Genomic DNA, 72,089 nt, shown 5'->3' on the forward strand with positions numbered 1-72,089 from the left:
AATTTTATCAGCTAAAAAGTCACAAATCTCATCATCTATATCACCTAAATAAGGTGGGTAAGGCTCTCAATACAATATGTTCTGAAGCATAATTCTTCTCCATCCATGAAACTCAAGAAACAAAATCTAGTGATAACACAGACATAGGATAACAGCTATAGACATTTCCATTCAAAATAAGAGAAAGTGGAAGGAAAAAAAGACTAACCAGTACCAAGAAATTTGGAATCTAGATCGAAAAACCACCTTTGCATTTGTCTAGGAATAATCTTCTGCTGCTTGGGCTCCACTATCTAGGTTCAAGACTCTGCCCTCTAAGTCATCCTTCTGCTTTCATTAGTGGTGCCATGTGTTTGCAGCTGAGTAGTTTTATCAACCTTTTTCTTGACTGTAGAATTTTGAGGATCAAACAGCCTTCTTTCATTTCATCCTTTCTTTGTTCCCTCTCAGTCTAAGCTGGCAATGTTTCCATTGATATAACATTTCCAAGAGCCTTGTGGGTCTTCCATGTATGTCACAGAGATTTACTTCATTAAATAAGAGGTTTTTCCACAGGTCTTTCCTATATAAATCTATCTCTGTTTTTTCTTCTGCTGAGATGGTTGAGGGAAACTTTGAAGACACACCTGGTCTCTTCAAAGAGCTTTCTGCATGACTGAATACTCTGACTTTAATTCTTCCTAGGCACTAGCAAAAGGGTTTCATCACACCCTTAGCTTTCTCTCCAGAGCATTCATTGTTGACAGTGAACCTCCTAATTTTAGCATCTTGTGCAACCTAGGTAGGCTGAGATTTTCCAAATAATTAAGTGCTGGTTCTTTTTACTTAATAGTTTTTCCCTCAATTTATCTCTCCTTCTGTTTCTCTGTTTCACTTTTAAGCTGAGTTTCAAACCAGTTCTTTGTGGTTCAGTCATGGCCAAGGAAGCAACACCAGAACAGACCGGGATTGTTACAATTTGATTCAACTGGAACAATAACCAGAATGGGAAAAATTACTGGTCAATGTCCTACGAGAAACTCAATCTCCCCCTTAGAAAACAAGGACAGCATATGCAATGCATAGCAGCCAAAACTCTTGTCCATCGGGTTTTGAACAGAGTCAAAACTGGTGGCTGACTGCACCACTTTGAATGTGTGCTGCTTTCCACAGTCCTGCCAATAATCCAATATCTTGCAACAGGCTCCTGAAAGGGCTCACTATGCCTCTTTCAAGTTTCCCATTCCAGGGCTTTAACCTGTAATTTTTTGTTCCAATTATCATTGTGGATCACTCAAATTGTAACAATTTGAGTCTACTTTGATTTTTTTTTTTTTTGATTCGGCTTCTTCAGCCATGACTGAAATGGTTCGAACCAGTTCCAAGCCCTGCTTTTAAGAACTCTTATAATACACTGGACCTGCCTGGATAATCCTGGCTAGTCCTCCTATTTTAAGGCCAGGTATTTAGCAACCTCAATTTGCTTTCCATGTAACCTAATTTATTCACAGTTCTGGTGATTAGGACATAGGCATGTTATGGGGGGGAGGGGGCACAATTCTGCCTACCACATCAGTCAAGTCAATCATTCCCGCAGCTCACTTTGGCTGTGCCTATTGAGAGTTGGTATATAATCTGTCAGCTGCCACTATTCACTTCTTGCAATATCACTAGGTTATAAGCATCTAGGTAAAACCTATCATTTTCCTTGGTTTCCATTTTCACTCTTCATTTCACCAACATCTCAATTTCCGTCTGTTTTTCGTATACTATGTTTAGTCCTTCTAAAATTCTGTTGCCTGGGAGACACCCACAGTATTGGAAATACGTCAACAAACCTAGAGAGATATTGCATTTTACTTGGAAATTTGAAATCTATGCTAGTTATCAGATAAAATAGTTTGGAGAAAAAGGTGCAAGTACCCAAGGAGGTTGCCCTTCTGAAAAGTACTTAATGGAGGTGAAATGTTTTTCTTATGTTGTATTTGAAAGATTGATCTCATTAACTAAATAGTACAGCTGAAAACAGGTACTTTTTCAGCTATAATTTTTATTCTTTTTAGCTAAACAAAGTTAAAATATTGTAAAAGAAGGTACAGAATTATAAAACCAACAGTTTATTATATTCAAAAACAGCAGGTGTATGGTACAAATGAAACTATGGACTAACAAGGAAACACACTGGTTGTCACTCCTGTAAAGACACAAAAGGAGAGCACTAAGCAATTACACAGTTTGGTGCTGCCAATCCAAGCACAACAATGCTCGTTGATTGTCTTTAGCAATTAGCATTTTTCATTTCACAAAGGAATTATTTATATTCTTTTTTTCTAGTGGATTTTATTAATCACATTTGTCAGCCATCCAAACAACATTTATTAACTCCGGCAGTGAAACTTTTAAAAGGTTGTGTTTACTTCTTAATCAGAGAGGCAAACACTAATTGAAGAAATCTCTACAAACCAAGTCTTCACTGTGTGGGTTAGGTGATATTAGCAGCCCAGCAAGGGAGTAACGAGACCATCTATGCAGAAATCAGTTCTGGTCCTCTGCTGAACTCCCCATCTGGATTCCTCTGTTAAATGTCCCAGCCTCCTTCAAAATCATGCATTAAAAATCTGTGTTCGAGATGGCTACAGTTTTTTGTCCACCTCTTTAAGTCCATCTCTTTAAGTGGACTGTAATTGCTCCTAGCTACCTCCAGTCCTTCTCATCTGCTTTTCCCTTCTGCTTGACATGATCCCCCCTCCACCTCCAAAGGCTCTATCTATTTATCTTTCTAGCAAATATTCAACAACACAGGAAGCATAAAAAGAAAATGGAAGGAATACACAGAGTCACTATACCAAAGAGAACTGGTCAATTTTCAACCATTTCAGGAGGTAGCATATGATCAAGAGCTGCTGATACTGAAGGATAAAGTCCAAGCTTTGTTGAAGGCATTGGTGAAAAACAAGGCTCTGGGGATTGATGGAATACCAACTGAGATGTTTCAACAAATGGATGCAGTGCTGGAAGTGCTCACTCATCCGTGCCAAGAAATTTGGAAGAAAGCTACCTGTCAACCAACTAGAAGAGATGCATATTTGTGCACATTTCAAAGAAAGGTGATCCAACCAAAGGTGGAAATTATTGAACAATATCATTACTATTACACACAAGTTAAATTTTGATGAAGATCATTCGAAAGCTTTTGCAGCAGTACATCGACAGGGAACTGCCAGAAGTTCAAGCCAAAGTCAGAAGAGGAGGTGGAATGAGGAACATCATTGCTGATGTTGGATGGATCTTGGCTGAAAGCAGAAAATACCGGAAAGATGTTTACCTGTGTTTTATTGGCTGTTGTTATGGATTGGATTATGCCCTCTCAAAAGTGTGTGCTTTAACTTGGTTAAGCCATGGTTCCCAGTATTCTGTGGTTCTCCTCCATTTTGTGATTGTAATTTTATGTTAAAGAGGATTAAGGCGGGATTATAACACCCTTACCAGGTCACATTCCTGATCCAATACAAAGGGAGCTTCCCTGGGGTGTGGCCTGTGCCACCTTTATGTCTCAAGAGATAAAAGGAAAGGGAAGTAAGCAGAGAGTTGGGGACCTCATACCACCAAGAACGCAGTGCTGGGAGCAGAGGTGTCCTTTGGACCTGAGGTTTCTGCGCTGAGATGCTCCCAGACCAAGGGAAGACTGATGCATCACAAGAACCTTCCTCCAGAGCCAACAGGAAGAAAGCTTTCCCCCTGGAGCTGGTGCCCTGAATTGGGACTTCTAGCCTACTGAACTGTGAGAGAATAAACTTCTCTTTGTTAAAGCCATCCAATTGTGGTATTTCTAGTATAGCAGCACTAAGACAACCATGCAGAGACATTCGACAGTGTAGATCATAATAAATTATGAATAACATTGAGAAGAACATGAATTCCAGAACACTTAATTGTGCTCATGAGGAACCTGTACATAGACCAGGAGGCAGTTGTTCAAACAGAACAAGAGGATACTGTGTGGTTTGAAATCAGGAAAGGCATGAGTATCCTTTCTCCATACTTATTCAATCTGTAAGATAAGCAAATAATCCGAGAAGCTAGAGTATATGAAGAAGAACACAGAATCAGGACTGGAGGAAGACTTATTAATAACTTGCCACGTGCACATGACACAACCTTGCTTGCTGAACATGAAGAAGTCTTGAAGTACTCATTGATGAAGATCAGTAGCCTTCAGTATGGATTACATCTCAACATAAAGAAAACAAAAATCCTCACAACTGGACCAATAAGCTGCATCATGATAAATGGAGAGAATATTAAAGTTGTCAAGGGTTTCATTTTACTTAGATCCACAACCAAAGCCCATGGAAGCAGCAGTCAAGAAATCAAAGGACGCATTGCATTGGGCAAAGCTGCTGTGAAGACCAAGTCACATTGAAGACTAAGGTGCATCTTACTCAAGCCATGGTGTTTTCAATTGCCTCATATGCACGTGAAAGCTGGACAATGAATTACCAAGACCAGAGAGGAATTGATGCCTTTGAATTGTGTTGGCAAAGATTACTGAATATGCCATGGACTGTCAGAAGAACAAGCAAATCTGTCTTGGAAGAAGTACAGTCAGAATGCCCAGTAGAAGCAAGGATGGAGGGACTTTGTCTCACATATTTTGGGCATGTTATCAGGAAAGACCAGTCTCTGGAGAAGGACAGTGTGCTTGGTAAAGTAGAGAGTGAGTAAAAAAGAAGACCCTCAAGGAGGTGGATTGACACAGTGGCTCCAACAATGGCCTCAAGCATACAACAGTCATGAAGATGATGCTGGACTGGGCAGTGTTTGGTTCTGTTGTATGTAGGGTCACGGTGAGTCAGAACCAACTTGATGACACCTAACAAAAACAATAAGCAGTTATTTACTCATCTTTGGAACTAAAGTGAACCCTGGTTTTGATAGCATGTAATTGCTATCCTAGTTCCTAGAAGGACACAGAAATGGATAAAATATGCAGACATGCTCAAAATGTGTCCCCCTAAATCATAATAAAGAGAAATGGTCCTGAATATGACAAAGTGGTATCAAAATGTTCCAAGTGTAAATGAGTTAGGTGAAAATGAGAGGAATTAATTCTTGGAGGGTAAAGATGAACTCTCAGAACATTCTGTGAGCTTAATTGGTAGATATATGAAAGAAGCAGTATTTTGGTTGGGCAACAAAGGATGTATGAGGTTTTGATATGCTGAGACAGGAATAGGTGTTGGCAGGGAAAACATGATTCAAAAGAAAGAAACAGTGAGCAGTGGTGCAGGGCTGGGGAGTCAGGCAGCAAATTCAGAGGCCGGTGCATTACGGCAACATCCTCCTATCTGCTCTTTCCTCATCCTCACTTGTCTCTGGCCACAATTTTCATTTTGTAGCCTATCTATGCTGATCTATTTCAAAATTCAAGCATGATCTCCTCTCTCCCCACATTAGAAACCTCCAATGGTTTCCAATTGCCTTCAATGAAGATCACCCCACAGCTCCTATGTGATCAGACCCCCTTTGGATTTCCCAGTCTGATCTCTTATTTCCATTTACACTGGGAGCCCTTAAAACCAGTTGCCATTAAGTCTTTCAATTCATCGAGACCCTATATGTGTCAAAGTAGGACTGTGCTCCATAGGGTTTTCAATGGCTGATTTTTCTGTAACCTGCATTGAAACACTGCACACATTTGTTCCCTGTGGTCCAGAATCCAGATGGTGTCATAACAGCTCGTTTCACCTGGTTCTAAATAGATACGATGATCTAGCTTCCTTCTGTTCACTTTACTCCTGACTTGGCAAATCTTAAGGATTCTCTTGGGCTCCAACTGTGCCACAGTAAGCACCTTTCACCTTCTTACCTGCTTTTTCCTTCTGCTTGACATGTTCTCGTGCTTCACATCCAAAACCTCTATCTTTTTATATTTCTAGCAAATATCTGCTGATCCTTAGAGCTAAATTGAACCCTCCTTTCCTTAGAGCACACTTCTTTGATCCTGAAGACTCGGATAAATCTTTTGTTCTATGATCTCAGGGCACTTGTATGTCTCCTTTACGCTCATTAAAATTCCAAGTAAAAATTGATTTTGGATATTGTCAGCAATATTTATTTTTCCATCAATGTAGTAAAATTTATGTTGTAGAAGACCATTTATGTTTTGTTAACCATTGTATCCTAAGTATTAGCAGAGCTCCTGGCAACTAGTAAGTTCCAAATAACCAAAAAACCAAACCCAGTGTCGTCAAGTTGATTCCGACTCATAGCGACCCTATAGGACAGAGTAGAACTGCCCCATAGAGCTTCCAAGGAGCGCCTGGAGGATTCGAACTGCCGACTCTTTCATTAGCAGTCGTAGCACTTAACCACTAAGCCACCAGGGTTTCCAAGTTCCAAATAAATACTACTAAATAAATTAATGACTATATGAGGAGCTTCAGTTAAGAGGACAGGCTAGGTCCAGATTGGGAAGGCCTTGAATTCAAAGCTGAGGATTTTACATAGAGAAAAGAAGAATGTTTGCCTTTCTGAAAAAAAAAAAAAAACGACTTGAAGGTTAAAACAAAAAAAAACGACTTGAAGGTTAAAACCTATATTGGATGTGAGTGGATGGTGCTAGGCAATAAATTACAAAAAAAAAAAAATTTTTTTTCCTACCCTTAAGGCCTGAGTTCTAAATCAATTCAGAAATAGAAATCTAGCGCAACTTTTTTTTGTTTTCTCTCCGTGTATATGGAAACTCTGGCGTCATAGTGGTTGACAGCTATGGCAGCTAACCAGTTCAAATCCACCAGGTGCTCCTTGGAAACCCTATGGGGCAGTCCTGCTTTGTCCTACAGGGTCACTATGAGTCGGAATTGACTCGATGGCAGCAGGTTTGGTTTGGTTTTCACTGTGTATATAGGCGTCCAAATTCTCACCTTCTATTTCATCTCTCTCATCCGTTCTCTATAATGACAACATTTCTCTTAAGGAAATTCCCCTTCTCCCAGGCCAATCAGTCCGTCTCCCTTTATTGTGCTTGCCTTCTTCTACTGCTCCTGTTCTAATAGTAATGATGAAACATATTTTCCTAAACTTTTCTGCTTCCAGCAATTTTATTGAGTTATTTTTCTGCTTCATTCCAAGCCGATGATATGTTCTCTTAATAATAAGAGCAGTCAGTTTTTCTTTATTTATTTGTTTATTAATAAAAGCTACAGCTCTACTTTGGGTCCAAACCTTTATTTCCAGTCCCAGAAATCAAAAAGCCTGGTAAGAGCTGAGTAATGTTAACACCATTTGACACTGTCTGATTCAAAATTGCCTTTAGCAATCTGTGGAGAAACCCCAGTTCCTTCTCTTGGTCCTGGAGGTAATTAAAAACAACATAAAGAGGAATAGAATTTAGAGCAGCTGACCTAGTATTGCTTACCTCTACCTGAGAATAGCAATGTGTAAGCCTCAGCCTATAATGCTCTATAGCACTTTGCAGTTTAAATTCCCAGCCTCATGACCTGCGGACCTGGCCAGAAAAAGCAATAATTCAGGCTGTTTCAAAGTGAGCTTTTCCTGTAACTAAAAGACTGTTTTTACTAATAACCTTGCCACTGCCATGTCTACTTAAATAACACTGGTGCCTGAAGAGGTCAAGATCAAGCTTCAGAGACTGCACATGAAGACCTCTGCTTTCACTGTCTTTGGAGGCCTGTGACCAAGACCTGAGCTCTCTGAACCCACACTAGATCCAAGCAGCTCATTGCCTGTGTAAAAAGCTTCGGGGCTTTGCCAAGTAAAAAATTCCATATTTACCAGTGTCTAAAGCCTATAGATCTGTCTGTTATTGTTGTTGTTAGGTGTCACCAAGTTGGTTCTGAATCATAGTGACCTTATATACTACAAAACAAAACACTGCTCGGTCCTGTCCCATCCTCACCATGGTTGCCATGTCTGAGCCCATCTGCCTAGAAGTTAGAAATTATACTCACAAGTGTAAAAAATAACCACCCGGGACAACAGAACCACTTTAAATTTTTACATTTAAAACTCTTCAATACTGACCTTACTAAGCTAATGCCTAAAGCCACACTCCCAGGTTGTTCCAGTTATTTAACCTTGTGATGGTTAAGGTTGTATGGCAACTTGGCTGGGCCATGAGTTTCAGTGGTTCGGCAGTTGTATGATGTTGTGATCATTTCCATGATGAAATTTGATATAGTATGATCATCTCCATGATGAGATCTGCTATGAGTAGCCAATCAGTTGAAAGAGAGTTTCCTTGAGCATGTGGCCTTCATAGAACATAAGTGGACATTCTGGCAAGGCTGGTGGGCTTTTGCTTGCTCTGGATCCTGCAGCTGGCTCCTGTTCATCTGACTTCTGGCTCTTAGGACTTGAGCTAGCAGCTTACCTGCGGTCTTGCCTGCCGATCTTGGGATTCATTGATCTTTGCAGCCTGTGAGCAAGAGCCTTGTTGTCTGACTTGCTGATTTGGGGTTCACCAGCCCCTGTGGCTACATGAATCAGGAAACACCTCTATCCTGACCCACATACTTGGGACATTCCAGCTTCTACAACCACGTGAGCCATTTCCTTGTTGTAAATCTCTCTCTATACATATTTATATGCTTTACTGGTTTTGCTTCTCCAGACAACTCAGCCTAAGACAAACCCCCAAGTTCTACTCCTTATCAGTTTCTCAAAGTTTCCAGCAATGCTCCAATGTTTGAATTTTAGGAGGCATGCTAAATAATATCCTTATTTGTCTTCTATCTGAATTCTGAAGTATTCAAGAGACACAAGAGTTCAGCAGCTAAATACATAAATGTTAAATCGTTGCTGATATTAGCCATATTGGAAATATGTGCCTGACATTTCTCTATCTCTTCCACACCCCTCAAATTAAAGACTTGCCCACAAAGACAGAATGAGTCTTAACACATTTTGGAGAGTGAAGACTAGACTGTCCTTGGGCAGCAGACAACTGTGGCCACACACAAATACAAGAAGTGCACACACACACGCACACATACACACAGAGGCAGGTAGGAAGAGTACAGCCACACAGACAGTTTTCTTCCCTATTTGAATCATCAGTCATCACTCTTGCTCTTCTAGGGAGCAATGAATGAAGAGTGGTTTAGAGTCCAAGTAATGTTCCTATGTGAAAACATGAGGGATGGGGGAAGAGATATTCCCTCCTAACAGCAGGGGCAGTGGAAATCACATTATGGCCCTAATATAAAAGATCTTAGCTATCTGATGCAACAACTCTGGTGACACTGTCTAGTATGAATTAAGGATATTGGGTTATTGATTGCATGGTGGAGACAAATATCAAGAGAAACTGAAGCCTACCTTCCCACAATGTGGGAAATCAATTGTCTGCTACAATTCTTAGGGGGGGAGATCCAAGCCCTAAAGAGCAACTGACTCCAGAAATATAAAGTACACCAAGAGTCCTTCAACAAATAGAGGGCAGCTATGCTGGCAATAGATCTTTTCACTATGATTAGCAAACAAGAAGGTGAGTTTTATGTTGAAGTTAAAGGACTGAGCTCTTTTTTTTTTTTTTGTAATTTTTTTTTTATTGTGCTTTAGGTGAAAGTCTACTGCTCAAGTTAATTTCTCATACAAAAATTTATACACATTTTGTGACACTAGTTGCAATCCCCAGGATGTGACAGCACCCCCCCCCCCGACATACACACACACTGGGTTCCCTGTGTCCATTCCAACTAGTTCCTGTCCCTTCCTGCATTCTTATCCTGCCTCCTGACAGAAGCTGCCCATTTGGTCTTGTGTATCTAATTGAACTAAGAAGCACACTCCTCATGTGTATTATTTTTGTTTGTTTGTTTTCTAGTTCTGTCTAATCTTTGTCTGAAGAGTGGGTTCCAGTTCTGGGTTAACAGAGCATCTGGGAGCCATAGTTTCAGGGGTTCCTCCAGTCTCTGTCAGACCATTAAGTCTGGCCTTTTTATGTGCATTTGAGTTCTGCTCCACACTTTTCTCCAGCTCCATCTGGGACCCTCTGTTGTGTTCCCTATCAGGGTGGTCATTGGTGGTAGCCAGGTACCATCTAGTTCTGGTCTCAGGCTGGTGGAGTCTCTGGTTCCTGTGGTCCTTTAGTCTTTTAAGCTAATATTTTTCTTGTGTCTTTCTTTGGTTTTCTCCATTCTCCTTTGCTCCAAGCGAGAGGGGACAAATTGATGCATCTTATTAATCGACTTGACGGTAGTGGGTTTGGTTTGGTTTTTTTTTTTATATGGCTACTCATAAGCTTTTAAGGCCCCAAACACCACTCACCAAAGTGGGAAGCAGAACATTTTCTTAATAAATTTAGTTATGCCAATTGACCTAGATGTCCCCTGAAACTATAGTCTCCAGGCCCCAGGCAGGCCTCAGGCCCGGCTACGGTGTTCCTCAAAGTGTTTTGATGTGTCCAGGAAACTTCTTAGCTTTTGCTTTGGTACAGTTGTGCTGACATCCCCTGTATTGTGTGTTGTCTTTCCCTTCACCTGAGATGATTCTTGTCTACTATCTAGTTAGTGATTTCCCTCCCCCTTCTCCCCACTGTGGTAACCATCAAAGAATAATTTTTTTTCTGGGTTTAAACCTTTTCTTAAGTTCTTATAATAGTGGTCTCGTACAATATTTATCCTTTTGTCACTGACTAATTTCACTCAGCATAATGCCCTCCAAATTCATCCATGTTATGAGATGTTTTGCAAATTCATCACTGTTCTTTATCGTTGCAGGGTATTCTGTTGTGTGTATGTACCGTAATTTTGTTTATCCATTCATCTGTTGAAGGGTACCTAAGTTGTTTCCATCTTTTTGCCACTGTGAACAATGCTGCAATGAACATGGGTGTGAATATGTTTATTCATGTGATTGCTCCTATTTCTCTAGGTTATATTCCTAGTAGTGGGATTGCTGGATCATATGATATTTCTATTCCTACCTTTTTATGGAAGTGTCAAATAGTTTTCCAAAGTGGTTTTACCATTTTACATTCCCACCACCAGTGTAAAAGTGTTCCATTCTCTCCACAACCTCTCCAACATTTATTATTTTGTGTTTTTTTGGATTAATGCTAGCCTTATTGGGGTGAGATGGTACCTCATTGTAATTTTGATTTGCATTTCTCTAATGGCTAATGATCATCAGCATTTTTCTCATGTATCTGTTTGTCTCATGAATGGCTTTGGTAAAGTGTCTGTTCATTTCCTTTGCCCATTTTTTAATTGGATTATTTGCCTTTTTGTTGTAGAAGTGTTGGATTTCCCTGTAGATTTTAGAGACTAGACCCTCGGATATGTTGTAGCCAAATTTTTTTTCCCAGTCTGTAGGTTCTCTTTTTACTCCTGTGGTGAAGTCTTTTGATGAGCATAAGTATTCCATGTGCACTGGAAGAGAAAGTATACTTGGTTGCTGTTGGGTGGAATGTTCTGTATATGTCTATGAGATTAAGTTGGTTGATTGTGGCATTTAGATCTTTCGTGTCTTTATTGAACTTCTTTCTGGATGTTTTGTCCTTCACCGAAAGTGGTATTTTGAAGTCTGCTATTGTTATTGTGGAGCTGTCTGTTTCCCTTTTCAGTGCTGTTAGATTTTGTTTTACATATTTTGGAGCCTTGTTATTGGGTTCGTATATACTTATTATGGTTATATTCTTCTGGTGTATTATGCTTTCTGTAATCGTTATGTAGTGTCCTTCTTTATTCTTTGTGGGTTATGTCACTCTAAAGCCCATTTTGTCAGAGATTAATATTGCCATTCCTGCTGTTTTTTGGTTATTGTTTGCTTGATCTATTTTTTTTCATCCTTTGAGTTTTTGTGTCTTTGTTTCTAAGGTGTGTCTTGTAGCCAGCATATTGATGGTCCTGTTTTTTTTATCCATTCTGCTATCCTCTGTCTCTTTATTGGTGCATTTAGTCCATTTACATTCAGTGTAATTATTGGTAGGTATGAGTTTTATTTTAATGTTTGTTTGTTTTTGTGGTATTGTCAGTTTCTTTGTTCTTAATTTTCTGTGGAGTTATTTTTCTTTATTATTTTCTTTTCATCTTTTTAATTGTTGATTTTGTGTTTGCTGAGTCTTTATGTTATTCTCCTTTTTTTTATTTTGATAGGTATGTGTCTTAGTTATCTAGTGCTATTACAACAGAAATTCCACAGTCCAGTAGGCTAGAAGTCCAAATTCAGGGTGTCAGCTCCAGGGAAAGGGTTTCTGTCTCTGTCGTCTCTGGAGGAAGGTCCTTCTCATCAATCTTCCTCTGGTCTAGGAGCTTCTCTGCACAGGAACCTCAGGTCCAAAGTTGCACTCTTCTTCTGGCACTGCTTTCTTGGTGGCATGAATGCCCCAACTCTCTGCTCACTTCCCTTTTATCTCTTGTAAGATAAAAGGTGGTGCAGGCTACACCCTGGGGAAACTCCCTTTACATTGGATCAGGATGTGACCTGAGCAAGGGCGTTACATCCCACCCTAATCCTCTTCAACATAATCCAGTCTTGCCTCATTAAGCACAGGCAGAGATTAGGATTTACAACATACAGGAAAATTGTATCAATCACAAAATGGAGGACAACCACACAATACTGGGAATCATGGCCTAACCAAGTTGAAACATATTTTTTGGGGGCACAATTCAATCCATGACAGTAAGTTTGTTAGCTTCCTTTGTGATTACCTTGAAATTTACCTTTATTTTTGTAAGTTTAAACAGATCTTTTGTTTCTTGATATTGCCTTAACTTCCTCTCCATATGGAAGTTCTATGGGTACACTGTTTATTCCCCCTTTTTTGTTTTGACATTGTCATCATTTACATGTTTATGTCTCTGGTTCCCTCTGTATCATTTGTTCTGACAATACGTCCAGATGGATATTTCTAGCCAATGGTTGGAAATTAAAGTCTCATAGGTGCTCCTTGGAAACTCTATGGGGCAGTTCTACTCTGTCCTATAGGGTCACTATGAGTTGGAATCGACTTGACGGCACTGGGTTTGGTTTTGGTTTTTGATTTAAAATAGAGACCAAGTCTAGGGATACAAACGTGAAAAACATCAACAAAGAATTTCCAGCTGACTCTACAAAAGTAGATACAAAGTTTAAAACAGTATACACCAAAAGTGAAGAAGTCCAGAATATTGTAATCTGACACTCTAAAATTATGTAGACGATATTAGCAGTATAAAGAAAGCACTGTGAAAGCAGACTTTATAGAATCCTGGAAGGCTAGAGCTCTGTCTATTTTTCTTCCCCCTCTACCAGGAGGTATGACCTTGAGCTTGTCAAAGAAAGAAGAGCCATGTATTTATTAACATTTCTTTAAGCAGTAGTGAAAAGATGGGATTCTTAAATTCTTCTGTTATGGTCCTGAAAGCATGGTGTGTTGGCATTATCGCCTGCAGCTCCACATGCCCTGGGCTGGGCCTTGGGGTTCTAAAGCAACCTGCGCTGAGATCCGATGTGTCTGTTCCTTTCTTGTGTATGTGTATGTCTGGCTCATGTGTGTGCCCGTTTGGGTATGTATGTGCACATGTGAGTGTATGTATGACCTCTTCCAATCTAAAGTCACCTGAAAAGTTGCAAGGATCAATTCATCTAGCTCAAAGTATTTGGTTAATTTGATTGAGACCTAAACTTCTAAAATAATATTGCAAGCTAACTATAAAGATGAGATTCTAACATGAAATAGCTTTTGAAACTATGTGCAAGACTCGACTATGCTGTTTTATTAATGCAACTGAGTAGATTGTGTCTAACTTAAAATAAAATTGTGAGAATACTTTTCAAGTACATATTTGATAAACCGGATTGATCAGCTTAATTGCTCTAGAGAAGAGTCCTGTAATTGGATTAGATGTTTGTCCCACATTAATGATTTCCATAAAAATTTATTAAGGGTCCTTTTTAATCATCTTCTCCATTAATTAATCAATTATACCATATTCTAAATACAAGTTTGTTTGTAACTTCTTGTTCTGATTGCTTAAAATATTCATAATTCATAAATTGCTTTTTTTGTTAGGTTGCTATTAACATAGAGAAAATTACTACTCTTCAGGTTTCTTATAGTTTACACAAAAAAATTTAGCAGTTTAATTTTTAAAATACATTTTTCATATTCTTCTTGATAAAGTATTTTCATGTATTCCTTTGTAGCAAGTGATAAAATACAGTTCTCAAGTACAAAAACAATGTGTGTATCTGTGTGCGTGTGTGTGCACAGGTCTGCTATTACAATTTACCCTGTGAAATCTTTGTTTCTGTTTTCATAAATCAAGTGTCAAGGATAATTCTTAAAGTTCTATGAGCACTTGGGTTGCATAAGTATGATCATTATTATTGTATAAAAAGTAGTGGATATTTATAATTCTATAAAGATGCTCATCCCTCAAACCAATCTAATCAGTATTACTGATGTAATGGGTGAGAATCTACTGACATTCAGGCAGGATTCAGTGAATCACATTATGTAAATCAGGTGATATATTGAATGGCTATATCTATAAATTTATTACATAATTCCTGAATTTTCTTTCACCTCTTAACTTTAAGTTTCCAGAATAAGCATTGATTTCATTGGCCATACATTTCTTGTATATAGATGCTATTGTGAAGACGTCACTGTATATATAGAAATAACAAGCTTTAATACAAGTTAATCAGCTGGTTGACTAAAATATAGGGTGGAAAATATTTCTGTTATAGGTACTTGGGAGTTTGAGGCAATCTGAATATTATGAATGCATATTATTACCAAATGTTACATTGTTTTAGTATTCGTGTCATGAATGAGGGGTTAAAGATTTAGGAAATATCAAAAATGGGTTGTTTCATTCATCCTCTGCTCTTATTTCTGGCAGTTTCTTTCCATCTTGCCTTAACATGAGAGTATGGCAGAGATGACAGTCCTAAATTTCTTCACACAAAGAAAATAAATCAAGAGAATGACATTCTAATTTATTGTTAGATGGCATTGAGTCGGCCCCTGACACACGGTGACCCGATGCACACTGGAATGAAACACTACCCAGTCCTATGCTATCCCCATGATCAGTTGTTGATTGGATCATTGTGATCCTTAGGGTTTTCACTGGCTGATTTTTGGAAGTAAATCACCAGGTTTTTCTTCCTGGTCTGTCTTAGTCTGGAAGCTTCCTTGAAACCAGTTCAGCATCATAGCAAAGATAGTCTCTGACTGACAGGTGGTGGCTGTGCATGAGGTCATTGACCAGGAAATGAACCCATGACTCCAACGTAGAAGGAAAGAATTCTACCAATGTTGCTCAGCCATTCAAATCTCTTAAAAAATGTAGAAGAATTATGATTACAAATGTTATTCAATAGTGTTAAAGCTAAATTTCTAATAATTTCATTTGTTTTGCTTAATTCTCTCTTTACATGCCTATTATATTATTTATCTATTGCTCTGTAACAAATTACTTCATAGTCTAGTGGTTTAGAAAAACAAAAATTTATTATCTCACAGTTTCTATATGTATGGAAACCAGGCATGGTTGGGCTGGTACCTCTGGCTCAAGATCCATCATCTGGATGTGATTAAGCTACAGGCCAGAGCAGTAATCATGTCAAGGCTCAAGTGGAACTGAAAAATCTGCTTCCACAACCACAAGGTTGTTCACAGGACTCAGAAGATCCACTTCTAAGTTCACTCATGTGGCTGTTGGCAGGCCTCAAATGATCCATTTCCAAGCTCACTCACATTGGCACGACTGCAAGACTTCCTTACAACTTGGCAGCTGGCATCCCCCAGGGTGAGTAATCCAAGAGAAGAGTGAGAAAAAGAGTCAAGTTGGAAGGAAGCTACAATCTTTTTATAACCTAATCTTGGAAGTGGCATCCCTTACTTCTGCCATATACTGTTCATTAGAAGTGAATCAATAAGACTAGCCCACACTCAAGTGAAGGAGATTACACAGGAGGCAAGGATCATTGGGAGCCATCTTGGAAACTGCCTACCACAACTGTTAGCCTTCTTTATGAAAATTTTTCATTCTGGTTAGTATATTTGGAGCCTTCACAGCCTCTGTAAAAACCCAAATTCATCATAATCTTCACAAGTTCCTGGATTCCTATCTCAGAAAAGTATTCAACTGTCACTCTGAACTCTCCTCAATGTTTCTTATTTGTAAGTCTCCCATTTCCTTCAAATATGCCCAAATTTCACCAAATTCCTCAACACCTGATGGCTCCCCTGCCTATTCTCTCAGCAGATGAATGCGTGTTTCTATTTCACAGAGAAAATAAAGTTCGCCAAGCATGGAACTATTAACATTCTCACGTTCCTACCACATTCCCGACATGCTCAAATTTATCAGAGCATGTATTGTTTCTCACCTCTTCCTTTCCATATTTCAGAGAAAGATTTTCATCCTCTTTCTGTAAATTTAACTAGCCATTTTGGGGTTGGTAGAAGCAGCTCTCAAATAAGCTGCTTCTTCTTTTTTTTTTTTTTTTCCTATAATGTATCAGTTTCTAAAACTTCCCTGATGATAAGGGCCTGAAAGGATGCTCTCTTCCTTGGAAATTCTGATTCAGCAGGTTGGGTTGGGGGGTCTGGGAATTTGTGTTCTGGAAAATATAGCAAGTGATTCTTATCTTCAGATAAGTTTAGACTGTACTGAGTAGGGTCATTTAAGAAAGGGCGTTTATTAAACATTCATCTTAGGGAACGTATTTACCAACAGCTATATTGGGAGTACAAAACTATGTATGAGAAGAGACCTGGTCCAAAATTAGTTTATAAGGGATGGAATAGAACATCCCCAAATGAAGACAGCGAAGAAGATGATGAAAAAGAAATATGAACATGTTTTAGTAACAAAAAGGTCTTTGAGTTGTTAAATGAGCTTAAGTGATTACAATCAGCCAGGCTTTCTTAGGAAAGATTTTCATAGGAGGTTGGCTAATATTAAGCAATAATTCTGGTAACTTAAAGAACATATTTTTTGGTTTTGTGTTTCAGAGGAAAAATGAAAAACATTGCAGTTGTGGGGTAAGTTTTTTTAAATTTGAGAAATGAGAGAAGTCAAGGCATTAAGCAGGTGTTCCTGGATTGGATGAAGAATGTGAGTAGTAGGACATCATTTAGGAAAAAAGCAATTGGTAGAGGGCCTCATAAACTTGACTTGAGATGTTATTATAATATATAAGATAATTTGCTGAAAAAAATTTGTGACCTAACGATGCTTGAAGAAAACTAACATGTTACTGAGTACCTACGTATCTGGTTCCAGGCTAAGAATTTTACAGCCATTACAATTTAAACCTCACAAGCACCCTGCCCAGAGAAGCATCATTATGTTTTTTTTAACAGATAAACAAATGAAAGCTTAGATATGAGCAGATCACACTTGTAACAAGGGGGTAGAGTTGGGAAGCAAATCCAGCTCTGAGTCACATTCATTTCATTTACTATTACTGCAGTATTATAATATAATCACATTTTTTAAATTAATGGCTTTGATTCAAGTCATCTTAAAGCCATGTTTAAAACTTACTCACACCCATATAGCACACACACACATATAGCAACAAAATCTGCAAGTACTCCAGATACTACCTAGAAAGAAATGGCATTTTTATGTGAATTATGCCAGGTAATCAAAATACCAGTGTTCTTCCTTTTTGATTTGAAAAACAAAACAAACATACAAAAAAAACAGCATTTTAAAGCTCATGAACAGCAAATTTAAAATTACATAAAGGAATTACAAACATCATTTTTATTTCTGATCTCAGCATTTTAAAAAGAGAATTGAATAAAAATGGAATCAGTTTGAATGCTTTCATTCAATATTGTCAAAAATTCGAGTTTAAGATTTCTAAAATTCAAATTATTAAAGTATACCATAGAACTATTTCCAAATGTCAGGAAAGGAATCTCAGAAGAAGACAAAGTAGTGTTTGATGTTAGTAACATGTCAATAACAACATGGCGGCCCCTTGGTTTAAGAACTTGGAGCCTACGAAATCACTCCTTATCCTCTATATCAGAATCTACCCCCCAGGCAAACTTTAAGACTCTTCCCCTTATAAAAATCTAGGTAAAGAGACTGAATCTGGGGCTTTTTTTTTCAGGACTCAGGCCTTGCTGGTTCCAGCACTGGAGTTCCTTTCCCATAAGCCCCTTTAGCTATGGAATCTCACAGCAATGACCCACCCCTACTTCCTCTGGTGCAGCTGCTGCTTTAGCAAATACAGTAATTTTCTCCCAACTTAGGCTTCCAGTGCTACCTCCCAAGCATACTTCCCCAGCAGACACTCTTAAAAAATCTTTGGCTCTTACTGTAACAGCTGCTCTCAGACCCTCTCTGGCTGGCTCCTGAGACCCAGGAGAGTTATGAGGATCCAATCAACTGAAAGGACATTATTTAAGAACACTTTAAAGCTATAAAGTGCTCTAGACCTGTAAGAGATTCTTAGCAGTGCTTCTTCTCTTGAAAGCTTTTTATAGATCCCATTAGAGTGGGTCAGAAGGCCTTGAGTGATGTTAGGACAGTGAAAGGAAAACCACATTTTGTCCCGTAACCCATAACCCTCAGATGGGGAAAAAAAAAAAAAAGAACCTGGAAGAAAGTTTTTAGAGGTGAATATTTACTTCAGAAAGTACTGTTATTTTAAGGAGCAATGACATCCCTCCTTTTCATTTCAACGTGGTCATCTGTATATGAATAAAATGAGAAAGAAACCTACATTTGAGATGGAGCTAGAGTTTGACGAAATGAGGTGATAAAACAGTAATTCCATTTCTGGTGTGGATTTTAGTTTTATCTTTTTGTATGCGTGTTCCTTGTGAACACTGAAATATAGATGCATACTAATTAGTAATTAATATTCATCAGCTTGTATAATAGTCCTCAACATAATGGTGATTAGCCTTAGATATTTATAGTATCATGAATATCTAGTTAGAGAAATGCATCATTTTCATTAGAATTACACTATGCTCCATAGAAGAATTTGTGTCCTGATACTTTTTAATCTCTACATATATCAAAAAAGCTGAGAATATTCATTCATGTACCTGGCAAGTAGTCACTTCAGGAAAATTGAATCAATGGATTAAAATTGCAAAGAGTTCCTTTTCAGTCATATCATCTTTCTGATTTATCTCCCAGGGCAGACATTAGTCTGTCAACAAGTATTTTGAACTCCAATTAGCCTTGTGCTAGGCCGTGGAAACATAAGCACAGGCAACTACCCAAGGGCATACCGTGGCAGTTCTCCTTTGCCCCTATCACGTCCTATTTCCCTCTCTACTGGATATTTCCTATTCACTTACAAACATGTTGTTACTTTATCATAAAAACAAAACCATCTTTTGACTATCCTGTCCCATTTCACTTTGGCCTATCAGATGCATCTGACCCAATTCATCACTGCCTTCTTCTTGGCTTTCAGGACACAGTACTCTATAATTTTTTCCTTTTACTTCATTGGTAGTTCCTTTAGGGTCTTTTTTTGGTTACTTCTAATCTCCCTTACCTCTGAAATGTAAAATGCATGGGGCTCTGTTCTGACACATTTTTTATTTTACACCTAAGTTACATATTTGGTAATCTCATTCAGTCTCATGGCTTTAAATCCTGTCAACATGCCAACAACTTCCAAATTTATGTCTCCCGTTCCTATCTCTTTATCAAACTCTAGACTTATTAGTTCAACAGATGACTTTGTATCCACACTTAGAGATACATATCTGAAATACAATAGTCAAAAATTAACTTCCTGGTATTATCAATAAAAGCTACTCTTCTCACAGTCTTCTCTAGCTCAGTAATTGTTGTTGTTGTTAGGTGCCTTTGAGTCAGTTCTGACTCATAGTGACTCTATGTACAACAGAATAAAACACTGTCTGGTCCTGCTCCACCTCTGCAATCATGGTTATGCTTGAGCCCATCGTTGCAACCACTGTTAATTCATCTCATCAAGGGTCTTCTTCTTTTTTGCTGACCCTCTACTTTACTATGCATGATGTCCTTCTCCATGGACTGATCCCTCCTAATAACATGTCTAAAGTATGCAAGACAAAGTCTTGCCCCTTGCTTCTAAGGAGCATTCTGGCTATATTTCTTCCAAGACAGACTTGTTCGTTCTTCTGGGAGTCATCAACACTGCAATTCAAAGACATCAGTTCTTCTTCAGTCTTCTTTATTCATTGTCCAGCTGTTGCACGGATATGAGGTGATTAAAAATAACATGACTTGTGTCTTAGTCATCTACCGCTGTTATAACAGAAATACCGCAAGTGGATGGCTTTAAAAAAGAGAAGTTTATTCCCTTACAGTCCAGAAGGCTAGAAGTCCAAATTCAGGGTACCAGCTCCAGGGGAAGGCTTTATCTCTCTGTTGACTCTGGAGGAAAATCCTTGTCATCAGTCTTCCCTTGGTCCAGGAGCATCTCAGCACAGGAACCTCAGGTCCAAAGGACATGCTCTGCTTCCAGTGCTGCTTTCTTGGTGCTGTGAGGTTTCCATGTCTCTCTGCTCACTTATCTCTTTTATATCTCAAAAGAGATTGACTTAAGACACTGCCTAATCTTGTAGACCTCATCAATATAACTGCCACTAATGCATCTTATTACATCATAGTGATGGGATTTACAACACATAGGGAAATCACATAAAATGATAGACAACCACACAGTACTGGGACTCATGGCCCAGGTAAGTCGACAGATATTTTTGAGGGACACAATTCAATCCATGACAGCTTGGGTCAGGCATACCTTATTCCACAAAGTGATATCTTTGCTTTTTAACACTTGAAAGAAATCTCTTACAGCAAATTTGCTCAATGCAATAGGTTGTTTGATTTCTTGACTCCTGTTTCCATAGGCATTGACTGTGGATCCAAGTAAAATGAAATCCTTGACAATGTCTCTTTTCTCCAGTTATCACGATGCTGATTATTGGTCCAGTTGTGAGAATTTTTATTTTCTTTATGTTAAGGTGTAATCCATAATGAAGGCTGTAGTCTTTAATCTTCATCAGTAAGTGCTTCAAGTCGCCTTCACTTTCAGCAAGCAAGGTTGTGTCATCTGAATATTGCAGGTTCCTAATGAGTCTTCCTCCAATCCTGATGCCCCATTCTTCTTCATATAGTCCAGCTTCTTGGATTATTTGCTTAGCATACAGATCAAATATATATGATGAAAAAATATAACTCTGACACACACCTTTCCTGAATTTAAACCACAAACTATCCCCTCGTTCTGTTTGAATGACTACCTCTTGATCTATGTACAGGTTCGCATGAACACAATTGAAAAAAAAAAAACCATGAGCACAATTAAGTGTTCTGGAATTCCCATTCTTTGCAGTGTTATCCATAATTTGTTATGATCCATGCAGTCGAATGCCTTTGCATAGCCAATAAAACACAGGTAAACATTTTTCTGGTATTCTCTGCTTTTGGCCAAGATCCATCTAGCATCAGCAGTGATATCCTGCATTCCATTTCCTCTCTGAATCTGGCTTGAATTTCTGGCATTTCCTGGTCAATATACTACTGCAACCACTTTTGAATGATCTTCATCAAAATTTTACTTTGTGTGATATTAATGATATTGTTTGATAATTTTTACATTCTTTTGGATCACCCTTCTTTGGAATGGGCACATAAGTGGATCTCTTCTAGTCAGTTGGCCAGGTAGCTGTTGTCCAAATTTCTTGACATAGACAAGTAAGCACCCCTAGTACTGCATCGGTTTGTTGAAACATCTCTCTTGGTATTCTGTCAATTCCTGAAGCCTTGTTTTTCACCAATGTCTTCAGTGCGTCTTGGACTTCTTCCTTCACCATCAGTCCCTGATCATATGCTACCTCCTGAAATGGTTAAACATCAATCAATTCCTTTTGGGCTTGGCTATAGAAATAATGCTGGAGATTGTATGATAGAGTTTTGCAAGACCAATGACTTCCTCATTGCAAATATCTTTTTTTAACAACATAATCAGTGACTATACACATGGATCTCACTAAACGGAAAACACAGAAATCAAATCGACTACATCTGTGGAAAGAGACCATGGAAAATCTCAATATCATCTGTCAGAAAAAGGCCAGGGGCTGACTGTGGAACAGACCATTAGTTGTTCATGTGCAAGTTCAAATTGAAGCTGAAGAAAACTAAAAGAATTCCATAAGAGCCACAATAAGACCTTGAGTATATTCTGCCTGAATTTGGAGACCATTTCAAGAATAGATTTAACACATTGGACATTAATGAATGAAGACCAGATGAGTTATAGGATGACATCAAGGACATCATATATGAAGAAAGTAAAAAGTCATTAAAAAGAAAGAAAAGACCAAAATGTGTGTCAGAAGAGACTGAAAGTTGCTCTTGAATGTAGAGTACCTAAAGCGAATGTAAGAAATCATGAAGCCAAAGAGCTGAACAGAAGATTTCAAAAGGAAGCTCAAGAAGACAAAGTAAAATATCATAATGAAATGTGCAAAGATCTGGAGTTAGAAAACCAAAGGGCAAGAACATGCTCAGCATTTCTTAAGCTGAAAGAACTGAAGAAAAAATTGAAGCCTCAACTTGCAATTTTGAAATACTGTATGAACAGAATATTGAATGATACAGGAAGCATCAAAAGCAGATGGAAAGAATACACACAGTCACTGTACCAAAAAGCTCAGTAATTGACAACTCCATATTCCTAGTTACTTGGCCCAGACACATGGGACTGGTCCTTGACTCTGATCTATAGCATTCAATTGATGATCATATCTTGTTAACTCTAACTTTAAAATATACTTAGCATTAGCCATTTATCACACCTTTCATTGCTATAACCTGGGCATTTGCCATCTGAATTATAGCCTTCAAATGGTGCTTGCGTCTTTTCAGCCTATTAGTCAACACAGAAGCCTGCTAAAATATAAGTCACACAATGGACTGCCCCATCTAAAAACCCCAGTGGTTTCACGTCTAAGTCAGAGTAAAAATATGCCTATACGGTGCTTATAGAATTCCCACACTCTGGTGCCTGTTTACCTGACATCATGCCTTATTTTACCTCTCTGTACCAGCCATGCTGACATCCTGTCTGTTCTGTGATTACATTAAGTATGATCTCACCTGACCTTCATATTTGTTTCCTATAAGGTGATCCCTCACACTTTTCAGGTTTTTATTGAAATGTTGTTGTTCTGAGGTACCTTCAAGTCGATTCCAATTCATAACAACCCCATGCGACAGAGCAGAACTGCCCCATAGGGTTTTCTGGGTTGTAATATTTATAGGACCAGATCACCATGTCTTTCTCCCACGGAGCCAGTGGGTAGGTCTGAACTGATAACTTTTTGGTTAGCAGGAGAGCACTTATCCATTGTGCCACCAGAGCTCCTTTTAGTTCAAATGCCAGAAATTAATAAGAGTTTTCCTGTCTGCTCTATTTAAAATTCCACTTCTTCAGCAATCCCTAGTCCTATGCACTACTTTATTTTTCCTTGTAATATTATTACCTCCTAACATACTATGTATTTTACTTATTGGCTTTGTTTTTCTTTTTTTACGGCTTTATCCTATTTTAATGTAAGCTCCTTTAGAGCAGGGGATCTTGTCTGGTTGGTTTATGGTATAACCCCAGTGCCTGGAATGGTGCCTGACAAATAGTAGGTGCCAAAAAAAAATATGTTCAATAAACAAATGAATGAATGAAATAACACTTAAAATCTAGCAATGGAAATAAAGTCAACAATTAAGGAAAACATAGAAATGGCAGAATACTGTAAGAAATGATGACAATGAAGTTTAAGAGAAATATGTAGAGGTCTGAAGGACTTGGTGAATGAAGGTCTAGAGGATGATCTCGTGATCATATTCCTCATGCCCATGATACAAAGAAAAACTGGGCGTTCGATTAATGAATTCTGCATCTTCACTGTAATTTCAGTAAAGACACCTACTCTGCCATCTGTGATTGCCCCAACTCCCCTGTGCTCCTCGACACAAGTCGTCTGTTCTGTATAAATTGTCATTCCTGTATCTTTAGTAGTGAGGAAAAACAAGTTCCTCCTCCTAGCCCAGATTCAAATGCTATTTCCATTTTACATTCACTAGATGATAAACTCTGTGAGGGCAGACACTGATCAGTATTGTGAACCATTTCCCCCGTGCCCACCTCATAATAAGCATAAGCATTAAATAAATATTTTTAAATAAATGAACGAATAAACAACTCTTCCCTGACCTCCACATTACCACCACTTTGCCATAGTATATTGCTTACAATTTAACTCAGCAGTGTATTTGTTGATTTTTTGTTGTATTATGGTTGTTGTTGTTGTTGTGTGCCATTGAGTTAATTCCAACTCGTAGTGACCCAATGTGATACAGAAGAAATGCCCCATAGGGTTTTCTCGGCTATAATCTTTACTGAAGTAGATTGCCAGGCTTTTTTTTTTTTTTCTTTTTTCCCGCAGGGCAGCTGGTAGGTTTGAAATGCTGACTTTTCATCACCAGGGTTCATCCTATATTATGGTAATGACATATATTTGTTTGTATCCACGTTAATTTTTACACTTCTCAAGAGTTGTGGCTGTATCTGTGCTATATATGTCCTTTCCACTTTTCCTCCCCTAGGAATATGTCATTACACAGTAGACAATCAGTACGTGTTTAAGTTGTATAGTATATCAGTTACATATTGCTCCATTAAAAATAAGTACAGAGCCTCAGTAAACCAAAAAAAACAAACCAAACCCACTGTCACCGAGTTGATTCCAACTCATAACCCTAGAGGACAGAGTAGAACTGCCCCATATGGCTTCCAAGGAGTGCCTGGTGGATTTGATCTGTCGACCTTTTGGTTAGCAGCCATAGCTCTTAACCATTGCACCACCAGGGTTTCCACAGAGTCTCAGTAGTATGCAACAATAACACTGAAACCATTAGCGAGCTTCTACCTAATCTAATCTAGTAGGCTCTAACCTGTAGGTTAAGCTTGGAAAAGGTTGACATGTCTCTTATCATCCTTAAATCAAGGGGTTAGCTCAGCCGTGTTTTCATAGTAATGGCAGATGGCAAGAAAGCAAGCTGAAATATGCAATGCTTCTTACAGCTAGACTTACCTGGTACACTGTTATTTTTACCCATTTTCCACTGGCCAATATGAGTTCTGTGCCTAAGCTGAAAGTCAAGGGGTGGGGAAATACACTGCCTCTAATTTTTAATGGGAAGGATGAGGAGTCACATGTTGAAGTATGTGGAAGCAGAGCAGAGTGAGGAATATGGGCCAATAATCCAATCAATCATAGAAATGTGGCTTGAAAAGCAAAATTATAATACCAGACTATTACAATAGAGCATAAAGCTTTACAGGACTACATAGCACTTTAATTCATTCCACAAATCATTTACAAGTACCCACCAGGTGTTAGACACCCTTCTAGGTGCTGAGGATACAAAAATGAATAAAAGGCACTATAGCATTGTGAAATAGACGAGGAAGTAGTAACCCATTTTACAGAAAAATTAATTGACTTGGCTTAGCTCACCCATCTAGTAAACAGGAGAGTCTGAAATTAATCATAGGCTGGTCTGACTTAAGGTCCGAAGTGGTGCAAGTACTTTTGGATCAGCTAGTAATCTAAAAATTGGCAGTTCAAACCTACCTAGTGCTGCTGAGAAAGAAAGGTCTGGCAATATGCTTCTGATCACAGCCAAGAAAACCATATGGAGCAGCTCTACTCTATAACACATGGTGTCACCATGAGTTGGAATCACCTTGAGTTGGAATCAACTCGACAACAATGGGTTGGATTTTTGGTTTTTCGTCTGACTTACAAATAAACTCTATACTATTTCCTAATTTACCAATAGTACTGACAGGTTTGGAATGCCACTTAGAGCCACCATTTAAATGCAGAAATGATATAACACCATTCTATACTAACGTCATCAGATAAATTAGGGTAATCCACTACTCAGTCAATTGGCTGTTCAAGGCCAAGGACCTGGCCTTATATGGGTTGAGACATGCTGCCATTAGCTAAGTCGATCTGCTGAAACTCAACTTCTCACTTTCAGAGAGCTCTTACCCACATCCTTTGGGGGCAATAAAACATTCAACTCCCAAGGAATGAAAGGAGGCATTACAAGGGTATAAGAACACACCCTGAATCTTTATTAGTGAAATGAAACACTGCATTTTTCTCCTGTTGTTACCCTGTCCATTTTTTGCATTGTCTTTCCCCAACAAGCTGTTCATCATTGGAACATATTGACTTAATCAATCTTACAGCTGTAGCTGGGAAGCGCCCTGAATAACAATAAGGTTTTTATATGGACTGTGACTTAATTTAGAGAATACTGCTGATGCAAGATGTCAGATTCATTAAACAGCCTGGCTGATCAATGTACTACCATTTGGAAAAGCAAGTCTGGAAACTAAATAGCTTTTCACATTGGTTGTCAGACATCCTTTTAAATATCTTGTTGTGACAGATGGATGAGAAACAGCTTTAGGTAATCAGAACATCAAGTCAGCAATTTGAATCTACCAGGGAGGGAAATCACCTGTGTACAACAGGTGTTTCTTCTCAATCTGAGGGTTTCCAAGGAGATCTCCTTGTCTACCCCAGAACTAACTCACACTTTGTTCCCTCCTTGGTAGCAAGGACAATGGAATACAAATCCTTTATTATAAAGCAGCCACTTCCCCTATTTTCTCTATTTGAACTGAATAGAGAGGTCCCTAAATTCAAGTGGGAACATTGTTCTTTGGACAATCTGTGCCAGCAAAAGTATAATTTATAAGAAAGTCACAGAAGGAATTTGCAGGCCTTCTGCTGCTGCTTCTAGAAACAGCCATGTCCCTGAGACACCTGGCCATGAGCACCAGACCTTGGTGGCACAGTTCATTGCTTGATTCCAAATCCTCAGGGAGTTGTCTTAATCGGCAGCAGCCTGCCCTTCTCGAACTAGCCCAGGTAGGATTAACAGGCAAGGGAAATTTTTTTGCCTCAAAGAACAGCTATGCAAACTGCAGTCAGTTGGCAAGGCATGCTGAGTGGAGCATACTGACAGGGAACCACAGTTATGGACCTGGGAATTTTTAATTTTAGCTCATTTTCAGTGGGAGTTATATGGCTGTGGTTATAATTTTTAAAATGCTTTAATTTGATTTAACACCAATTATCCTCTGCTCAATTTCCTGCTTGGTGAAGTCTTAAACCCCTGTGGAAAGAAGTGTGTTTCAGTGCCTTGTTCAGAATTCTGCTCTTATAACTCTTCTTTGGAAATAAAGGTTAGAACATGCCAAAAATAATAATAAAAATAATGAATTTCTCTGTATTTTTTTTATCTTTCTAAATAACGTTTCAAAACAAGGGAAATAAAAACGCCATGAACACGTTTGTTAGAAATGCTACGTGTAGTTGGGAGAGAAAAAGAATGAATGAACCTTTTCTACAAGTCAGCCCATCTCTGATGTCATTGTCCCGTCTGCAGAATACCAATGCAACTCATGTCATGTGCCTCTTGAACTGATTAGATTAGAAGTGGACTAGGAAGGGAGAGGAGTCCCTGTATGGTGCAAAGTCCATCCGGAGGTGCCTCAGAAGAAAGATATGTGATCTGCTTTCAAAACATCAGTGATCGAAAACCGTGTGGAGCAAGGTTCTTTTGTGACTCATGTGGGGTCACCATGAGTCAGCAATTGTTTTTTGTTTGTTTTTAGGTGAGGGATAAGACAGAGTTGCTTCTTTGAGACATCTTATAATTAAGGATTTACAATGGCCCAGACCCAATGTAACCATGACATGGAGTATAGACAGGCAAAGGAAAGAATTAATGGAGGGTTAATCACTACAACCCCCATGTATAACCCCCACGTATCTGTCAGTTTGTCATACTGTGGGGGTTTGTGTGTTGCTGTGATGCTGAAAGCTATGCTGCTGGTATTCAAATACCAGCAGGGTCACCCATGAAAGACAGGTTTCAGCTGAGCTTCCAGGCTAAGACAGACTAGGAAGAAGGACACGGCGGTCTACTTCCAAAAGGAATTAGCCAGTGAAGTAGCTAAAACCAGTGCAGTAGCTAAAGCAAAGGGAAGAAACGATAAAGTAAAAGAGCTAAACAGAAGATTCCAAAGGGTGGTTAGAGAAGACAAAATATTATAATGATATGCGGAAAGACCTGGAGATAGAAAACCAAAATGGAAGAACATGCTCAGCATTTCTCAAGCTGAAAGAACTGTAGACAAAATTCAAGCCTTGAGTTGCAATATTGAACAATTCTATGGGGGAAATATTAAACTACTCAGAAAACATCCAAAGAAGTTGGAAGGAATACACAGAGTCACTATGCCAAAAAAGAATTGGTCAACATTCAAACATTTCAGGAGGTAGCAAATGATCAGGAACCGATGGTATTGAAGGAAGAAGTCCAAGCTGCATTGAAGGCATTGGTGGAAAACAAGGCTCCAGGGATTGATGGAATACCAACTGAGATGTTTCAACAAAGGGATGAGGCACTGGAAGTGCTCACTTATCTATGCCAAGAAATCTGCAAGACAGCTACTTGCCCAACCGACTGGAAGAGATCCATATCTATGCCTATTCCCAAGAAATGTGATCAAACCAAATGTGGAAATTATCAAACAATATAATTAATATCACATGCAAGTAAAATTTTGCTAAAGATCATTCAAAAGTGGCTACAGCAGCATATCAACAAGGGACTGCCAGAAATTAAGCCAGATTCAGAAGAGGATGTGGAACCAGGGATATCATTGCTGATGTTGGATGGATCCTGGCTGAAAGCAGAGAATACCAGAAAGATGTTTGCCTGTGTTTTATTGACTATGCAAAGGCATTCAATTGTGTGGATCATAACAAATTATGGATAAAATTGCAAAGAATAGGTATCCCACAGCACTTAATTGCGCTCATGAGGAACAAGTACATAGATCAAGAGGCAGTCGTTTGAACAGAACAAGGAGATACTACATGGTTTAAAGCTAGGAAAAGTGTGCATCAGAGTTGTATCCTTTCACCATACCTATTCAACCTGTATGCTGAGCAAATAATCTGAGAACCTGGACTATATGAAGAACGGGGCGTCAGGATTGGAGGTAGATTCATTAACAACATGCTTTAAACAGATAATACAACCTTGCTTGCCGAAAGAGAACTTGAAGCACTTACTGATGAAGATCAAAGACCATAGCCTTCAGTATGGATTATACCTCAATATAAAGAAAACAAAAATCTTCACAACTGGACCAATAAGCGACATCATAATAAACAGAGAAAAGTTTGAAGTTGTCAAAGGCTTCATTTTATTTGGATCCATTATAAACATCCATGGAAGCAGCAGTCAAGAAATCAAAAGACACCTCGCATCGGGCAAATCTTCTGCAAAAGACTTCTTTAAAGTGTTGAAAAGCAAAGATGTCACCTTGAAGACTAAGGTGTCCCTGACTCAAGCCATGGTGTTTTCAATCACCTTATATACATGCAAAAGCTGGGTGATGAATAAGGAAGACCAAAGAAGAATTGATGCTTTTGAATTAAAGTATTGGTGAAGAATATTGAATATACCAGGGACTGCCAAAAGAATGAACAAGTCTGTCTTGGAAGAAGTACAACTAGAATACTCCTCAGAAGCAAGGATGGCGAGACTTTGTCTCACATACTTTGGACATGTTAGCAAGTGGGATCAGTCCATGGAGAAGGACATCATGCTTGGTAAACTAGAGGGTCAGGGAAAAAGAGGAAGACCCTCAAGGAGATGGATTGACACAGTGACTGCAACAATGGGCTCAAGCATAACAGAAATTGTAAGGATGGCACAAGACCAGGCAATGTTTTGTTCCCTTGTACGTAGGGTCACTATGAGTCAGAACCAACTCAATGGCACCTAACAGCAACAACAACAATCATCACAAGGTTGAAGGAAGAGAGCCTGCAGAGAGGCTTCTCAACTGTGGGTGAAAAAAAGTAGATGTTGATTACTGTGAATGGAAAATCATTTCAGAAGAATCCAATAGGATTGAGGTCAAAAGTCTAGTTCAGGGGTTGGCATACTTTTTACGTTAAGGGAGAGATTGTAAATAATTTAGGTTCAGTGAACCTTACGGTCTCTTTCACAACTATTCAACTTTGTCATTCTAGCATTAAAGCAGCCATAGTCAATATGTAAACAAATGGGTGAGGCTGTGTTACAATAAAATTTTATTTATGAAAACAGGTGGTGAACAAGATTTGGCCTGCTGTCCATAGTTGGCTGACCCTTGGTCTAGCCCCTAAAGGAGTCAAGCAGATGGAGGAAGCATAGGAACATAAACCTTGTTAAAGATAAACTAGAGTGGCTAGCAAGGACTTAGGTTTAGGGTGATAGGATATTGGGCCAATTACTGGATTCACACTGGCAGAGTACAGGGTCAGCAGAAAAGAGGAAGACCCTCAATGAGGTGGATTGACGCAGTGGCTGCAACAATGAGCTCAAGCATAACAACGATTGTAAGGATGGCTCAGGACCGGGCAGTGTTTCGTTCTGTTGTGCATGGGGTCGCTACGAGTTGGAGCTGACTCGACGGCACCTAACAACAACAAGAACAACTGGATTCACAGTACAATTTCAGAACAAAATCAGTGGAACACCAAAGCTGAGGCACTGGAATAATGGTCAGTTGCTACTTAGAGACAACCCTCTCCCACTCCAAGCTGCTCTGATAAAAAGAGCTGGTACTGAAATCTGGGGTGACACTGAATGTACTTGTAGGGGTGATGTCATGTCGTCCAAAGGCAATTATAATTATGGAAACCTGGAGGATTAGAGAAATGAAGGAACTAAAACACGATGGAAAGTTTTGTGTGTAATGCAATAAGAAAATTATAAATTTGTTGTCATTATTGCTTTTAGGTGCCATTGAGTCAATTTTGACTGACCCCATGTGACAGAGTAGAACTGCCCCATTGGTTTTCTAGTCTGTAATCTTTACAGGAGCAGATCACCTAGTCTCTCTCCCTCAGAGCTGCTGGGCGGGTCCATACAGCCAATCTTTTGGTTAGCAGCTGAACACTAAACTATTACACCACCAGGGCTCCTATTATAAGTTTGGCTTTAGCAAAACCAAAACCAAAACACATATTCAAATTCAGTGAGTATTATATTACTTGAGGAATTAGTGTATATTACGCAAATAATGTGCACCTTCTATGTGTGTTTGCCGACTGTGCCCTCCCCCATGAGGTATTATCGTAAGCGAACTATGCTAATTTTTTATAGTAATGTGAAAAAAAATGACAGTGGCACTTACGAAAATACCACGCAGAGGGAAGGCGGGGTTGGCAAACAAATATAGGAGGTGAACACTATTTGTGTAAAGATATGGTGCTTATTCTCTCTGAGCTGAGACTCCACCACAGTTATATCTTTTGTGTAAAGGGGATTAGAAGGATATCTACTGCACAAAGTAAAGGCAAGATGAGATTCAATGTATATAAAGCAATACCTGGCTCTCATTAAGTTCCCAATAAAAGGTAAGTGCTATTGTTATTTTTAGTTTTTGCAAAATTAATATATATTGCACTAAAAAAGACATCTTGTCATATTGTGTTTAATGTTTAAAAGCTTTTAAGGTCACTTATGAAAAGAATAAATGAAAATATAGCCACTAAAAATAGATTCAGTGCAAATTCTACTGAACACAGATTCAGAGCAAGTACCAAATTCCTTTCAGACAAGGATATGACCATTATGATATTGTATGACTTCATGAGTATTTATGTTTCTTTCAACTCCTTATTCCTTTTCTTCCTTATTTCCCCCCGCCCAAATTGGGCATAAGGAAACAAAAGAGTGGGGAACTTGAATAGAAAATGCAATGTTTCATTTTAGAAATTAAATACAGAATAACCTTTAATAATAAAAAGTCTGGAAATAGAACTGAAAACAGAAAAAAAAAAAAAAAAAAGCTGTTGTTCTAAGCCTGTGTAAACCTAATGGGAGAACTAAGACAATAGAAAGGACTCAGAGTATTTTAGGACATACGTTCTGCTCAAACCTTGTGGACGGTGCAGTTCCGTAATTTACTTTGAATTGCATGTCATCAATTTGGCCATAGCAACTGGAAACTCAATAACACAACAATAATAGCATTGGCAGCCAAAATGAATGAGTTCTTACTGTATGCAAGGCACGCTATTCAGAACTACATTAACTAACTTAATGTAGAAAACACTTCTAAGAGGCAGGCATCATTATCCTATTTCATAGGTAGAGAAAACAGAAATATAAACAGGTTAAGTAATTTCTCCAGGATGATGCGTTGAATAGCTGAGTTTGGATTCTCACTGAATGTATCTGCCTCCGGAGCCTAAGCCCTTATCTCCAGTATTGAGTGATGCTTCATATTTTCAAAAGGTCATTTCTCACACCAGGGTGACCAACTTGTCCTGGTTTTCCTGAGATTTTTCTGGTTTTAGCCCTGAAAACACTGTTGTACCTAGGGTCGCTATGACTCAGAACTGACTTGACGGCACCTAGTAACACCAATGACAGCACTGATTGTCCTGCGTCTCAGGACCATGCTCAGTCCCAGGCAAACCAGGTGTCTTTGTTATCCAGTGCTGCTATGAAAGGAATACCACAAGTGGATGGCTTTAACAAACAAATTTATTTTCTCACAGTTTTGGTGGTTAGAAGTTCGAATTCAGGGAGCTGGCTCTGGGGAGGAAGGCTTTCTCTCTCTGTTGGCTCTGGAAAAATGGACGTTGTCTCATCAGCTTATTCCTGGTTCGTTGGAGATCTCCACGTGGCTTGGCATTAATCTTCTTCCGTCTCTGCTTGCTTGCTTGATTAGTCTCTTTTATATCTCAAAAGAGATTGACTCAAGACACACCCTACACTAATCCTGCCCCAGGGCAGTTGATCACAAAACAAACCTCAAGTAAATTTGGCATGTAGAAGAAAGATAAAAGACCCCATACTGTCAAAATAGCGTCACAAGATCCACTCACTTGTGCACATTCTAGTTCTAAGAGAAAAGCCCACATCATCACAAAGTTCATCTAACTGTAGTTTAGATGCAATTATAAACCTTAGTTTAGATGCAATTACAACAAATTATAACAAAAAAAAAATTATAACAGGTTTGGTTAATTGACATCCAAACTAAGAAGGAAGGAGGTTAAAGAGAACAAGAGGGGAAGCTGACAGAGAGAAAAGAAACTAAAACACAAGTAGAAAGACACATTCTGAGGACATTTAATGGAGCTAAAACATCCTTTGTGCACTAGTTAATGCACTTTGTCAGTGACAGAAAACCGACCTGAACTATCTTTGGCAATAAGAGGAATTTGTCAGAAGTAGTTTTATGTTTTAAGAGGCCACCACCCACCTGTCAATTTTTCATACTGAGCTGACTTGCATGTTACTATGATGCTAGAAGATATGCCACCAGTAATTCAAGTACCAGCAGGATCACCCCTGGTGGAGAGGTTTTGGCACAGCTACTAGACTAAGACATACTAGGAAGAAAGGCCTGGCAATCTACCTCTGAAAATCAGCCCAGAAAAACCCTATGAATCACAACAGAATATTGTCTGCTACAGTGCTGACAGATGAGCCCCCTCAGTTGGAAGGCACTCAAAATACACAGCGGCTACAATAACGGACTCAGGCATGTAAACAATTGTGAAGATGGCACAGGATCCAGCAATGTTTTGTTTTGTTGTACATGGAGTCACCATGAATTGGAGCCAACTCAATGGCAACTAATAACAATAATAATTTTAAGAGGCATGGATGCCGTTAGGTTCCACTTCTTCTTATCACTGTTTCTCATTGTGGTGACTTTTTTCTTCTCTCAGGCTGCCTTTCTCTACATGGCTGAAAACATGAAACCAACAGCTCCTAACTGTTATATCTTTAGCTACAGGAGAAAAATTGATTATTTTAGTTCAAAATTTAAAAATCCCAGGAAAAGAACCATTTTTCCAGTTTGGATCATACAACTATTTCACAACCAATAACCTGTGACCAGAGTTAGGATCATATAAGAACATGGCGGCCTTGTAGTAACCATATGGATGGCACTTTCCAGAAGAAGGAAATACTATAGATGTCCCCTACTGTCCTCTTCTTGGCTACACAGTGTACTTCTGTATCCATTCTCAACCAGCCCCAACACACATTCTTTCCTGCTCTTCTTCCCATACATAGATTACATTAGTTTCCTGAGGACTGCTGTAAAAAATGACCATAACCTGTTGGCTTAAAACAACAGAAATTTGTTCTTTCACAGTTCTGGAGACCAGAAGTCTGAAATGCTCCCCCCAGAGGTCCAAGGAGACTCCATTCCTTGCTTCTTCCAGCTTCTGGTGACTGTAGGCATTCTCTGGTTTATGCCCACAAAAAATCCATTGCCAAGGAGTCGATTCTGACTCATAATGACTCTATCAGAGTAGAACTTCCCCATAGGGTTTCCTAGGCTGTAATTTTTACTGAAGCAGACTACCACATCTTTTTCCCGCAGAGTGGCCAGTGGGTTCGAACTCCCAACCTTTTGGTTAGCAACTGAGTGTTTAACCACTGCACCACCAGAGTGCCTTACTAAGTAATAAATAACAAACTAAGGTGCTCAAAATGCAGTGGTAGAGACAAAATAGGACAAATTCCCATTTAGAAAGTGAGGAAGAAAGTTAACAACGGGATCAATATATCTTGGCCCATGATTATATAAGCTGTCTGCAGAAGCAGAGCTACAGATGCAACTACTGTGTGAGATGGTGATATTTCTTTCTTTCTTTTTTTTTTTTTTTTGCTTTATACTGCTTTATTTTGAGAAATCGTGTTTTTACTTCTCATATTTTATGTGGCTTCCATAAGGATGACTTTGCCTTCTAGCTTCAATGCTGGGCATGTGGCCCAAGCCCATTGATCAGAGCAGTTAATGTTCTGGCTACAGTTACTGAATCAATAATGGGCTTGCTTATGAGGCCAGTTAAACCAATGAGAGTCACCTCTGGGGACTTTTTTTCTGTGCTTGTAAGAAAGATGGAGTCCCTGAATAGTGCATAGAGTTAAGTGCTTGGCTGCTACCTGAAAGGTTGGTGAGTCAACCCAGAGATGCCTCAGAAAGGTTTGGCAATCAGCTTCTAAAAAATCAGCCATTGAAAATCCTATGGAGCACAGTTCTACTCTGACATAGATGAAATTGTCATGAGTTGGAAGTGACTCAATGGCAACTGGTTGGCTGTTCTTTTTATTTATTTATTTATTTTGGTTTGTTAGGAAAAATAAGACTCTTTTCTCTAAAAATATAAGTAAGTCTTGTGCTTCCAAGAATCATTTTTGCCAACAAGAAAAAAAATACCTTTCTGACAATGAAGGCAGCCCAGGTATGTAGAAAGGGCCTCTATAACATCTTTTGAGCCCTTGAATATAGACATATCTTAAGTCAAATTTACTCTGGACTTCTCAGTTGTGTGATCCTCCAAATTTTATTTCGACTTTAACTAGTTATAGTTAGGACTCATACTTTTTCAACCAAAATGTTCTAACATGGTTCCTCATTATAGCAATTTAAAATTAAAAAAAAAAAAGAAATTAAATATTTTAAAACTCTTGGAATGTATCATGAAGGAAAATCAAATTGAAGTAGTGTTGGTGTAAGAACTTAAAAATATAAATATCTGTAAAAGTGCAAATATCCAAGCAGAAATGCTAAGTGACAAGTTAGAAAGTTGAAAGAATTACAGCATGTGGAAACAGATTCAATTCAAAGTAACGGTTTTAAAATTACTCTAGAATTTCAACCTTTTTATTGAATATGCAAAAAAAGAGATGTTTCCTAAAATTATACATAGTATTTATACTTATTTATATAAATCTTAAAATTTACTTTGAGTTATGATTTTCAGAAACAATAGATAAAACGTCTTGGTGACTTTCAAATGATAGCATATAAAGAACAAAGTTTCTTTAATAATAAGTGAAATGTCTTATTTCTGAAATGTGGAAACAGAATATTGGGTCCAGCAATGATTTCAACCACGGAGGAAGTAACTCTTTTTCATCTAAAGATATAGAAAGATGAGTAGTGAAAGGCAATTAAGGCTATTATCTACTGTGGGACAAATGATTAAGCACCGAACTACTAGCAGAAAGATTGGTGGCTTGAACCTACCCAGAGACACCTCAAAAAACAGGCCTGGTGATTTGTTTTCAAAATGTCACAGCTTTGAAAACCCTGTGGAGCCATTCTACTCTGCAGGGATGGGGTTGCCATGAATAGGAATCAACGCCCCAGCAACTAACAACAAATCTACTGTGAATATTAGCAATTTGTGAAACTTTGCCCTTAGGATCCTACTTATTTACTTACATCTGAGAAATTGTGTGGCTTAAACAAAAAGGCCCCTTCGAACCCAGCTTAAGGACACAGTTCTTTGGATAATAGATTTCACTAGATACACCTTCTAAATTTAAAAGCTTTTCTTCTGTATGAAATAGACATTTAAAATAAAAGAAACTTTGGAGGATTCTTCAGCCCTGTCAACTTCTTTTCTCTTTTTGAGGCTAAGACTAACTGACACCTCGGATGGCTGTTGAATTCCATAGTCATAGAACTGCCAATATTATGGCAAGATAGAGAATAAACTAATGGAAAAAAAAGAGGAATTTGTGCTACAGCCTCTGTAGAACTAAAGGCCACAGGGAAATATTTAAATAACCTTTCTTGTCAATAATAAGCATAAGCACACGACCAGATAATAAAAATGACAAGGGTCTATTTAGCATAGGAAAAAAACATTTACTGATACTGTCTACTTGAATTGCACCACTTTCAGAATTCCTCAAGCATGGTTTGGGAAATGAGATTTACTCAAGTTTTACCAGTGCGTAAATTACTCTGAAGGCATGAAGTACGCATTTTCAGAGTGACATTAGCTGTTTCAGAACAACCACAATTTTTTAAAAAGCACTGTGGTGCTGCTCTGAATTCTGTCCTAGTGGCCAAAAGAAGCCTATTCATTTTTTAACAAGCATCACTTGTAAGCATCCTCTGGAAATTAGTATCATACAAGGCATTGAACAAAATGAAGACATAAGAGTTAAAAGAAGTACCAAGCTATGCATCTCAGTTTGGGACTTGTGACAGGGGACATGGGCTATAGCTCTGCTTCTTCCAGCAACCAAATACATATTCCCATAAGCTATACAGGAACAATTTTTTCTTTCCATTTTTTTTAAAAATTGTGCTTTACGGGAACGTTTACAAATCAAGTCAGTCTCTCATACAAAAATTTATATACACCTTGCTATATACTCCTAGTTGCTCTCCCCTTTCTGAGACAGCACACATTTTCTCTCCACCAGCTTCTGTCCCCCTTGGCCATCTCATCTCCCCTCCAAACAGGAGCTGCCCACATAGTCTCATGTATCTACTAGAGCCAGGAAGCTCACTCCTCACCAGTATCATTTTCTATTTTATAGCCCTGTCCAATCCCTGTCTGAAGAGTTGGCTTTGGGAATAGTTCTTGCCTGGGCTAACAGGCAGTCTGGGGACCATGACCTCCGCAGTCCTTCTAGTCTCTGTCAGACCATTAAGTCTGGTCTTTTCACGAGAATTTGAGGTCTGTATCCCACTTAGGAACAATTTTTTAAACAACTGTAAAATTGGGCTAAAGCTTATTTTAAGACCACTCTTGGCTCTAAAACTCTGTGGTTCTTATTATATTATGTCTTTCATGGGAAACAAATATTCTAATTAATAGAAACATCTAACAGCTACAATAATATACAAAGGCATCCATTTCATTATAGGTACTGGATTCATCCATTATATTAAGAGAAACTATGCATAAGGATTAACATCCTGATAATTCTTTGACTTCTCCTTCCAAACCCTCTCCACAATATATTGCTCTTTTCTGTTTTTGCTAAAAGCACTTCAAACCTGCCTTTATAAGTGATCTTCTCTTTGTATTAGAGTTAGTTACAGAGTTCTCTGTCTTTTCTCTCCCTCTAGATGTGACTTCTGTGAAGGCAGGTTCTATCTTTCTTTCTTTAATGCTTGCTTTGCACAGATTTGGCATTCAAGAAATGTTTGAATGAATAAATAAGTGAATAACCATACACATTTAGAGAAGAATTAACCAAAATACCAAGTCCGTTGCAGTCAAGTCGATTCTGAAGCGTAGTGACACTTTAGGACACAGTAGAACTGCCCCATAGGGTTTCCAAGGCTGAAAATCTTTACAGAAGCAGACTGCCACATTTCTCCTGCAAAACTGCTGGTGAGTTCAAACCTCGGGCCTTTCGGTTCGCAGGGCTTCTCAGAGAACATTCAGTTGGGGAATAAAGGTGTTACTCCAGGGAATACTGTATAACGATCTTAGTTTCTAGATAGTACAAAATAAGACACAGAATTTATAAATAAAATGTTTTCAAGATGACATTACCCCAATCATTCTTACAAATCTATGGCGAAATTCTATTTTTACATAGGTGGAATTTGTTTTTTAATCTAATATGGTTGTATAACAGTGGCTTGGTAATTGTTATCGATTTCCATTATCATGAGATGATCAGAGTGAATGCTAAAAGTTCTAGGTGAAATAAAATATTTCAAAAACAAGTCTTGACTGCTCTAACATATCGCATACCTTACTATGGAATTGTCTGCTCTTATGTAATGCAGTTTAAGGAGTCCTGGTGATGCAACGGTTAAGCGCTCAGCTGCTAACCAAAAGGTTGGCAGTTTAAACCCTCTCGGTGGCTCAGCAGGAGAATCACCTGCCTATCTGCTCCCATAAAGATTACAGCCAAGAAAACCTATGGGGCAGCTCTACTCTGTTACATGGAGTCCTGTGAGTCGGAACCAACTCAACAGCATCTAACAACAACATGTATTGCAGTTTAAGGCAAAGATGATGATGACAGTGGTGGTAATAATGGCAATGATGACATTGTTGAATGCTTACTAAATGTGAGACATTGTGAGATTATATCTCATTATAAAGAAAACAGAAATCCTCACAACTGGACCAACAAGCAACTTTATGATAAATGGAGAAAAGATTGAAGTTGTCAAGGATTTCGTTTTACTTGGACCCACAGTCAACACCCATGGAAGCTGCACTGAAGAAATTAAACAATTTATTTACCTTGGGCAAATCTGCTGCAAAAGACTTCTTATATAAGATGTTAAAAAGCAAAAAAAAATGTCATTTTGAGGACAAGGGTGTGCCTGACTCAAGCCATTGTATTTTCAATCCTCTCACATTCACGTGAAGCTGGACAGTGAATAAGGGATACAGGGGAATTGATGTCTTTGAATTATGGTGTTGGTGAAGAATACTGACTGCCATTATTCTGCCATGGACTGCCAGAAGAATGAATGTATGTGTCTCGGAAAAAGTACAATCAAAATGCTCCTTAGAAGCAAGGATGGCAAGACTTCTTCTCATGTACTTTGGATGTGCTTTCAGGAGGAACTACTCCCCGGAGAAGGATATCACACTTGGTAAAGTAGAGGGCCAGCAAAAGGGAGGAAGACCCTCAAAAAGATGGATTGACACAGTGGCTGCAACAATGGGCTCAGGATAACAATGATCACGAGGATGGCTCAGGACCGGGCAGTGTTTCGTTTTGTTGTGCTTAGGGTAGCTAAGAGTTGGAACTGACTAGATGGCACCTAATAGCAATAACAGCAATCATGGACGTTAAGCTACACATGACTGTACGTATAAACAAAAGTGCCCTCAAAAATTTGAGTGATGGGGACTAGCAAGGGGATTCTCATCTAATATCAGAATATATTTAAAGCTATTATATTTGTATCAGTGTTATTGACATTGGAACTGGCAAATAGATCAGTTGAACAGACAAGAGGATCTATATGACAAATGGCTATAATTCAGGAAGAAATAAGATACCGCCATCTTATTCCACAAACAATTATAGTCTAGGTTTGCACCGTTCAATACAGTAACCAGTATTCATGTGTGGCTATAGCAATGGAAATGCAATTAGTTCAAATAGAGATGTGTTTATTGTAGAATGTACACTAGACTTCAAAGACTCATTATTAAAAAAATCCTTTATAATTTTATGATTATAAGTTGGAAATGATATTTTGTATGACGGGCTAAATAAAACATTCAAAAAATATCTTTACTAGTTTCTTTTTACCTTTTTAAAAATATGATTAATAGAAATTTTTAAATGTCGTATATGACTCACATTTGTGTTTAGCATTATATTCAATAGCTATTGATCAAAAGAAAATAAATGATGCAATATTTTGTAAGAAAATCTTAAAATACTGATTACATAATCTAGCAGTGGGCAAACTTTTTTACCTAAGCAAGACATCAGAAACCACAAAAGAAAATAGACTATTTGACTATTAAAAATGTTTTAAAATTATATGAAAAAAGATACTTAGAAAAATTATTGACTAAAAATATATTTTGTGAAAAAAATTGCAGTGGAAAGAATAGGCATGGAATTAATACTAATTGTGAAGATAGGGAAAATAATCCACTAGGAAAAAAGGGCAAATAATATGAAAAAGCAATTCATGTATGGGATATTCAAATAACCAAATAAACCCTTAAACCCACTAGTAGTCAATGTACTACAAATTAAACCCGTTGCCGTTGATTTGATTCCGACTCAGAGTGACCCTACAGGACAGAATAGAACTCCTCATAGGGTTACCAAGGAGTGGCTGGTGGATTTGAACTGCTGACCTTTTGGTTAGCAGCTGAGCTCTTAACCACTGCACCACCAGGGCTCCATTACAAATTAAAAGAGCAGTGAAGTGCTATTTTAAAACTATCAGATTGGAAAAAAAAAATACCATGTTTAGAAGTACATATAGCCAATAAAAATAAGGTTGGATAGAGGGACAGGTATAGATAATTTCATATATTCTTGGTGGAAACATAAATTGTCACAGCTTTTTACATTAAAATTGCAATGTCACCAAATTCAAACCACAAGTGCATAAGGGTATGTACACATATATATTTACTACAGCTTTGCTTATAGTGCCAAAAAACTAGAAACACGAAGAGTGTACATTAATAAAGAAATGGTTAATTCAGTTATGGCATAGCCACATCACAAAATAATATACCTCCACTGAATAGAATTAGAGTCACACAAATGAACTAGCAGGGATTTCTGCTATGAAAAAAAAAAAAGACAGAAAATACAGAGAATGGGAGTCTTCTTTGGCAGGGTCCCCCTAAATCATATTGCTTGGCATTTCTTGGAGAGCCACGGAGAAGCATGATACAGAAAGAAGTGAGATGGGAGGGGCCAAAAATAAGACCTACTCAATCAGATTGACTAAGTTTTAATCTGTCTCTTAAAACTCAGTCTTGCAAGACATTTTGGGTTTTCCTTTCCCTAAAAAAAATTTTACCTCCACTTTAAAAAGAAAGATAGTGAATATCTGGTGCACATACTGATGAAGGTAAAATATTACAGCCTTCAGTGTGGATTACACCGGAAAGTGAAAAGAAAAAATCCTCGAAACTGACCCCATAAACAACAACATAATAAAAGGTGAAGAAGTTGTCAAGGATTTCATTGTATTTGAATCAACAATCAATTCCCATGAAGGCAGCAGTCAAGAAATCAAACGACTTATTGCATTCGGCAAATTTACTGCAAAAGACTTCTTTAAAATCTTAAAAAGCAAAGATGTCACTTTGATGACTAAGGTGTCTGACCCAAGCCATGCTATTTTCAATCCCTGCATATGCGTGTGGAAGCTGGACAACGAAAAAGGAAGAGCTAAGAATTGACAGATTCGAACTGTGCTGTTGGTAAAGAATACTGACGATGCTATGGACTGCCAGAAGAACGAACAAATCTGTCTTGGAAGAAGTACTGCCAGAATGCTCCTTAGAAGCAAGAATGGTGAAACTTTGACTTGCTTACTTTGGGCATGTTTTCAGGAGAGACCCATCCTTGGAGAATGACATAATGCTTGGTAAAGTAGAGGGTCAGCAAAAAAAAGGAAGACCCTCAACGAGATGGACTGACACAGTAGCTGCAACAATGGGCTCAAACATAGCAACGATTGTGAAAACGGTGCAGCATCAGGCAAGGTTTCCTTTTGTTATATGTAAGGTCATATGAGCTGGAATCAACTTGACAGCACCTAATAACAACAATAATATCCACATGACAGAAATTCAAAGTGCTTATTAAAAAGGTAGTTGAATATTAAACTATTGTCCTCAAAACATCAGAAATTTGGAAAGACTTTGTTCTCATAACTAGGGCCAATAATTTAATTATTTTGAAATAGTAGAAAGATACATTTAACCTACTAAATTACCTAAACTTCTTATATCTTTTGGTATCATATAAACTCACCACCATCTAATACTTATTGGATGCTGTACAGGTCATCCAGTGCCACGTGAATACTACACAACAGATAACTACAATACTCAATGGCATATGTTCTTGTTGTTATTAGTTGCTGTAGACTCGGTTCTGGCTCTTAGCAATGCTGTGATCTATGGGGCAGACGCACCTTAGTCTTCAAGGTGACATCTTTGCTTTTCAACACTTTAAGGAGGTCTTTTGCAGCAGATTTGCCCAATGTAATATGTCTTTTGATTTCTTGACTACTGCTTCCACAGGTATTGATTGTGGAACCAAGTAAAATGAAATCCTTGACAACTTCAATCTTTTCTCCATTTATCATGATGTTGGTTATTGGTCTAGTTGTGAGAATTTTGTTTTTCTTTATGTTAATGTATTATCCATAAAACAGAAAGAAACACTACCTGGTCCTGTGCCATCCTCACAATTGCTGTTGTGCCTGATCCCATTGTTGCAGCCACTGTGTCACTCCATCTTTTTGAAGGTCTTCCTCTTTTTTGGTGACCCTCCACTTTACCAATCATGATGTCCTTCTCCAGGGACTGGTCCCTCCTGATAACATGTCCAAGGTATGTGAGGTGTAGTCTGGCCATCATTACTTCTAAGGAACATTCTTGTACTTCTTCCAAGACAGATTTGTTCATTTTTTTGGTAATACATGGTATGTTCAATATTCTTCACCGACAGCATAATTCAAAGGCATCAATTCTTCTTCTGTCTTCCTTAGTCATCGCCGGCTTTCACATGCATATGAGGTGACTGAAAACACCATGGCTTGAGTAAGGCACAACCTAGTCTTCAAGGTGACATCTTTGCTTTTTAACACTTTAAAGAAGTCTTTTGCAGCAGATTTGCCCCATGCAATGTGTCTTTTGACTTCTTGACTGCTGCTTCTATGAGTGTTGATTGTGGATCCAAGTAAAATGAAATCCTTGACAACTTCGGTCTTTTCTCCATTTATCATGATGTTGCTTGTTGGTCCAGTTGTGAAGGTTTTTGTTTTCTTTATGTTGATGCGTAATCCATACTGAAGGCTGTGGTCTTTGATCTTCATCAGTGAGTGCTTCAAGTTGCCTTCACTTTCAGCAAGCAAATTTGTGTCATCTGCAGGCTGTTAGTGCATCTTCCTATAATCTTGATGCCCTGTTCTTCTTCATATAGGCCAGCATCTCAGATTATTTGCTTAGCATACAGATTGAATATGTATGGTGAAAGGATACAACCCTGAGTCACACCTTTCCTGACTTTAAACCATGCAGTATGCCCTTGTTCTGTTCTCAGGACTGCCTCTTGGTCTACGTACAGGTTCCTCATGAGCAAAATTAAGTGTTCTGGTATTCCCATTCCTTGCAATGTTATCCATAATTTTTTATGATACACTCAGTTGAATGCCTTTGCATAGTCAATAAAACACAGGTAAACATTTTTCTGGTATTCTTTGATTTCAGCAAGGATTAATCTGACACTGTCATATCTCTCCTTCTACATCCTCTTCTAAATCTGGCTTGAATTTCTGGCAGTTCCCTGTCGATGTACTGCTGCAGCCACTTTTGAATGATCTTCAGAAAAATTTTACTTGACTGGGATATTAATGATATTGTTCAATAATTTCCACATTCAATTCAGTCACCTTCCTTGGGAATAGGCATAAATATGGATCTCTTCCAGTTAGTTGGCCAGGCAGCTGTCTTCCAAATTGCTTGGCATAGACAAATGAGCACTTTCAGTACTACATCCATTTGTCAAAACATTTCAATTGATATGTGTCAATTCTTGGAGCCTTTTTTTTTTTTTTTGCCAATGCCTTCAGTGCAGCTTGGACTTCTTCCTTCAGTACCATTGGTTCCTGATCATATGCTACCTCCTAAAATGGTTGAATGTTGACCAATTCTTTTTGACATAGTGACTCTGTGTATTCCCTCTATCTTCTTTGGATGCTTCCTGCATTGTTTAATATTTTCCCCATAGAATCCTTCAATATTGCAACCCGAGGCTTGAATTTTTTCTTCGGTTGTTTCAGCTTGAAGAATGCTGAGTGTTTTCTTCCCTTTTGTTTTTCTATCTCCAGCTTTTTGCTTATGTCATTATAATACTTTGTCTTCTCAAGCTGCCCATTGTAATCTTCTGTTCAGCTCTTTTACTTCATTGTTTCTTCCTTTTGCTTTAGCTACTCGAAGTCAAGAGCAAGTTTCAGAGTCTCTTCTGACATCCATTTTGGTCTTTTCTCTCTTTTCTGTCTTTTTAATGAACTCTTGCTTTCTTCATGTATGATGTCCTTGATGTCATTCCACAAGTCATTTGGTCTTCGGTCATTAGTGTTTGAGTGTCAGATCTATTCTTGAGATGGTCTCTAAATTCAGGTGGGATATACTCAAGGCTGTACTTTGGCTCTCATGGACTTGTTCTAATTTTCTTCAGTTTCATCTTGAACTTGCATACAAGCAATTGAAAACCAATGGCATATAGGAAGAGATATTTATTTAGCTCACAAGGCTTCTAGGTTTAGCTAATTTGGGCAGGGCTCATTCATGCATCTGTAGCAGCTGCAGGTCATCTAGGCAGCTGTACCATTATTGTCTGGGCTCAGAAAAATCTGGGAGTTGTCTAACGCTTGGCTGATGTAGGATGGCCTGGACTGAGAAGGCTGCAGTAAGCCGGCATTACTCTATATATCTTTTATTCTCTAGCAATCTAGCCCTGGAATGTTCTCATAACAATGGCAGAGGTGTAAAAGCAGACCATATGCCAAGTGAAATAAGCTGGACTAATTGAACAAGCATCTTTCGAATCTCACTTTGGACACATTTCTCACTCCCCATTGGCCAAGACATGCCACATATCTGAGGCCAGAGTCAAAGTCGGAGGGCACTACAAAGTTATGTGGCAAAAGGTAAGGATATAGAGAAGGGTGAAGAGTTAGGGCCATTTTTGCAAGACTTCAGTATAGAAAGGAGCCCTGGTGGCACAGCAGTTTAGAGGGAGAAAGATGTGGCAATCTGCTTCCGTAGAGATTTACAACCTTAGAAACCCTATGAGGTCGCTATGAGTCAGAATCGACTTGAAGACAGTAGGTTTCAGTACAGAGATCTATTCTAGCTACGTTTTAGGACTGGAAGATGGCGTAGTCCATGCTCTCATAGGAATCATACTTAATAATACACAATTTTCTTATTAATATTTGCCATGGAACAAGAATTTCTCAACCTTATTAGTACTTTCAGAAATAAATATTGTCTATGTACTTCTCCCTCTTCTTCCATTGCTGGAATTTGGAGGAGGGTGAGTTTCATTTGACTCTCTATTCCACGAGGTGACTTGAAGTATTAGCTGACATTATTTATTGACAAGTACAATGTTCTCTTGCACTCAGAAGTGTTACAAGCAGATAAAAATGCAAATAAAATTGCAAAGGAAATAAGCCAGAAAATAAGGACTCTGGACAATTAAAATTCAGTGCTCAAGCCAAATAAATGAATATCTTTTAGGTAAAAAAAAGTAGTTGTATAAATTCAGCCTCTTATAGATTTAAAAAGAAAACAATTTTGAGGTTTCTTATCACCATGGGCAGCTGTGAAACCTCCAAATGGAATTTCCTAATGAGTGTGGAAACAAAGCCTGTTTTTTTTTTTTTTTTAATTTCCCGGATATTCTGCATTTGCCTAGCTATTAACCAACACTAACCAGCTGCTTCTCTCTATTCTGCAGCGACCTGGTCTTATTGCTGACATTTGGGTTTGGAAGCAGTACTTGTTTCTAAGTATTCAAGTATCGTCCCTTATTTATTGTGACTGACTTCTGGATGGACCATAATAGAAAATGTCAAAATCTTCCGGGCCTTTCCACAAGACACATTGAAGGGTCTCGTTGAAGTGATTATTTCTTGCTGTGTATCCTATTCTACTTTCCATGTAGAGGTTGACGAGCTTGAAGTTATATTTCCCAGACTTTCTTGCAGTGAGGGTTATGGAGGTGATGATACAGTTTGTCTAATTAGATGGGAACATTGAAGAAAGCAGAACCATACCTTTTGCACCTTCTGCTGTGTCTACTGGCAAGCAAGATCCAGAAGGCTCTGGGATTTTCTGCAGCTACTTTAGCAGTTTCCGTAATTAGGCATCAGGTTTGTGAACTGAGAGACAGGGAAGGTAGTTAAATGTTGGCTTCCTGATTCCTGAATGGAATTTGTGGAGCCAATAGTTCCTGAGGTGACCTCCCACTTCCTAGTCTTTATTTTTGTAGGCTCCACTAGTAGGTTCAGTGTACAGTGTTGCTGTGAGCCTCATTCCCAGAGACTTAGGTTCCTGGTCTTCCAATGATTTTGTAAGCCTCTAATTCCCATCATTAAATGCCATCGTGTTTAAAATATCTGTATTTCTTTCTGTTATTTGCAACTGAATTCTGACTGATACAATCATGCTCAAACCAGAGATATTGAGTGAATTATTTCCTTGCTTAGATACCAGAAATTAACTATAAAATATAAAGGCATGCTATTAATACTTTTTAAAAATATTTTTTCTTTATGTTTTTACTGCCTTGCACAATTATAAAATATTTCTGGTATAAACAAAGCATATGAAAAATAAGGTAACAGATCTTTGTGTATTCACTGTCAGATTGATCAAATGTTGACATTTGGATATATTTGTTTTAAATCTTTTTTTTACTAAAATATTAAAGATATATCTAAATCCCTTTCCTATTTCAATTGTTTCCATATCCTCAAAGGTAACCAATGTCTTGTGTGTGTGTGTGTGTGTGTGTATGTGTATATACATACATACATTGCTGTTTTTGTTAGGTGCTATCGAGTCAGTTCCGACTCATAGCGACCCTGTAGGATATCACCTGCATTTTTTTATAGTTTTACTACACACACATATATAAATTTGTACCTGTATATATTGTTTTTTTATTATTGTATTTTATATAAATGATTTCAATTGTATAAATCATTCTACAATTTTCACATTTAATTCAACACAGTGTTCTTGATATTTTTCTATTTTTATGCATATTGATCTAGCTAATTTATTTGACCTGATGTCTGATTTTCCATTGTCCAATTATACCATTTCCCTCCTGAGGTTGCTTCCAAGGATTTATTTTCTAATAACATCTCAAAATCGATTTGTTAATAATTGAATTTGAATTTTCCTGACCCTTCACATTTCCTCCTATAATTGGTTTCCTTGCTTTTGTTAATGGCATTTACACCCCCAATTCTTTCAGCTTCAAAACTTTGGTAACATCTTGACACATTATTTTCATTGTTGGTGAACTCATTGAATGCTGGGTCCTTGTCAACCTTTAAATCTCAGCTGAAATGTCATCTTCTGTGAGAAACATTGAGTTCCTGGGTGGTACAAATGGTTAGCATGCTTGGCTGCCAACTGACAGGTTGGCTTTTAAATCTACTCAGGGGTGCCTTAGGAGAAAACCTGTTGATCTACTTCTGGAAAAAAAATCAGCCATTGAAAACTCTACTGAGCACAGTTCTAATCTGAGGCACACGGGATCACCATGAGTCAGATTCAACTTGACAGCAACGGATTTTTGTTTGTTGTTTTTTAGAAGAAGTCCCCCCACCTTGGGTCACCTTACCCCAGCAGCCTGATCGTCCTTCCTACCAAACCATTTATCACCATGTGTAATCATTGTTTGCTTATACACTGGTTGGTTTATTTCTTGTCGTTTTCATTTGGCTACTATTGCTGCTAGCTGCCGTGGCGTTGGGTCTGACTCATGGTGACCTTACGTATTACAAAACAAAACTTTGCCCTATTCTGTGCCATCGTCATGATCTTTGATATGTTTGAGTCCATTGTTGTGGCTCTTGTGTCACTCCATCTCACTGAGGGTTTCCCTTGTTTTTACTTTCCCTCTACTTTACCAAACATGATGTCCTTTTCTAGAGATTGGCCTTTCTTGATGACATGTCCAAAGCAAGGTGAAGTTTCTCTGTAAGCTCTGTAAAATCTGAGATTAAGTCTTTATCTCCAGTGCTAACTCCGGAGTGTGATAGCAGCTTAGTAAGATATTTGATAAATAAATGCATTGTACCACCCACCCACAGCATCCTAAATTAAGCCAGGCAAGTTCTGCAATTTTTTTTTCTTCAAAACATCAATAATGTTAGTATAAGCAAAGGGAATTTAGAAACAAAAGAAATATAAAAATAAGCTAATACTTTTAGAGCTTAGCCTGTTGCCTAGTATTAAAAATAGTAAATATTTTATGCATATAAAATGTTGTTTCTTTTCTTTTTATTTAGGATACAAATAAAAAAAATCCATGGAGTTGATTCCAACTCATCACCCAAAATAAGATCTCATCTTATCAAATATGTGATCACTTAATTATAATAGTTTAAATTTTTACAAGAATAGTTTCCTATTAATAGCATGATTTTTAAAATTTTAATTATATAACAGTTCATATCATTTCAAATATGCACAAAAGTGCAAAAATAATATACAGACACCTATGTACACACCACCAAAATTAAACAGATGTTAACATTTTGCCATATGTGTATCAAATCTGCCTTTAAAAATAGGAAATAAAATGTTACAAATCCAGCTAAATTCTCCTCCTTCTCTCTCCTTCCCCCCTACAAGTAACCAGCATCTTAAAGTGGTTGCATATCTTTCTTGTGCCTGGCATGTCCTGCATCTCAATACAGTATCATTATGTTTTATGTGTGCACGCTGGGGCCTTAAGGAAAAAAAAATTAAAATATTAAACTAGGTGCAAAGGTAAATATTTGTTTAGAACCAGAAAAGGAATCATGACACATTTAAAAATGTAAAAAGCTTCTATTTAAAAATGTAAAAAATGCCACAAGCATCATAAAATCCACTAAAGGAACATATTTTTTAAATAAATTGCCTGACTGGCCTAACTCTATATTTTCTCTATATTTGTGACTGCATACTCTTTGATTGCCTCTTCCCATCACATTTTTAAATATTCATTTCTATAGAAAGACTAGAAAGAAAGTTGTTTTTCCTCTAGTGTCAAAAAACCAAAACCAAGCTGGTTGCCATGGAGTTGATTCTGACTCATAGTGACCCTTTGGACAGAGTAGAACTGTCCCATACGGTTTCCAAGGAGCAGCTAGTGGGTTCGAACTGCCACTCTTTCAGTTAGCAGCCAAGTTCTTAACCACTGTGCCATCAGGGCTCCAGTTTAGATGATCTAAATTTATTTATTATTTATGCTTGAGATGCTTCGAACTTACAAATTCACACATGGGCTTTCTTACTTGTACTCTTAATATAGGTTTATGTCCAACATACACAGGGATTTGTAATAAAGTAACTCTTGCTAGCAGAAGTCATTAGCACACTAAAGGTCAGCGTTAAATGAGGCAGAGACTGACCTGTCTCAATAAGGTATTCCATGCCTACAGCCCACTACCATATTTCCTACTTAGCTTGTTAAAAGAAATAATGTGAATGTTGTGTGTACAATCAGTAATCTCTCTCCATATTGCCTATCCTTTAACACCCTGAAATTAAGGATTTTTTTGGTTAACCTCAAGTTAATATGTAGAAAAAAAAAATCATCCCTGGGAATAGGCCTATGCAAGTGGAAATTCCTGAAGTTTAAGGTGCAATAGCTCCCACTCAGCTACTAACTGAAAGGTCAGTGGTCTGAACCTACCGGCTACTCAATGGGAGAAAGAAATGACAGCCTGCTGGTCTGCTTACATAAGGACTACAGACTTGGAAACCCTGTGGGGTAGTTCTATCCTGTCCTGTGGGGTCTCTACGAGTCAGAATGACCCAATGGCAATGAGTTTATATATATATATACACACACACACACATTTAATTTTAGAATTCTACTCAAGGCATATATGGGTGGCACAAATGCCTAACATGCTAGCTGCTAACCGAAAGAAAGGTTGGAGGTTCAAGTCCACCCCCAGAATCCTAGATAGAAAGGCCTGGTGATCTATTTCCCCAAAATCAGCCATTGAAAACCCTGTGGAACACAATTCTACTCTGTGTCACATGAGGTTGCTATGAGTCAGAAATGTCTCCATGGCAACTGGTTTTCAGATTAGTTCACTCAAATTTTGCTTTTGAGAAATCATGTTGATGTATACTGATGTAATTTACTTACTTTAACTGCTATCAAGAACCCCACTGTGCTAATCAACTACATTTAATTTTTTCCATTCCTATTTCAAGGGATATTTAGATTTATTCAATTTGTTTGCTGTAGGAAAAGCCTTATACGTGTCTCCTTGAACATGTGTAGCACAATCTCAAAAGTGGCCAATTAGAGTGAAATTTGGGTTTTAAGATGCACCTACCTCAAGGAAATTAATAATTGAAATGGTGCTAACACTTTATATTCCACTAAAAATGTGTCTGTTACAATTTCTTGAATAGTAGGTCTTTTCATTCTTATTAATTTTAAAAGTCAGTTGTGTGTGACCAAGGTTCTTCTTGTTGTTCTTTGGTGCCATTGGGTCATTTCTGACTCATAGAGAACCCGTGTACAACAGAGCAAAATGCTATTTAGTCCTGTACCGCCCTCACAATCATTGCTATGTTTGAGCCTGTTGCTGCACCTGCTGTGTCAATCTATCCTGTTGAGGTCCTTCCTCTTTTTCACTGACCTTCTGCTTTACCAAGCATGATGTCCTTCTCCAGGAACTAGTCCCTCCTGATAACATGTCTAAAATACATAAGAAGAAGTCTTGCCATCCTTGCTTCCAAGGAGCATTCTGGCTGTACTTCTTCCCAGACAGATTTGTTTGTTCTTCTGGCAGTCGGTGGTATACTCAATATTCTTTGCCAACACCGCAGTTCAAATGCATCAATTCTTCTTTGATCTTTCTTATTCATTGTCTAGCTTTCACATGCATATGAGCGATTGAAAATACCACAGATTGGGTCAGGTGCACCTTAGTCCTCAAAGTGATGTCTTCACTTTTCAACTAAAGAGGTCTTTTGCAGCAGAATTGCCCAATGTAATGTGTCCTTTGATTTCTTGGCTGCTATTCCTGTGGGCATTGATTGTGGATCCAAGTAAAATGAAATTGTTGACACTTTCAATACTTTTTCTGTTTACCATGATGTGAAGGAGCCTTGGTGATCTATTGGACGTTGTAGAAATGCCGCCATTGTATTTCCGAGGCTGTCAATCTTTACAGAAGCAGACTGCCACATCTTCTCCTACTGAGTGGTTGGTGGGTTCGAATCCCCGATCTTTAAGTTAGCAGCCAAGTGATTTAACCACTGCACCACCAGTACTCCTTTCCACATAATTAAACAACAACAACAACAAAAATCCAAACCCGTTGCCATTGAGTCAATTCTGACTTATAGAGACCCTATAAACCGAAACCGAAACCAAAACCAAAACAAAAACAAACCCACTGATGTCCAGTCGATTCCGACTCATAGCGACCCTACAGGACAGAGTAGAACTGCCCGATAGAATTTCCAAGGAGCGCCTGGCGGATTCGAACTGCTGACCTTTTTGGTTAGCAGCCGTAGGACTTAACCACTACGCCACCAGGGTTTCCATAGAGACCCTACAGGACAGAGTAAAACTGCCCCCTAGGGTTTCCAAGGCTTTATTCTTTATGGAAGTGAACTGCCATATCTTTCTCCCATGGAGCAGGTGGTGGGTTCGAACATCTGACATTTCAGTTAGCAGGTGAGTGCTTTAACCACTGTGCCACCAGGGCTCCTTTTTACCCATATAATTAGAGCTCTGTTATTTAATATTCCTTCCTTTGGCCACTGATTTATAAAGGCAATTCATTCCTTCCATCAGGATTTAAATCCCGACTCCACGCTTACTAGCTGTATGATCTTGTGCAAGGTACTTAACATTTGGCATTCCTCAGTTTTTACAGCTACAAATAATGTACACATCCTAGGGACACTGCAGAAATTAAGTGAGTTAACAAGTGTAAAAAAATTAGGTAAGCTCTCGGCATGTATTAAACACTCATAATTGCACTTCAGTAAATTACTTCCTTCTTCCTTTCCCCTGCTCAAGTTCTATGTACTTTGACAACTAAAAGAGTAAAGATGGAGGCAAAATGTTATTTTTTATTGTTAAAGTTAGAGGGGATACAGCTTGCAGGTGGAGGCTACAACATCTGCTTATAGCGAATGTGAGCGTTAGGCAGACCTATTCACTTATTTATGGGCAAGGCTACAGTAGGGCAGACTTACTGTGTGGAAGGACTACCTAGGTTATATATATATGTACATATATAACGACTCGATGGCACTAGTTCTTTTTTTATATATATAACCTACATGTATATATTACCTATATGTATATATTATCTATATGCATAGATCATCTATATGTATGTGCATGTATATATATATATATATATATATATACATTGTGTGTGTGTGTGAGTGTGTTTTAGGTGCTGTTGTACACCCTGTGTACAAGAGAATGAAACACTGCCGGGTCCTGCACCATGCTCACCATTATTGATATGTTTGAGTCCATTGTTGCCAATCTTTTCTCCATTTATTATATATATATATATATATATATATATAACCTGCATGTACATATTACCTATAATGGGCTCAAAGGTAAGAATGATTATGGGGATAGCACAGGACCACAGGACCCGGCAGTGAGTGTTTCATTCTGTTGTACATAGGGTCACTATGAGTCAGAACTGACTTGACAGCAGCTAACAACGACAGCAAACATATTTACCTATACGTATATATGTATATGGAAACCCTGGTGGCGTAGTGGTTAAGTGCTACGGCTGCTAACCAAAAAGGTTGGCAGTTCGAATCCGCCAGGCACTCTTTCGAAACTCTATTGGGCAGCTCTACTCTGTCCTACAGGGTCGCTATGAGTCGGGATCGACTCGACGGCGCTGGGTTTGGTTTTTGGTATGTATGTATATATTACCTATGGTGCACAGGTTAAAATCTCAGGCTGCTAACCAAAAGGTCAACAGTTCAAACCCACAAGCCATTTCTTGGAAACACTTTACAACAGTTATATTCTGTCGTATAGAGTCGCTATGAGTCAGATTGACTCGTCGGCAACGGGTTTTGGTTTGTTTTTTTTGTATGCATATGTATAAGGAGTCCTGGTGGTACAATGGTTAACTGCTTGGCTGCTAACCTAAAGACTGGGGGTTCAAACCCACCCGTCAATCCAGGAAAGAAAAGACTTGATGATCTGCTCTCATAAAGATAATAGCCTAGGAAACCCTATGGAGCAGTTCTACCTGGTCTATAGGGTCTCTGTGAGTCAGAATTAACTTTGCAGCACATGACAACATCATATATTACATATATGTATATATTTTTTTATATATATATTACCTATACATATGTATTACTAACTTTTTTGCTGGTATTTTCTTTGAAAATTTTCATTCATGTTCATAAATAATATTGAGCTATTTATTTCTTACATTACCATTGTCAATTTTAGTTAAGTTTATACAAAGATTTTCTTTTTTATTCAACTAAAAGGGGAGTTTTAGTTATCTTTTTAAAATTTATATCATTGTATTTGATTATAGAACAATATTTGGTTGAAAATTTTTCTTGTAATTTTTTAGACTTTCTCTGTATCCTAGTACATGCTCATTTTAGGTAAACATTCCACAATTACTTGAAATGGAAATATATTCTCTGTCAGTTACAAGGCTTTATATATCCAAATATATGTCATTTCCAACCTATGAATTGTATTTTTAAAATCTATTCCTTCATTAAACAAGTGTTGAGTCTCTTCTATGAGCTGGTCATTTTTTCTAAGCATTGGGGATGCATCCGTAAGCAAAATAGACAAAATACATTCTCTCATGGGGCTTACATTCTATGGGGAAAGAGAGACAATAAACAAGTGAATAAGTAAATACATTTGTAGGTTATATGATAATAAAGGCTATGGAAAAAAATAAAACAGTGAGGGTTGGGATGGAGAGGGTGGTTGTTATTTTTTAAGGATGTTTTTTTCTTCAGGTAAAAGGAAGAGCCCGGGACTGAGGAAGAACTAACAAATGAGTCTTAGAAAGAGTCGGCAATGAGGAATGAAACTATTATTTTCCTATAAGCCAAGCAGAGTTGGACCAAGAGTTAGGAGATCCCAAGTTCTTTATCTTGGGTTTTATTGCTAACAATCTGGGTAAATTTGGAAAGTTTATTTAATATCTTTGATCCTGAAACTTCTTACCCAGGGGTCTTACCAACTCAAAATTTTTTAACTAATAGGGCTGCTTTATGATAACTGTGGGATAGAAAATTATAGGTAGTCTCTGACTTTCTATGGGGTTCTGTTATAATGATGCTGTCAAAAGTCAGTTGCGACGTAAGTTGTATACCTTGTTTTTTCTAAATTTTCATTATTATTCCTTTTTATTATAAGTATATTTATAACTTCAATCTTTATTTGCCTTGGGAGGTAGAAACATTACATAGAAACTTACAGACATATTTTAATACATACATACATAAAAAATACACCAATCTTAAAAAGAAGATGGTTTTAAGTGTGGTTTGTTGTTAACTTGAATACCTTGTAAATCAGGGACTACCTGTAATCCACCTTGGAGAGACTGATTTTTGGACAATTTTTAAAGTTTCTCTGCTGTTCTAAGAAACTGAGGAAGAAGGTGGCCTGTTAGGTGGCTGCTTTTAATTTGCTAACACTTGAGTACTCAGAATCGACTTGACGACGAGTCTGTTTGCTTTTGAGTACATAACAATACAGCAAATTTTATGGTTTTGTTATTGTTTGTTTAGAGACTATTTGAGATAGTAAAGTCTTGGAGTTTTCTCAGAGATGTTTGAGACTGAGAGTATATTCTCACACCTGAATTCACCGTGCTGCAATTGTATAGTCCAATGGAAAACCCCAATCCAGTACACGATACTGACTGTGCAAACAGTTGAAGAGAAGAGGTATAGGTCCAAATGTGAGGCCCAAACAGTTGATTCAGGTGCCCAAACTTACTAGGCTGTGTACAAAATGACTATGACGGAGAGTTGGAGAATCGTCCGGGTGTGTCGGCAAAGTGCGTTTCACTGGCATTTCCATTCAGGGTTAACAGGATTTAGTTTCGACTCAGATTTGTACTAAAACCTCTACTTTTATGTACGTTATTCTAACAATTACAACGAAAAACGACAACCTGACACTGTATGTCTTCCCTGATTTCTGTCACATAGGAAATGAGTTTTGTTTTTTAAGCTTTTTGTGATATTTAACTGTAAACAACATACATACACTGATATTCTTCATTTTTCTATTTTAGATACTTTCCCATTTCCTCTTCTCGTGGATGGTTCCTAGCAGCATGCAAACATGCAAGAACACTCCAGATTTAAAGAAACAACAGCACCGAAACACCTCATATTGATCCCAAGTTCTCCACCAGCCACAACGATCTTTCTTCATTTCCCAGGGTAGCAAAACTTTTTACTTGCTGTTTCCAATTCCTCACTCCTATTCTCTCTAAAACAGAGCTTTTGTTCTTACCATTCCACTAACATTAGTGAAAGTTATCAATAGCGTCCATCCATAAACCCAGTATTCAACGTTCAGTCCTTGTATTTCTTGATCTGAGAGTAATATTAACAGATCACTTGGGGGCTCTCTGATACATTTATTTATTTATTTTTTTACTTAGTTTCTAACTTACCATAGTTTCGTATTTTTTCCTCCTGACTTTCTTATGGCTGTTTGTATTCTTGTTTCCTTCTCTTCTCCTTTACTTGTCAACTTTGGATTGCCTCAGGGCTAAATCCTCAAACCACTTCTCTCTCCCCAGTGAACTCCAGTTTTATGGCTTTAAATACCATGTATATACTTCCCAAAAAAAGCCCCCAAATGAAATTTATAGATCTATATATTCATATGTGTATATATACATGAAAATATGAGTGTCTATGTGTTCGTAAACATGCATATGCTCACATTTTTAAATATATAGAGTGAATGCTTCTGTCCATCTATCTGTCATTGCCTCAAATATATCCAACTGCTTACTTAACATCTCTACTTGCATGGAAAATAGACTTCTCAAATTAAAAATATCTAAAACTGAACAACTAGTGTTTTCCTAAAAACCTGCTCCATTTGTTAGTCTTCACAAAGTTAGTTGATGGTAACTCCATCCTTTCCTTTATAGTTAGCAGCAAGAAGAATGAACTACTGACACATGCAACAACTTGGATGGATCTCAAAGTGCTGGGAGAAAGAGGTCACCTTCAAAAGGTTACAAAATATATGATTTTATTTATCTGACATTTACAAAAAGATAGGATTATAGTGTTGTTGTTTGGTGGTGTTGAGTTGGTTCGGACTCATAGCGACCCTATGTATCATAGAACAAAACACCGCCCGGTTCTGTACTATGCTCACCATCGTTGTTATGCTGGAGCTCGTTGTTGCAGGCACTGTGTCAATCCATTTCATTGAGGGCCTTCCTCTTTTCTGCTAACCCTGTACTTTACCAAGCATGATATCCTTCTCCAGGGACTGATCCCTCCTGAAACATGTCCAAAGTATGTAAGACGCAGCCTTGCCATCCTTGCTTCTAAGGAGCATTCTAGTTGTACTTCTTCCAAGACAGATTTGTTCATTCTTTTGGCAGCCCAAGGTGTATTCAATATTCTTCGCCAACACCACAATTCAAAGGCATCAATTCTTCTTTGGTCTTCCTTATTCATCATTCAGCTTTCGAATGCGTTATGATGTGATTGAAAGTACCATGGCTTGCGTCAGGCACACGTGAGTCTTCAAGGTGACATCTTTGCTTTCCAACATTTTAAAAAGTTTCATTGCAGCAGATTTGCCCAATGCAATGCGTCTTTTGGTTTCTTGACTGCTGCTTCTATGGGTGTTGATTGTGGATTCAAGTAATGGAGAACAAATCAGTAGTTACCAGGGGTTGGAAATGGGGGGAGTGTGGGACAATACAGGAATATGATGTGGGAATATTCTTAGGGTGATGGAACTGTTCATATCCAACTGTGGTGGTTATTACATGAATATATGTTTTAAATTTCATAGACTTACATACACGTGCAAAAGTCAATTTTATTGCATGTTAACTTAAAAATTGTAATTAAAAAACTTATGAGATGCAGCTAAATCAGTTCTAAGAGGGAAAATTGTAGAACTAAATAATTATATTAGAAAAAGAGAAAAGCTTAAAATCAATGATTTAAGCATCTACCTTATGAAGTTAGGAAAAAAAAGAGAAAATTAAAACTAAAGTGAAAAGAGTATCTATTGATTTTCTGCTATGGGAAGCTCTTTTACATTCACCTGCACAACCCCGTTTACCCCAATTTGTTCTGGCATGACAAGATTCTCTAGGCTCATCGTATGTATTTCCTGTCCCAATCCTAATCCAGCTATTTCTCCAAGGAGCCCTGATTCCTTTTATTGAAGAATGGTATTAGAAACCAAGATGTGGGCACTAGGTATGCTCAATACTACCAGGACCACCACTGTTTCGTAATTGTTGTTATTGTCATTAGGTGCCATCATGTCGGTTCTGACTCATAGCGACCCTATGCACGACAGAATGAAACATTGCCCAGTCCGGCAACATCCTCACAATCATTGTTATGCTTGAGCCCATTGTTGTAGCCACTGTGTCAATCCATCTCCTTGAGGGTCTTCCTCTGTTTCCCTGACCCTCTACTTTACCAAGCATAATGTCCTGCTCCAGGGAGCAGTCCCTCCTAATAGTATGTCCAAAGTATGAGAGAGGTGGTCTCAACATCCTTGGTTCTAAGGAGAATTCTGGCTGCACTTCTTCCAAGATGGATTTGTTTGTTCTTTTGGCAGTCCATGGTATGTTTCACATTTTTCACCAACACCACAATTCAAAGGCATCAATTTTTCTTCTTCTTCGGTCTTCCTTATTCATTGTTTAGATTTCACATGCAAATTGGTGATTGAAAATACCATGGCTTGGGTCAGGTGCACCTTATTCTTCAAGGTGACGTCTTTGCTTTTCAACAATTTAAAGATATTTTTTGCAGCAGTTTTACCCAATGCAATGCATCTTTTGATTTCTTGACTCCCACTTCCATGGATGTTGATTGTGGATCCAAGTAAAATGAAATCCTTCAGGCTTTTCTCTATTTATCATGATGTTGCTCATTGGTCCAGTTGTGAGGATTTTTGTTTTCTTTATGTTGAGGTGTAATCCATACTGAAGGCTGTGATGTTCTATCTTCATCGGTAAGTGCTTCAAGTCCTCTTCACTTTCAGCAAGCAAGGTTGTGTCATCCACATAACAAAAGTTGTTTATAAGTCTTCCTCCAATCTTGATGCCCCATTCTTCTTCATGGAATCCAGCTTCTCGGATTATTTGCTCAGCATACAGATTGAATAGGTATGGTGAAAGGATACAACCTTGACACATGCCCTTCCTGACTTTAAAACACACGGTATCCCCTTGTTCTGTTCAACCACCTGCCTCTTGATCTATGTACAGTTTCCTCATGAGCACAATTAAGTGTTCAGGAATTCCCATTCTTTGCAAGATTATCCAAAATTTGTTATGATCCACATAGTCGAATGCCTTTGCATAGTCATTGAAACACAAATGAACATCTTTCTGGTATTCTTTGCTTTCAGCCAGAAAGCCAGCTGAAACCTGTCTGCCATGGATGACCCTGCTGGTGTTTGAATACCGGTGGCATAGCTTCCTGCATCACAGCAACACAAGAGACCCTACAGTATGACAAACTGACAGACCTGTGTCGGTGACTCTAAAGTTTTGTATCCTTATTTTTTCTTATTATGATATTAGAAAATACAGAATTATGTATACAGGGTTTTTATGCATATATATAGACACAATATACAGTTTTATACCTTGTTCTTTTTTCTTACTTTCAAATAATAACATCATTTATAATGGCAATATCATACTCTATGAACATACCCAATATATTTAATTACATTTGTAAGTCTTAAATACTTAGATTCTTTTAGTTTTTAACGTTTTAAATGGAAAGACCATCCTTTTTAAATTTATAATTGTTGTTTAGGATAGAATTTTCTGATCAAATGAAATGTAATATTTAGTGCAAAATATATTTTGTAAATTTATTTTTCAAAGGACAGCAATGTTTACTTCCAATACCAACGTATGAGACAGCTTATCTTTCTTTACGCTAGATGTCAATACACTATAATAGTTTTTAAATGTTAATTGGATACCTGTTGCCAGAGAGTTGGCTTTGACTCATAAATACCCTGTAGGACAGAGTAGAACTTCCCCATAGGGTTTCCAAGGAGTGGCCGCTAGATTGGAACTGCTGAACTTTTTGTTAGCAGCTGAGCTCTTAACCGCTGTGCTACCAGGGCTCTAGGTATTAATTGGATAGACAGAAATATTATCTAATTATAGTTTTAAATTGCATGTATTTTCTTTTTTAGAAGTGTGGATACTGTTTCATTCTTTGTTATATACAAATGAGTAATTCAAATATTAGTTGTACCCTCCACCTGTTATTCTTTCACTGGCTTCCAAAAAATTTCACCTGGACATTTCATCAGCTCAGAAACTATACTGGAGATTCCGATGATCCTAAGAAGAGGACATATTGCATAGGTAGACTGTACTATTGTTGTCTCCACATCTACACTTACCAGTCCTCATCCTTGTCCTCCATCTCCTTCTTACTCTTCTCCCAGGATTGGTTTAGACCACATCCAGGTTTTTTGGGGGTCTCATCTTGGGCTATAAGTTCCTTTCAGGATATTTTCTACGTGGAATTCTAGTGAATAAAGTTCTTCCATTTCATAACGTCTATAGATTCTCTTTTTTGAATTTTGTGTTGGGCCTTTTAGTGTATAATATTTCGAAAATGAATAAGTACTAATTTATTAGACATCACCTATATGTCAGGCACAAAACTCAGCACCGGGGACAGAAATCAAAAACTACATGTGCTTACCTTCAAGTTGTTTACAGCCTTATAGGAGACAGTTACAGCTTTGTGACCATTTTGAAGAAAATTAATTAACTTGATCACAAGAAGCCATGAAGTTTATGTTAGAAGTGCCTCTAGAAAGGGAATGTGGGTTTTGCTTTAATAACTCCCCATGGAAACCAAGTGAGAACACACTCAAAATGTCAAAAAGACTAGGAATGAAAAAGGCCTATAAATAGAAAGGGACAGAGAAGTGGGAAAAGGAATGGAGGAAAGAAAAGGAAATACCAGCAGAGACAGGAAAAGACGTGTGTAATCTTAAAATACATTATTTTGATAAACTGGGACATTCAAGAAAGAACTAGAAAGACCAGAATACTTATATATTTCAGACCTCTGCAATATCTTTATTTTTCTGTTTTGCATTTTTTTTTTTTTTTTTGTCTTAAATATAGGAGTATTTCCAAATCCTGGTTACAATTCCCTGGAAAGTTTCTTAAATTTATTATCTCATTTTCCAGCAATAACCCACACAACCTAGACTCAGCCCTTTACTCCTCCTTTGTGGGCAATAAACATCCAGGGCTACACTGGGCACCCATTTTTGTCTTCCCTCAGGCCTCAGACGTTCACCTGACTGCTCCCTCCCGGCTGCCACCATCAACTCTTCCATCTGCATTATATTCCACTTGGCTCTCCCTGAAGCAATGTTCCAGTCCCTAATTTCTCCCCATGCTGCTGTCTTTGAGATAGCCACACAGATCCTTCTGAGCTTCCTAAATATTTCTTTGTTTTCTTGTTTTGCTTTGTTATTAATAGTAACTAAACGAAAGCAAGTGGCAATAAACCATTAATAAACTATATCACTACCTCGTAATGGTAATCATTATTAAATTCTAGGTTTCAGGCTTTGGAATAAGACCCTTGTATTTAACATCCAGTTTAATGCTAACAACAATCTTACGGGGTAGGTGTTTTGTTTTATCTCACTCTGGAGAGGAGCAACTTAAGTCATAGTGTCATAGAAAGTGACAGAACCAGAGTTCCAGAACTACAGAAACCTTAAAAGAGTAAAAAATTCTGTTTTCACTCAAGTTTAAATAGCACTTGAGCTAGTTTCTTTTACTCTCATTCTATTATGTTTGCTTTTTGAAGTAGAACTTATTCTGCCCCTCCATCCTTTATTTTTTTTTAATTTTTTGAGATGTTACACTAAAATCTTCCCTTTTTTACTGTTGCTATTGACTTCATTCATTCAATTTATCCATTTAACAAATCTATTGAGTTCCATTGAGAGCTACGGGCTGTTTTAGCTGCTGTGGGTACAACACTAAACAAGATGCTATCCTGACCTTTCAGAAACTAGACTCTAGTAAGAAGAAAAGGAGAAGCCCTAGTGGTGCAATGATTAAAGCACTCGTCAGCTAAGTGAAAGGTCAGCAGTTCAAACCCACCAGCAGCGCCTTGGGAGAAAGACGTGGCAATCTGCTTCTGTAAAGATTACAACCACGGAGACCCTATGAGGCAGTTCTACTCTGTCCTATGAGGTTGCTTTCAGTCGGAGTTGACTTGATGGCTGTGAGTTTTATTTTTGAACAAGAAAGCCCTAGAGGCACAGTGGTTAAAAAGCTCAGCTACTAACCAAAATCAGCAGTTCGAACCCACTAGTGGCTTCATGGGAGAAAAGACTTGGCAATATGCCTTCGTACAGATAACAGCTTGGAAGCACTATGGGGCAGGTCTACTCTGTCCTATAGGGTCGCCGTGAGTTGGAGTCTACTTGGCTGCAATGAGTTTTTTTTTTTTTTAAACAAGATAGCCCTTGTGGCACAGTGGTTAAAGTGCTTAGCTGGCAACATGCCTCTGTAAAGATCGCAGATTTGGAAACCCTCGGGGGTAGTTCTACTCTGTCCTATAGGGTCACTATGAGTCAGAATCGACTCAATGCCACACAACAACAAGATGAAAAAGTTAATCAGAAAATAATGCTTCAACTAAATTATCATTGATTTATCTTATTAGTGTCATGAAGGAAATAAATGAGTGATCCTGGTAAGTAATCATAGGTGTGACTTTCTCTGAAGAGAACAATCTTCTTTTTTTGAGGAGGTGGTATTTTTACTAAAGCCTGAATAAATAATCGGAAGGCACTAAACATGAAATTTTCTGGTGGAAGAGCATTTCTTCTAGAGGGAAGAGTAAGTGCAAATCCCTGGGATAGAGAAAGAGTTAGAGAAAAGGTCAGAGAGCTGAGAAGAGCCAGATCCAAAGGGCTCTTGCAGGCACTGATAAAAGAATTCAGGATTTGATTGGGATTGCAAAAGAGAAGCCATTGGTGGGCTTAAGCAGGGAAATGATATGATCTGATTACCTTTTTTTTTTTTTTTTAATGTTTTAAACACACTACAGATGCTGTGAGACCAAGTGAAATTTTAGGTGCCAAAGAGTGGGTGATTCAAATTCTCCAAGGCTCATATGAGTTTTATTTATAACCCAGAAGAAAACTCCATATTCTCAGAGTTCTTTTGTTTCTTGCAAGAAACTTAAGAAAACTCGTGACTATCCCTTTCTCCTAAAAACAGATCACTTTGTTTTTATGCATTTTAAATTTCCAGGGAAGGCAGACGATATTCCATGAAGGGAATTAGTGATCATGTTGGTAGATTCCTAGATTCCATGTGCCACTTGAATTCCTGTCAGAACTGCTTTCTTCCTAAAGTTCGGACCCAATAGCTTGCTTGATTTTAGGGCTTTTAGGAGCATAACCTGTCGTGCACATGAGGCAAAGAGTTGCAATCCCACTTCTCTCCAGCCATGTGGCTTTGGTTCATGCACAATGTCTTAGTCATCTGGTGCTGTTATAACAGAAATACCACAAGCGGATGGCTTTAACAAAGAGAAGTTAATTTTCTCACAATAAAGTAGGCTGGAAGTCCAAATTTAGGGTGTCAGCAACAGAAGGAGGCTTTTTCTCTCTGTTGGCCTTCTTATCAATCTTCCCTGGGACTAGGAGCTTCTCAACACAGGAACTCTGGGTCTAAAGGACTCACTCTGCTCCCAGCACTGCTTTCTTGGTGGTATGAGGTCTCTCTGTCTCTCTGCTTGCTTCTCTCTTTTATATCTCAAGAGATTGCCTCAAGACACAATCCAGTCCTGTAGGTTGAGTCCTGCCTCACTAACACAACTGCCGCCCATTCTCCCTCATTAACATCATAGAGGCAGGATTTACAGCATGTAGGAAAATCATACAATACTGGGAATCATGGCCCAGTCCAATTGATACAGACGTTTTTGGGGGTACATAATTCAATCTATGACACATACCATCTCCCTCGGCCTTAGATTAATCAGATGTGAATTGTGGAAGTTGGTCTAGAACAGAGCTTTTCAAACACAGCACTATTGACATTTTGAGTCAAATAATTTTTTTTTTTTTTTTTTACTCTGGGGGGTTCCATGTGCATTGTGAGATACTTAGCAGCACCCCTAGCTTCTATTCATTAGATGCAAATAGCATCTTCTAAATAATCAAAACTGTTTCCAGATATTGCCACATGTCCACTTGGGGGACAGGCAGAATTACCAGCAATTAAGAAACACAGGTCTAAAAGGAGTTTTTTAGCTCTCTTTAAGCTTAAATTTTAAATGCATCAAAAGCCTTGGCAATAGTCAGAGACTCTGCTGTACCTTTGATATTTTAAGTTATTTAGGAAGACATTTTCTGGTGAGAAATGTTAAGATTTATTTTTTCCATTCTTCTTCATCACTATGACACCAAATTACTGCTCTGAAGTGACTCTTGCTACAAAGAACAACATCAAAGTGGATAGAATATAGTGTGCCAAAGGTTGCTTGTTCTTCAGGTATGTACATTTTTATTGTCTCTTTAAATGCCACCATCATTCATCTGTCAGTTTGTCATACTGCAGTGGCTTGTGTGTTGCTGTGATGCTGGAAGCTATGCTATCAGTATTTCAAATTCTAACAGGATCACCATTTTGAACAGGTTTCAGCAAAGCTTCTAGACCAAGACAAACTAGAAGAAGAACCTGGCAATCTACTTCTAAAAAAATTGGCCAATGAAAACCTTATGAATAGCAGTAGAACATTGTCTGGTATATGCTGGAAGATGAGCCCCTCAGGTTGGAAGACACTAGAATATGAGTGAGGAAGAGCTGCCTCCTCAAAGTAAAGTCTACCTTAATGACATGGATGGGGTAAAGCTTTCAAGACCTTCATTTGCTGATGTGGCATGACTCAAAATGAGAAGAAACAACTGCAAACATCAATGAAATATGAATCTAGGAAAATTGGAAGTCATCAAAAATTAAATGGAATGAATAAAGACCTATATCCTGGGCTAAAATGGACAGGTATTGGCCATTTGAATAGGATAATAATCTGGTCTACTATGCTGGGAATGACAAAATGAAGAGAAATGGCATCACATTCATCATTAAAAAGCACAGTTCAAGATCTATCCTGAAGTACAATGCTGTCAGTGATAAGATAATATCCATAAGCCTACCAGGAAGATCGGTTAATACAACTATTCAAATTTACACAGAAACCACTAATGACAAAGGTGAAGAAATTGAAGATTTTTACCAACTTCTGCAACCTAAAATTGATCAAACACGGCAGTGCAATTGATTAATTGTGTTGGCCTTTCTAGCCTTGGTCTTGTAACTCCCACCCAGGTGACTGGGCAGGACCATGTGATAGGGTAATTATGGCCCACAAAAGGGATTAGTTAGTTTTGCCATCCTGTTGGGCTTGAAATGGGCAAGCCAGAGACAGGAAAGGGAGAAGAGCCCACCACCACCAAGAAAAGAGGGACCGGCAGCAAAGACCCAGCAGCAGAGACCTGGCGGCAAGGAGATGGCGTGGTGGGCTTCCCAGCCCATGGAGAGAGAAAGCTCAGTGCCTTTGAGGAGAGTTCTAGGGCCAGGGAAAGTTGTTCCTATGAGCATGGCTAAGAAGAGGCTGTCCTGATGAAAAAACTATCCTTGAGTGTTTCTGAGCCTGAATTACAACCTTTTTTTTTTTACTCCTCTAATAAGCCCTATAATCATGAGTGTTGTCTGTGAGTTCTGTGTGGCCATAGCAATGAATTATCAAACCAAACAGAAAAGAAGATAGTGCTGTGGGAGGGACAGCTGGTGTCAGAATTGGTAAGAATGGCAGAGAGGGGAGGCATATATGACCTCGTCTCATAGGAATCAGCCTTGGGCTGTTGATCTTGATTCTCCTTCCCCTTTGTGAAGAAAGAGGTCAGAACTGCCCCCGCACTATTGTTACAAACATGCAATCAAGATGCATTGATAATTACTGGTGATTGGAATGAGAATGTTGGAAACAAAGAAGAATCATTTGTAGTTGGAAAATATGGCCTTGGTGATAAAATGATGCCAGAGATTGCATGATAGAATATTGTAAGGCCAATGACATTCATTGTAAGTACCTTTTTTCCACAACATAAATGGAATAGGAACTACATACATGGACCTCGGCAGATGGAATATACAGAAATCGAATCAACTACACCTGTGGAAAAAGATGATGGAGAAACCCAACATCATCAGTCAGAAAAGGCCAGGGGCTGACTGCAGAACAAACCATCAATTGCTCATTTGCAAGCTCAAGTTGAAGCTGAAGAAGATTAAAACAAGTCCACGAGAGCCAAAGTATGACCTTGAGTATATCCCACCTGAATTTAGAGACCATCTCAAGAATGGATTTAACACATTACACACTAATGGCCAAAGACCAGACTAGTTATGGGATGGCATCAACAACATCACACATGAAGAAAGTAAAATGTCGTTAAAAAGAAAAAAAAAAGACCAAAGTGGATGTCAGAGCAGACGCTGAAACTTGCTCTAGAACATAGAGTAACTAAAGCAAATGGAAGAAATGATGAAGTAAAAGCTGAACAGAAAATTTCAAAGGGTGGCTTGAGAAGACAAAGTAAAGTATTATAATGAAATGTCCAAAGATCTGGACAGTTAGAAAACCAAAAAAGAAGAACCCTTGGTATTTCTCAAGCTGAAAGAACTGAAGACAAAATTCAAGCTTCAAGTTGCAAATGAAGGATTCTGTATTGAAAATATTGAAAGACAAAGGAACCATGAAAAGAAGATGGAAAGAACACAGAGTTGCTGTAAAAAAAAAAAAAAAGATTTGGTTGATGTTCAACCATTTTAGGAGAAAACACCTGATCAAGAACTGATGGTATTGATAGAAGAAGTCCAGGCTACACTGAGTGCCTTAGCAAAAAAAAAAAAAAAAAGGCTCCAGGAATTGAATGGAATACCAGTAGAGATGTTTCAACAAACGAATGTAAAGCTGGGAATACTCTCTCACCTATGCCAAGAAATTTGGAAGACAGGTACTTGGCCAATCACTGGGAAAGATCCATATTTATGCCTATTCCAAGGTAAGGTAATCCAACAGAATGCAGAAATTATCCAACAATATCATTAATATCAAATGCAAGTAAAATTTTGCTGAAGATAATTTAAAAATAGTTGCAGCAGTACATCAACAGGGAACTTCTAGAAATTCTAGCCAGATTCAGAAGAGAATGTGAAAGGAAGGATATAATTGCTGATTTCAGATGGATCTTGGCTGAAAGCAGAGAATACCAGAAAGATGGTTACTTTACTTCATTGGCTATGCAAAAGCGTTTGACTGGGTAGACCACAACAAATTATGGATAACATTGCGAAGAATGGAATTCCAGAACGCTTAATTATGCTCACGAGGAACTTACACAGAGACCAAGAGGCAGTCGTTTGAACAGAACAAGGGGATACTGTTGTTGTAGGTGCCATCGACTCGGTTCTGACTCATAGTAACCCTATGTACAACAGAATGAAACACTACCCATTTCTGCACCATCCTCACAATCATTGCTATACTGGAGCCCATTGTTACAGCCACGGTGTCAATTCAATTCATCGAGGGTCTTCCTCTTTTTCATTGACCCTCTACTTTACCAAGCAAGATGTCCTTCTCCAGGGACTGGTCCCTCCTGAAAACATGTCCAAAGTATGTGAGATGAAATCTCACTATCCTTGCTTCTAATGAGCAGTCCGGCTATACTTCTTCCAAGACAAATTTGTTCATTCCTCTCGCAGTCCATGTGTGGTTTAAAATCAGGAAAGCACGCCAGTCTTCTCTAGAGAAGAGCATCATGCTTGGTGAAATGGAGAGTCAGTGAAAAAGAGGACAACCCTCAATGAGATGGATTGACCAGGTGGCTGCAACAATGGGCTCAAACATAGCAATGATTGTGAGGATAATGCATGACCAGGCAGTGTTTTGTTCTGTTGTACATAGGGTCTCTAGGAGTAGGAACTGACTCGACGGCACCTAAGAACAACAACAGCAATTTAAATGACAATAATTCACTAAGAGAAGAAGAAAAAGTTGTTTGTACATTTGAGTCATAGAAATAAAAAGCAAATCTAAATGAGGAAAGTTAACATTTCTAAATAGCTACAATTTTATTCAAATTGAACTTTTCTATTTATTATTCTTCCAACAGTGTGGAAAAATATGCCAACTAGGGTAACTCAGTCTTCACAATATTGTGTTTCATACTTGGGCCAAATTTCTGAATTTTCTGTAATACTTCTCTAAGTATCCCAGATGGGTCACTACCCACACAGTCCTTTAAATCCCATCTGGCCACTCTCACCTTATGCCTTGTTACCTGGGAGTCTTTGCTCACACTACTCTTTCTTGGAAGGCTTTTCATCCATTCTCTGGATCAGCAAATCCTACTCATCCTTCAAAATTTAAATTAACCACCAACTTCTGGGAGTCCTTCCTAACCCCAACATTTTGGCATGATTTTGATATTAGTGCTTTGTGCTCACAAATATGTTGTGTCTAGCAAGAGAAGTTGAAGAGCTCAGTTTAGGGACTATAAAATTTTCAAGCAAAAAATAATGAATTGGATTAGGGATGTGTTAAAAGTATTGGTAATAAGCGTATCAATTCAAGATACAGTGAATATGTAGAGCCAAGTTGGTAAAACTTGGTTGGGGATTGAGTATGGGGTTAGGGAAAGGAAATATGTCCTTGTATTTTTTTTTTTCTTTTTATGGAGACTTAACTGATTTTTTAAATTTCCCTTTGCTTTGATGCACCAGAAAAATAGAATACAAATATTTCCCTCTACTCTTAGGAGTAGAATTAATAGTTATTGCAAATCTAATACATTGGGCTGTGTTTAATCATCTGTAAAGGTATAGAGTGAAATAAAAACAGGTTTTCCAGGAAGGAATAGGAAGTCAGAATTGCTGTGGAAAATACAGAGGCTGGAGTCAGGGGGCAGGAGGAATATGAAGCAAGAGGACTATTAAGTCATCCCATGAGTCCAGAATCTGATATCAGAATATTTGCCATATAAAAGGGCACTTTGGCTTGAAAGCATTAGTAGAATGGCCTTGCAGAAACTCACTGTAAGGAGCATTGTTATAGTGTCCTGGAGCCTTGCATAGCCACATCATGATTCAAAAGCAAGCCAGACTTCCTCTGAGAAGAAACATACTGTCATATGCACCAAGAAACCATACCAGGTGCACCCCCAGTAGGCACCTGGTGAGGGCTTCTTTCTCTCTGTTACCATTCAGTATTCTCCTGCTTAATTTCCTAATAGGAGAATGATGAATATTTGCACACAAATCTTTGCTCAGAGCACATTTGACTACTTTGAGTAAACACTCTTTCTCACAATGACCTAATCCTCACCTGTAATCCTACAAAAAATGAGTAGGGTCATGTACTATAGTGAGAAATTGTTGGAAATTCCTCCATTTTTTCTTGGAAATGGTTGAGCTGAAAATGCTGGAGGACTCCTGAGCTGGGGCAGTGGTTAATTAGAACAAAAAGGAAAAACCAGGAAAACCAAACCCATTGCCGTTGAGTTGATTCTGTTTCAATGACCCTAAAGGACAGAATGGAACTGCCCTGTAGGGTTTCCAAGGCTATAAATATTTACAGAAGCAGACTGCCACATCTTTCTCCCACAGGGCAGCTGGTGGGTTCAATCACCAACCTTTTGGTTAGCAGCCAAGAACTTAACCACTTTGCCACCAGGGCTCTGATTATTTGGTGATGCCTTCACTAAATGGAGTTTACACTGGTTGAAATGGGGAAACTTGAAAGGACAAGGCTTGGGGGAGAAAACTGTGTAAATATTGATTAATTTTTTTCCCCTTTTCACTAGACTGTGAACCTTTTGCAAGTAGAGAACGTATCTTATTCAAGTTTATGTTACTGGCACCTGAAACTCCACCTGGGATTGAGTAAAATCAGTAAATATTTGTTGAATATTTCATATATTAATAAAGTTATTTGTTCTTTCATTCAATAGCTGTATGTTGACTGCCTACCACGTGCCAGGCATTGTTTTGGACATCACACTGAGATAATGTAGTAAACAAGGCAGACTGCACTCTCCCACGTAGCTTACAAAGCAGCAAAATCTCTGGTCAAAGAAAGTATATTGAAGCAGTGCTGCCTGAACTTCTCCTACTCCACCAACTTTAATGGCCACATTTTTTTATGGCATTTTAGAGGTTCAAAAAATAACATCTCTCTTCCTTATTGTCCCTTGAGCGCAGAAGCACCTAACTGCCCCAAGACCCTTGCTCTAGAACTCTCTTCACCCCTGAAACTATTGCCCTTAAATAATCTTTAAACCTTAAACTGAAAACATCCCCTGAAGTCTTCTTTATGTCAAACAATACTTTAGCTTAATTAGTTAAAAATGTCCATCTTGAGCATTGTGCTCTTTCAAGGAATTATCTACATAGGATGAAATTGACAACAGAAACTCGAAAGGTTAGATAAGAAGCTCAGGGGGCAGTGAGTTTACATTAATGCCGGAGAAATAATTTGAAGGGGGACTAGTGAGAATGACTGCACAACTTGAAGAATGTAGTCGTTGTAAATGAATAGTACTTGTAGAGGTTGTTGTTGCATTGGTGTATGCTTTGCTGTGTATATTTTCACCAAAAAAAAAAAAATTTTTTGTTAAAAAAAAGAACACTTCTCAGAACTCTCGTCCTCCAGAGATCCAGATGGCTTGCTGCCACCTTCTCAGAACAGCCTACACTGACCACCTCTGCCATTTTCCATAAGCCCTATCTGCTTTATTTTTCCCCATAGTACTTTTCACTTTCGAACATACTATACTTTTAATTATGTTAACTATCTATCTAATATACTATATAATTTACTTTTAATCATGTTAAATTCCTTTCCCCACACTATATATTCTGCATGGATGCTTGGATTTTCTACATTATTTTTGTCACGGTTGTATCCTTAGCACATAAAATATTATTTCTTATATAGGAGGAATTCAATAAACGTTTGTTGAATGAATGAAAGCACTCCTTGTCTAAGTGATTTAGATGGAGACCAAATCCTTTTTATTGCTGAAGAAGATAGTGCTATTATGTTGCTTAAATATGCTGTCAGATGTATTTGCTTCTACTTTTCCCCTGGATTAGGGAGACCTACACACCCTGCTTTAGGCAAGACTGGGCAATTTCTGGCCTCCCCTAGGTATAAAGTTGGCCTGATAACACTGGCTTAGGGAGCAAAACGAAGCACATACCTCTGTTCAGGAAGGCAGGTATTGGAGAGGAAGAGAATAAAACAAATCTTACCCAGTTTATTGTTCCAAAAGTGCTATTTAGATAATTCACTCACCAAGGCCAACCAGAAATGTGACTCTGCCCCTGTCAAAAGGAAATCAGGAGTCATCCCAGCAGTCTCACTCTGTCTTAGCCAGGGTTCTCCAGAGAAACAGAACCAAACAGAAGTAAATAAAATATTTTTAGAGAGAGAGAGATTGATTTTAAGGAATTAGCTCACACGAATGTGGGGCTGGTAAGTTCACACTCTCTACGTCAGATGACAGGCTGGAAACTCTGACAGTCTTGAGTCTGGAAGCAGTAGACAAGCATGAGAGGCTGGAAATTCCAGCAGGATGTCTATTTACAGTATTGAGGCAGAGTTCTGCTCCCTTAGCAAACCTCATTTTTTGTTCTTAAGGTTTTCAATTCACCAACTATATTTGAATGTTTTGTGATGATTATCCTATCTTTCATTTTAAATCTGCCCAGATTTTTTGTAAACAACTGACAAAACTGTGCTAATCGTAATCTCTGTTTACTGGCTACCACAGAGCCTTCCAACAGTTGTAATATGAAATGGGTGGTAGCATGAGGCCTAAATTTGATTCCTTTAGCCCTTAAGTTTCCTGGGAGAAGTCTGAGGTGGCCAGAGTTCTTGGGTTTGTTGAGTCTCACATGAGAAGCTTTGTCGCTTTATGCCAACATGTTGTACAAATAGTGTGTGCTATGATTTGAATAAGGTTGGGAAGTACTGCTTTAGTATTTTCTGGATCTTAGTTCAATCTAGTGAAGTCAGAGTTAGGTCTCTGAGACCTTGCCATTGTTGAGACCTATCACTGAGTGATTGGCAACACTTAGAAGTGTTCCTCTCTTTCCTATCATTTTCTTCTAAAAATTTTAGACCTGGCTTCATCTTCTCCCTTTTCTATCTTCCTATCCAGGCTTTCAAGATTCATTATCTCCTTCATTTCTATAATTTCTATCCTCTAATATATGAATTTTCTCCTCCAGAAAATGCTTTCTTTCTCTGGTTTAAATAGCTTATCATTCTTTATTTTTTCTAATTCTCTCACTGTTTCCATTTTAAAGTAAAAATGTAAGCATAAGGACTTATA

Source organism: Loxodonta africana, chromosome 5 (assembly GCF_030014295.1).
Source record: "Loxodonta africana isolate mLoxAfr1 chromosome 5, mLoxAfr1.hap2, whole genome shotgun sequence".
Classification (NCBI taxonomy): domain Eukaryota; kingdom Metazoa; phylum Chordata; class Mammalia; order Proboscidea; family Elephantidae; genus Loxodonta; species Loxodonta africana.